This window comes from Oreochromis aureus, linkage group 3 (genome assembly GCF_013358895.1).
Source record: "Oreochromis aureus strain Israel breed Guangdong linkage group 3, ZZ_aureus, whole genome shotgun sequence".
Classification (NCBI taxonomy): Eukaryota; Metazoa; Chordata; class Actinopteri; order Cichliformes; family Cichlidae; genus Oreochromis; species Oreochromis aureus.
Window position 1 is genome coordinate 36,605,992 of NC_052944.1, and position 72,089 is coordinate 36,678,080.

At 39.5% G+C, this 72,089-nt stretch overlaps 1 protein-coding gene and 3 long non-coding RNA genes across 4 annotated transcripts; 2 read left to right on the forward strand and 2 right to left on the reverse strand.

The window, feature by feature from the left end:
- Positions 1-26,679: 26,679 nt before the first annotated feature.
- LOC120439282 lies at positions 26,680-29,099 on the forward strand. The gene is made up of 3 exons (XR_005612518.1): positions 26,680-26,841; positions 28,780-28,956; positions 29,040-29,099. It is a non-coding gene; the product is annotated as an uncharacterized LOC120439282 (long non-coding RNA).
- A 1,044-nt stretch (positions 29,100-30,143) lies between these two features.
- On the forward strand, positions 30,144-31,432 carry LOC116320086. Its single transcript, XR_004199433.2, has 3 exons — positions 30,144-30,181; positions 31,108-31,158; positions 31,278-31,432. It is a non-coding gene; the product is annotated as an uncharacterized LOC116320086 (long non-coding RNA).
- Positions 31,433-38,656: 7,224 nt separating this feature from the next.
- LOC120439285 lies at positions 38,657-40,435 on the reverse strand. The gene is made up of 3 exons (XR_005612521.1): positions 40,256-40,435; positions 39,982-40,133; positions 38,657-39,456 (listed from the first exon to the last, which is right to left on the reverse strand). It is a non-coding gene; the product is annotated as an uncharacterized LOC120439285 (long non-coding RNA).
- Positions 40,436-40,439: 4 nt separating this feature from the next.
- Positions 40,440-59,678, reverse strand: LOC116320087 (deleted in malignant brain tumors 1 protein-like; the record flags this gene model as incomplete). The annotated part of the gene is given in 12 exon segments (XM_039600426.1): positions 40,440-40,515; positions 54,275-54,407; positions 55,305-55,637; positions 55,735-56,046; positions 56,166-56,498; positions 57,023-57,334; positions 57,592-57,768; positions 57,887-58,198; positions 58,314-58,625; positions 58,741-59,055; positions 59,171-59,486; positions 59,583-59,678. Coding segments are annotated over 12 exon segments (3,027 nt in total), but the record flags the coding sequence as incomplete, so codon positions are not given.
- Positions 59,679-72,089: the final 12,411 nt, after the last annotated feature.

Sequence of the window (72,089 nt, forward strand, 5' to 3'; positions counted from 1 at the left end):
GCTATGATAGTTTATTTTGTTGTTCTTTATAATCTGTGCCAGTGGGAGCATGTAAATGTTAAACAGAAGGGGTCCCAAGATGGAACCTTGGGGAACTCCAGATGTGATACTTGTCTGCTCAGATGTGAAGTTGCCTATTGATACAAAGTATTTCCTGTTTTCTAAGTATGTTTTGTGAGTACAAGAAAATAATTATTACAATGTAATGTGTTAAATTTGTTTAGATCACAGTAATAAGGAAGGATTGGTCTGTGTTTCAGTTTGGCTTAGCTGTAGGCTTGAGAGTGTGTGTAATTGTTTAGAGGGAAAGGAATTTATTGACACTGGGGGTCTGCTGTCATAAAAGGAGACAGGAAGCTACAGTTGGGGGTTGCTGATACTGATGCTTGTACCTTTAATAAAAACTCATAATTGCCATAACTTAGAAGTAGGCTTGCAGGAGACTCTCCACCTTATCTGTAAATGTAAGACAACAAGAGGCCAATGGCCCAGTGGATGCAGAGTGGGGGTCTCAGTGTTTGTAATATGTTAACTCTGTTTTCTATGTTGTGTAGAGGAATTTGGTTTAACCTGGGTGAGGAGATTACTTTTATGACCCCCAGGAAGTCACGTATACAGAGACACACACAAACAGTGCTTTGACTGTTACGACGCACCCACACTTACATGCACATTCACTCACGTGCACTCACACATACGCACGGGTACGCGCACACACAGGCACTCACATGCTCGTGCACATAGACACAGACACAGAGTTTGCAGCACATTGTGGGGGATTTATGATGGGGTCGCTTCTATAAAGCTGGGTGTAACTAAGAAAGAGGTGGAAGATCTTTACAGAGGGACACCGGCCTCGTCTTCCCTTCTAGATGTGCATGCTTAAATGAAGATGAATAGAGATGAATAAAGATTTTGTAAAAATAACTACTGAGTTCCGGTGCCATCTCTGGATCCCTCGACGAATAAAAGAAACGGGGTAAAACTGATTTCCCAACAGTTTTGAACCAGTTTAGTACAGTTCCTGAAAGACCTGCCCAGTTCTCCAGTCGTTTGAGTAATATGTTGTGGTCAACTGTATCAAATGCTGCACTGAGATCCAGAAAAACTAAGACTGACATTGTTCCACTGTCTGTATTCAGACATATGTCATTAAACACTTTGGTCAGAGCGGTTTCAGTGCTGTGGTTCTATCTAAAACCTGACTGGAAGGCATCATAGCAGTTATTCTGTTTGAAGAAGTAATTGAGCTGTTGAGAAACTGCTTTTTCAATAATCTTACTTAAAAATGGGAGATTTGAGATCGGCCTGTAGTTATTCATTTGTGTCTTGTCAAGATTGTCCTTTTTCAGTATAGGTTTAATTACAGCACTTTTTAGTGATTCTGGAAACACACCTGATATTAAAGAAAAGTTGACGATCTGTAACAGGTCTGACTCCAAAGTCTTTGTGACCTTTTTGAAAAAACTTGTTGGCAGGACATCTAAACAGCAAGAGGAGGAGTTCAGTTGACCTAAGATGTCCTCCAGGTCTTTGCTGTTAATAGGGTGAAACTGTTTGATGGTGTTTAAACAGTTTTTCGGTGGACACAGTACATTTCCTGGATCTGCTGTTGATGTATCAATTGCTTGTCTAATCTTTCGGATTTTTTCTGTGAAGAATTTGGCAAAGTCATTGCAGGCCATGGTCGAATGAAGTTCAGCTGCCACTGACACAGGAGGGTTTGTTAGCCTGTCAACTGTAGAAAATAAGACCCGAGCGTTATGACTGTTTTTGGTGATGATGTCAGAGAAGTAGGACCTCCTTGCACTCCTCAGTTGTAAGTTATAATTGTGAAGTTTCTCTTTATAGATGTCATAATGAACCTGGAGGTTTGTTTTCTCCATCTGCGCTCAGCTTTCCTACACTCTCTTTTTTCATTTTTCACCAGTGTGGAGTTTCTCCATGGAGACTTTTTCCTTCCAGAGATAACCTTCACCTTAATGGGAGCAATAGTGTCCATTACATTTAACATTTTAGCATTGAAGCTATTGACGAGCTCATTGACTGAACCTCTGGACAGGTCAGGTGTTAATGGGAAGACCTGGTTAAAGATCTCACTACTGTGTTCAGTTATACACCGTTTTGTGATCACTGCTGTTGATATATTTGTGTGGGCTGAGATTTTACTTTCAAAGAAAACACAGTAATGATCAGACAGGCCCACATCAGACACAGTAACGTTTGAAATGCTCAGGCCCTTGGAGATCAGTAGGTCAAGAGTGTGTCCTCTATTATGTGTGGCCTCTGTTACATGCTGAGTCAGCCCAAAGTTGCCCAGAGTGTTACTCAGGTCTTTAGTCCCTTTGTCCTGAGGGTTGTCCACATGGATGTTAAAATCCCCAACAATAATTACACAGTCGAAATCAACACAGATCACAGACAGCAGTTCACTGAGGTCATTAAAAAAGTCTGTGCAGTATTTGGGAGGCCTGTAAACATTAGGAAACATAACTTTGGATGGGGCCTTCAGCTGTAAAGCCACATATTCAAAAGACTGAAAACTTCCAGGAGATAGCTGCTTACATTGAAATGATTCATTAAATAAGACAGCAACCCTCCTCCTCTCCTGCTCACCCTGGCCTCACTGATAAAACTGTAGTTAGGAGGGTCAACTCAATGAGAACAGCTCCACTGTTACTTTGGTCCAACCAAGTTTCAGTTAAAAACATAAAATCAAGGCTGTGCTCGGTGATTAAATCATTAATTAAAAATGTTTTCCCAGCTAAAGATCTGACGTTTAATAAAGCCAACTTAAGTGTTTTAGAGGTATTATTTGCCCCCTCGTGTTTGGGAGCAGTCTGTGGCACACACGGTATGTTTACTATATTTAAAGATCTTTTAGAGTGCAGCTCTCTGTGTTTTGACCAGGCCACATGTCTCCTTCTGTCACCTAAAAGTACAGAAATTTTAAAACCTTCTAATAAACAGGGTCCCAGCTTCTCCTGGGAAAAGTCACCACTGCCATAATCCTCGCAGCCCGGACCCTCCACACATCACACATCAGACTGCGGAGACAGGGCATGAAGGTGGTAAGGAGGAACTAAGGGGGGCGAGGCTGGGCAATGTAACTTTGATTGCTCTGTTGAGGGCGAGGCCCGATGGCGAACCTTTGGCTGCTCTGGTGGGGGGTTTATGGGGGACAAAAAGGGATTGGGCCGGGGGGTAGATCTGAGCCCAGCATTGACCCGCTCCATCATCTCCTCAGTGAATTTCAGGTGTGGGAGGAGGGAGAAAGGGAGGGGAGGAGGGTGATGGCCTGTCAGGGGTTTGGGGGACTGGGGAAGGTCGTGGTCCCTGGTCCTGGTCGTTGGTGTTGTTGAGAGAGTTGGAGGCGAGTAGGGACCCCTCTTCTTGCCTCAGATGTCTCTCCTTTCTGAGGCTCTTCCTGGGTGGGGGCAGATGGAGCTCCTCCTCAAGGTTTCTGCTGGGCTTTGTCTGTTCTCGGAGTACTGCTTGTTCCTCTTTATGAGATAACTCCTCGTTTATCTCAGCCTTGGCACCAAGCACAGATGGATGACGATGGAATAAAACAAGTTGGAGGTGAACAGTTTCACCCCAGACTTGTTAAAATTAAATCCATTTGCTTTAAACAGATGCCTGCGTTCCCAAAAAATATTAAAGTTGTTGATAAAATGCACTGAGTGGTCAGTACATGCTGATATGAGCCATTTATTCAGTGCAAACAACCTGCTGAATCTCTCGTCTCCCCCTCTGACGGGCGGTACAGGTCCACTGATGAATACAGCTGCATTCAGAGAGTTTACAGTGTTTAATAATCCAGTAAAGTCCCGTTTCAGAACCTCCGACTGTTGTTTGGACACATCGTTTGACCCTGTATGCAGAACAATGTTTGTCACGGTTGGATATTCATCTGCAATTTGAAGAATTCTCTCCTTCAGGTTGTTGATCATATCCTTAGGAAAGCAGAGGACTTTAGTGTTCTTACCGCACATCCTTTGTGCATCCTTTACGGCAGAGTCACCCACAATCAGAGTTTCAGGCCTAGCCTTTAGTTTTCCCTGTGGCCTTTTACTTTTCAACAGATTTTCAGACCTTACTTCGCTACTTTTAGATGGATGGTTGTCCGATATAGATCCAGGGTCCTTTGATAGTGGAGCAAATCTGTTCTGCAGTTTCACATTCAGTTGTTTTGGAGGTTTGTTGTTAACCTTCCTATTCACGGTTGTCCAGTCCTGTTTCCTCCCGTATACAGGGGTAGAAGAGCTTCTCTGTCTTGTAGGAAGTGAAGGCCAGTCGGTTTCAGAGATTTCAGCTCGCTGTGCTCTGCCTGTGATACGTCCTCCCCCTTCCAGGAGACATGATTTATGCCTTGGTTTTGCACCAAGACAGTCCAAGGGGGGATTATCGCTTGAGGATTTATAATAATGCACAGAGTCTACTTTCTTGGTCATGTTATCTGTGCTCCTTAGCTGTGTATTAGCTTGCTCATCGCCATTGTTTTGAATCAAAGGCAAGGTTGTTTCATTTCCGCACAGTCCATTTACCTCCACGTTTACTTCTAAGCGATGAATTTTTGTCTCCAGTACTGCAATCTTCTGCAGGAGGCTGTGGTAGTCATCTGTGGAGAGGGAAGGCATCTTGTTGCTAGTTAGCCTAGCGGTTAGCACCTTTCCAGGCTATTGAGGCTGTTCGGTGCCCAGACGCTGTAATCAGGCTTCAGCTGTGTCTAGGCCACAGACACACGGAGCGCTGAGGATAAGGTAACTATAAAAATGTTGCTGTTTCTGTTAAGAACACTTTAGTCCTAATGATCTATAAGTGTCCAGAAGCTCTCGCAGTAAGCTCATACAGAAAAAAGGGAAAAAATCAGCATAAAAATCAATAAAAATCCATAAAAGAAGCAAAGCATTTAAAGAGCAAAGAGAGGAAGCGTCCACACTCACAAAAGGGGGAGGAGAATAGGAATTGAATCTATTTAAATATTGTAGAAAAATAATATAGTAACTAATACATATACACCCTAGTAAGCTATAGTACTTTTTCCTTTGGGAAGGTACCATCTGTGCAGTCTGCAATTCTGTTGAAGAAAGATATTGAATCTATTTAAATATTGTGGAAAAATAATTGATTTCTGTGCATTTGTTTTACACTTGCATTAAATTAAAGTTGATTACATCGATTAAGGGCGGGGGGTGGTTCCCTAATATTTTTGCTGGGAGTTGGCAACCCTATTAGTTAGGTTGCTTCATATTTCCACTAAGTACTCTTCAAAATACCAGAATAGGGAGGATGGTGTAGGTTTAAATTTATTAGATTGATCAGTGTTGCTGAACTATAAAATGTTTTGGGTGGAGTGTATTTTTTGCATACAGGTATAACAGAATAGCTTCAGTCTCTTGTTTTTTAAAACTTGAGTATGAACTTATACAAAATGCAGCAAGATATTTATAAAAAAAAAACAGTTTTATTGATTACAAAATATGCTATATCGGATTCATTCAGGTTCCAATGAGAGTCTGGATTGTGGTTGAAGGTGTCAGGGTCCTGGGTCTGAGCGACCCAGGATCCCTGAGCAGTTATGGACTAATATCATTATATATAGTTTGTATGGCTGTCCCTGGTTCTCCCTGCTTGTATGTGTATGTTTGTGTATGAGCACCCGTCTATAGGTGCTTTCAGGCCTGGTGGGTGTGGCCCTGCTAGGGGACTCGTCACACCCGAAGCCACGCACCTGCTGCTGATGAGGCCTCATCGGGGGAGCTACTTAAGAGAGTCTTGAAGCTCCCACCAACGCGGGATCATTGCGTGAGACTCCACGTTAGTTACCAGTTTAGGTTTTGTCGTTAAGTGCATGCCTGCCATTGATAAGTGTGCTGACGGCTGCCGCTATTGTTCCTTGCAGGAGGTGCGTGGGAGGCATGAAGAGCGGTGGGCACCGGGAGTGCCGACACACGGGAGCAGAGAGCACAAGAAGGACACGACACGGGAGTCTGGGGAAAACACGGGGATTTATTGTTGTTTTGTACCACGCACTGTAAATAAACGCACTGTCTACACACAGAGCACCGCGCCTGGGTCCTCCTTCCTCACACCCCCCACGGTCTGCCAGCCAGACCGTGACAGAAGGTATTTTGGACCATTCCTCTTTACAAAACATCTCTAGTTCATTCTGGTTTGATGGCTTCCGAGCATGGACAGCTCTCTTTAACTCACACCACAGATTTTCAATAATATTCAGGTCTGGGGACTGAGATGGCCATTCCAGAATGTTGTACTTGTTCCTCTGCATGAACGCCTTAGTGGATTTTGAGCAGTGTTTCGCGTCGTTGTCTTGTTGAAAGATCCAGCCTCGGCGCAGCTTCAGCTTTCTCACTGATTCCTGGACATTGGTCTCAAGAATCTGCTGATACTGAGTAGAATCCATGTGTCCCTCAACTTTGACAAGATTCCCAGTCCCTGCACTGTCCACACAGCCCCACAGCATGATGGAACCACCACCATATTTTACTGTAGGTAGCAGGTGTTTTTCTTGGAATGCTGTGTTCATTTTTCCTCCATGCATAACGCCCCTTGTCATGCCCAAATAACTCAATTTTAGTTTCATCAGTCCACAGCACCTTATTCCAGAATGAAGCTGGCTTGTCCAAATGTGCTTTAGCATACCTCAAGCGGCTCTGTTTATGCTGTGGGCGGAGAAAAGGCTTCCTCTGCATCACTCTCGCATACAGCATCTCCTTGTGTAAAGTGCGCCGAATGGTTGAACGATGCACAGTGACTCCATCTGCTGCAAGATGATGTTGTAGGTCTTTGGTGCTGGTCTGTGGGTTGACTCTGACTGTTCTCACCATTCGTCGCTTCTGTCCATCTGAGATTTTTCTTGGTCTGCCACTTCGAGCCTTAACTTGAACTGAGCCTGTGGTCTTCCATTTTCTCAATATGTTCCTAACTGTGGAAACAGACAGCTTAAATCTCTGAGACAGCTTTCTGTATCCTTCCCCTAAACCATGATGGTAAACAATCTTTGTCTTCAGGTCATTTGAGAGTTGTTTTGAGACCCCCATGTTGCTACTCTTCAGAGAAAATTAAAAGAGAAGGGAAACTTACAGTTGACCCCCTTAAATACTCTTTCTCATTATTGGATTCACCTGTGTATGTAGGTCAGGGGTCACTGAGCTTACCAAGCCAATTTAAGTTCCAATAATTAGTTCTAAAGGTTTTGGAATCAATAAAATGACAACAGTGCCCAAATTTATGCACCTGCCTGATTTTTTATTGTAACAACCAACGATTTATACGGGAAAATAATGACTATTAACAAGGTTGCCCAAACTTTTGCATCCTACTGTAAGTTCAAATATAAATTTAAACTACCCTTTTTGACCAAAGCTTTTACGGTGATAATATATAACCACAGCACTTGAATTTTTTTGCTTCATTTCCTTAAAGCAGCTACTTGATATAAAAAACATTATATGTAATTTTGCAGGGTTGATTTGCATTAGATTCTGTGGCTGCATTTGAAACAAATAATTTAAAATATAAAAAGTATGTTGAAATCTAAACTGCTGCTTTTTTCCTATTTTTATGTAGTCATAACACCATCACCTACAACAACATACAGTAAGATGTTTGAAATGTATGGCGAAGAATAAAGGTCTTTTTGTGAACTCCAGAATATAACTTGCACTGTTGGATCTAAAAAAATTTTTTATCGCTTTTGTTTCCACAATACAGCTCTTTAAATGATCTAGAATCACATGTGTTTTGCTTGTGACTCAATTAGCTGAAATTATTTCAACTTAGAGCTGGGCGATATAAGATTTTTTCATATCACGATATGTTTTTTTCATTTCAGGCGATAACGATATATATCACGATATAAGCCAAATAACTATATTTGTAAGATTTAAATGTGCCGTTGCTCACAAGTAAAATGTGAAATAATTAGCAGCTTGTTTTAATTAAAATATTTATTTCCCATAATAAGTTCAACAGGGTAGATGTACTTAAGGAACACGAGACTCAAGTTTCAGATAAATAAAGGCAAATATTGCAAACTACACAAAAGGCAGCCGCTAAAGCGTTTAAGTTTCAAAATAGAACAAACAAAACAGACCACTAAATTGTCAATTCCACAAACAAAATATTAATTCTAAAAATAAATCTTAGGTCGTTTTACAGAAGAACAGACAAAATTGACTAGCTTTTGTCAATATCAAATAAACTGAGAACTAAAAGGAAATTCTCAATCTCTCCTTGTTGTATAGCTTAGCTTTTCAAACAGTTTTAACAGTTACTTTAGTCTGACAAAAGCCGAATGACGAATTAGCGCTTTCAGTCAGAGATTGAGCATGCACCGCTTTATTGAATTTCCAGAGTTGCTTTCGGCACAATTTACAGTGCGCGCTACTCTGTTTTTTGTCAGACTTGAAATAGCCGAAATACCTTCACACTACGGAACTTCTATGGCCCTTCCGTTCGACAAGCTCTCCGGCATTGGAACCATCATCTGTTTTTTCTTCGGTAACCTTCGCTCACGCTGTCGGTTGATTTTTCTCTAGTCGGTGCACTCCTTTCCTTCATTACCCGGGCTGCACGGCTGCAAAAACAAATACACATGTGCGCCTTGGGGCTTGTGCTGTACGTAACAAGTCACGTGACGTGACGCTGCGGCTGTGATTGGTTCGGCTCTGCGCTACTTAATTTGGATTGGCTGTTCTTTTTTTTTTTTTAAGAGGACAAGAGAGATGAGGCCTATCGCAATAGTTTAATTTTTCTATCGAGAAAAAGTTATTTCGCAATACATATCGTTATCGTTTTATCACCCAGCTCTATTTCAACTTTCAGTTTAAGTGGTAGTAAATAAGGTTTGACAGTACCAGATTAGAACAGTGTGGAAGTAGGGAGCAGATGCGTCATCAAAATGTTGACTATGTGGAAACAGGAGTGTCCGGAGTAGTAAAATATTATGATTTAGAAGGTTTTAAATGATAAATAAAGGTGTGAGATATATTTCTTTTGTGATGCAAAGTAGGATGTTTTAAAGTTTGAAAGTGCTTTTAATTCAAGAAATGCATGAGTGATGTTATGAGAGGTTGAGGTTTTTTTTTTCTTCTTTCAGTTCAAAAACACATTAGTATATACACTTGGTACACCCGCTTACTCTTTGAGTTTATTATAACAGACAGTGTATTTCAGTTTGAAATTCAGTAATTGTATGTTGATATGGTAATTTAGTTTTATGTTAGGTGAAGGAGACATTGATTTCTGCGTCTTGCAGGATTGAAATGGAGCACGTTGAAGACGGTGATGTGATTGCTGACAAATGCAAAGAATTTAGTAGATTTAAAAAGTGTATGTGTGAAATGAAGGTGTATTGTTTTTAGATCAAGGTTTAGTAAAATTAAAGAGGGTTTGTAGACTATAAATACAAAACGAAAGAGTTCGATTAGTCTGATGAAACACGAAATAGTGAACAGGAACTACATGCCCATAAAGGGGAACTCACTGTGACAAGTGTGCACCGAGGGAAGAGAGAGAGAGACGAGTTAAACTCTAGGCACATGAAGCAAATGGAGCTTTTAAGAAAAGAAATGAAAATGATATTAATTATATGCTTTAGTGTGTCAATACAGGTGGACTTCTCTCAACATGGAACTTTGAGTAAACCGGTAAAAAGGGTAGATTAACATTGGGAGAATAAGCCAGTCTTTGGCTGAAATTTTATAGCTTGACCTAGCACTTTGTCACGATTCTGAGAAGAACCTAAAAGGACAGTCAATCTCCTGATGAAGACCGACAGAACATCGTGGACTTGAAGAATTAACTGAAGCCAAAAGACAGTGCAAGCGAAAGCAGTAACACTGACGACGACTGATGAGTCCAGCAGTATGAAAGAAAGCACGTGATGCAACATGCACAGTTGCTGGTGAAGAACAGTGTGATATGTCTGCTTGAAGGCACTGACTCTTATATTTGCCATGCTTGGAGTAATCTTGGAAGAGAAGACTGAAAAGATGAATGGAGAAGAAAACAGAGCAAATGAAAATAAGACTGAAGGCACTGAACGGGATATTTTGCAGGGCTGGAATCTAATTTAAAAGAAGAATACTGAAAGATCAAAACAGAGAAGAAACAGACTGTGTTTGCTGGAGATTTGAAGGCCACACAGGACACTGTGAAGGAAAAAGGACCAGTGAGAGGTGAAGCCAGGACAAGTTTGACTGTGAGAATACAGGATATGATTGGATTGAAATTGAAGCCGGAACTCATGATTGTTTAGGGATGTCCACCATATCACGATTAAAGAGGGGAAACACGAATAGAAAACACACAGACACAAATTGTTACATGTGACATTATTTTTGAAATGAATCAGAAGTGAGATAGTTTGAATCTAAAGCTCAGTGAAAAGATGCATAAATTAAACATAAATACATAGAGGAACGAAGAAACACAATGAATTAATGCAATGAAGATGCAGCTTACACTTCATTAACATGATCACATGACATGCAACGAAAAAAGCAGCTTACATTCAATTAACATAGATTGCAAGAAAGAAGACGCTTATATTCATATTCATGACATAAACATGACATAATTGGTATTTTTGACAGGAAAGAGAGAGAAGTGGGTCGTTTAAACACTCGTGATAATAATGAAAATGTCTTAGTTTTGTTATTTTCAGGCACAAAGCAGACCTGGATCAATTTTCCACATCCAGCGGTCGGAAGGAAATTATAGGTTAACATCACTGGATATGGTAAGGCAAGTTTCTGGTTGAATTGTTCACAGCATGATGTGTCCATGAACCTGAAAAGCAAGCCCTAACTCCTGGCTGAAGACCAGGAGTGCTGTTATTTAAGGTGGGAAATCAAAGTTTGGGTTAGTAATTCAGGGGAAGGAGAAAAACTGACTGTTTAAGTGGAAAATTGTGAAGGAGTCTGAAACACTGGAAAAGCAACAAATAGAAAATCACACACACAAACAGAAAATGCATTAACCTTAAGAAGACAAAGACAAGCTCATGAGGATTAATGCATAGACATTGATCAAACTTGGCTAAGAACACAAACACATGCAATTTAATCAGCTTGCTAATTGTATGAGTGATAGAAGGGTGTGAATGTTTAATAAAATAGACATAAAGCTTGAAGTTGACTCAAAGAAGTTATATGACAGGGGAGTGAGTTATGGAAAAAACACAAGAAAAGTGATTAAAGTGGTTTTAAAAGAGTGACTTAGGAGTGCTCTTGTACTGAGTGATCAAAACCAGTGATTATTATAGAAAGAAAATGAGAATAATTCAATAATGTGTTAAGGTTTAAACAGGCACTTCTCTTGTCACGGCAACTTGTTGAGATATGACTCAGTATGCAGTGTTGGGGAGTAACGGAATACATGTACCGCCGTTACGTATTTAGAATACAAAATATGAGTAACTGTATTCCGTTACAGTTACCGTTTAAAAAGGTGGTATTCAGAATACAGTTACTTTGTTGAAATAAATGGATTACACGGCGGTACTTTCCTGCTTCACATTGTCGCGGGTCAGGACTGTTTGGGTTTGTTTGACAGCTATGTTCTGTTGTTCCAGGCGGCAGCGTTACGGTTGCCATGGTTACAGGGTGACGCGCTCTCTCTCTGCGTGTTTCCTGGGTGAGAGAGCGCTTTTTTGTTGTTGTTGCGCTAAGCTAAAAGGCAGAATGCTACAGGCATGGCCCTAAAGAATGTAGCCTGATGGGCAGTGTAGTCCGTGCTGCAGCGAGAATGGACTGCCATACACGTTATGTGTCTGTGAGCGAGGGAGGGAGCGAAAGGAAAAGTCCGAGCTGTCACGGAGCAGAAACGGGAGCTGGAAGCATGTAAATATAATAATAACCACCGCAGCCAAGAAGAGTGCCTGACGAGCCCATTTGTAAGTAAGCTATTAAGACTCAACTGTACACTGTGTTCGTGTTTTCCTCCGGAAAAAATAAGTTCCGTTGGAGCAGCCTTTCAACGCCTCTCTCTGTCTCTGGCAAGCAAAGTTGACCCAGACAACAAAGTAAAGCTATTTTTCGGCTACCAGCCCGACATGGAACCCACTGTATTAGCCCGAGGTCCCTTTACTACTGTTCGGAGCCGCGGACCTTCAGTAACAGTAATAAATCACAGCAATAGTACATTCACGTAGTTGTAAACAGCATGATAATATATTGAGTAATCCAAAGTATTCAGAATACGTTACTCTCATTGAGTAACGTAACGGAATACGTTACAGAATACATTTTGGGGCATGTATTCAGTATTCTGTATTGGAATACATTTTAAAAGTAACCTTCCCAACACTGTCAGTATGCAAATTAGCTGGAGTGAGTGGTGACGAAGACACTTCCTGTGTGTCTGTGGGTCTGAGGCTTTCAGTTGAGGAAACAGAGCAGTGACTGGGGAGGTTTATTTGGCGAAATATGTAAGGGTAAAGTAACAGGATAATTGATTACGGTGGTCAGGTCTGTTCAGAGGTGCAGATTTGGACAGGAAATTTATAATTTAGTGATGATACGTTGTTGTAATGGGGGACCATTGTTGTGTGGAAAACGGTGCAGCTTTTGACGAGGTTTTCGGTGTATTGAACGGGTGACATTTAAGATTGTGTAAGATTTTGAGGTTGTTGTGTTTTATTTTTAATAGAGGGAGTTTTAATAAACATGGAGATGTGTAAGGGGGCCCATTACTTTGGTAACAGTGCACTTAGAAAACCTGTCAGGTGATTTTGTTTTGTGTTTTGATGAGCTAATGATGAGCTCTCTTTTTCTCATTTTTGTTCTGAAGCAGGCCTGAAAGAGAGTGAACTAACAGCGCTGACAAAATTCTTGGGAGAACGAAAATAAGGTGGGCTTTACAGATTATAATTGGCTGAGGAGGAGACCTGATTGGCTGTGAGTCTCTGTTTAAAAGGATTGTAGTGATTCAATCCAGTCAAAAGCATAAAGAACTATTTTCTTAGAAGGAAAAAACAAAAAACAAATGAATGAGCTCAATTTGCTATTGTGGAGCATCTGATTTTGCACAACTCCACTATCAGCAAAATATCATGTGTGAATGCATGGGAGTGAATGTGTGTGACTGGACCAAGGTGGGAATGAATAAAATGTTGACAAACAGGAGGAGTGGAAGACTTAATTCTGGGGATGCTGAGTTTTGAGTTGCTTTGAGAAAATTTCTATTCTACTGACTGGGGTTAGATTATGGTATTACATTATATTGTTGGGTGTAGGCCAAATGCTAAAGGGGAAGCATTTTTTGATATAACTTATGTTACCATTAACTGAAGAAACACATGATTGATAAGTACAGGTTTTGTTTCCAGGAAATTCAAAGGATCCAGACTTTGAATGGAGCAAGGAGTTCGAGGAGATGTGGAATAATGATTAAATTGATTTTATTCCTTAAACACAGGTTTACAGGGCTGGAGCAGATCTACCGGAGAGGAGGATTGCTGAGGTGTTTGGAGAGATGATATGACTAACCTTTTTCCTTTAATTTCTTAATTAAAGGAAAATTCTTAATCTTCTTAATCCAAGTTCATGTTATTCTCAAATGGCAAAGAGTTGTTAGCTACGTCTCCTAAGATTAAAACAATTCAAGGAACTGAAATTGAAATGGTCACATCTTACAAGTATCTAGGGATCATTATAGATCAGAATTTGTCATTTAAAACTCACATTCAAAAGCTTGTGTCAAAGTTAAAACTAAAACTAGGTTACTTTTTAGAAATCAATCCTGTTTCTCCTCCAAGTGAGAAAACACTTGATTCATGCAACTTTTTTACCTTTATTGGATTATGGTGACCTGCTTTTTATGAATTCACCTGCCCACTACCTAAAGAGGTTGGATACTGTGTACCATTGTGCTTTACGTTTTATTACTGGCTATGGAAATCGTGTACATCATTGTTCTTTGTATGCTGCTGCTAAATGTCCATCTTTGCATATTCGCAGACTCTCCCATTGGTTGATCTTTATCTATAAATCTCTCCTTGGGCTGGTTCCATCTTATTTATGTGTTTATATGTGTAAAACCACAACCAATACAGCCTTCGTTCGCACAATATGATACAATTGATTGTCCCAAAAATCAGAACAGAATTGGGGAAAAAGGCTTTTAAATACGCTGCCCCTGCTTCCTGGAATAATCTGCAGAAGGAACTGAAATTATCAGAATTGGTTACCTTGGGAGAGTTTAAGTCTGTCTTAAAGGAACGAGAGAACAGCTCTTTTACTCAGTGTGATTGTTTTTAATGTACTCTTAATTTGATCTGTTATTGTATATTTTACACATGTTGGTATGGGATATTGTATTTGTTTTAAATGTTATATACCTATGTGGTATGTGACTTTTGTTGCCATGATGCCAGGTCTCTCTTGGAAATGAGATTTTAAATCTCAATGAGATTTTTACCTGAATAAATAAAGGACTAATAATAATAAAAAATAATTAAGCCCGGGTGATGCATTTTGAGTTTTCTGAGTTTTTATTTATTTGGACACATCTGATGTGTCCAAATATAAAGGGGGAATTTAAGGGGTAATTTGAAATGGGTTCTAGGATCATTTTATGACTTTTGGAGTTTTTGATAATTTAGATATGGTAAAACTGGGGCAGAAATTGTTATGTTTAAGTTAAAGGATTAAAATGAACTGAATCCTATTTAGAAGATAAAATGCCGGTGTTCATGAGAAGTTGTACACCAAATTTAAAGGGAAATTGCGGGACATTTATGAATAAAAAGATATGCTTTGGAGAAAACTAGCGAAGATTTTAGGAGTAGAAAAGGTTTTATTTCTTTTTGATTTCTAGAATAAGTGGTTATAATGCAGGCTTACACATACAGATATTACATAGATTTATTTCTAGGATAGAGGAGAGAGCTTCTTAAGAGAGTGTTAAAAGTGTCGCTGACTCAAATGAATAATATTGGAGATTATATATGTAGAAATGATTTTTTCTTACACATTGCGATCGTGCTCATTAACAGAGTTGATGTTCGGTCCATTTAAGGTCATAAGCTTCGATGAGTAGCGATGTCTCAGTCGATATATTGCGGGGACTTGGAGCAATAGAAGGATAAACAGCATTCACGCTTACAAACACACATGATTTAAACATAGGCGAGGCCAAAGGCCTGGACTTGATGTAGCTTTTAACTGTATAGCTCCTAACTTGCAGGGATGGCGTGGAGTGTAATGAGTGAATGCAAAACATGCTTACAGACACAAACATGACAGAGATTTATTTTATAGGGTAAAGGTGGAACACATGTTGCTTTGTTTCTGCTTAGCAACTACTGAGGCAGGTAAAACAAAATGTTGTAGATAATGGAAACTTGTCTAACTGGCATTAACAGTAACTTTTGCATGTTATGTATATGCTTGAAGCAAAAAGAGGCGTAAATCCTGATAGAAAATTTTGAAGCATGCTTTCTAGCGGAGATTTAGGCTGACATGGGGATGGTGTATATTTTACCCGGGGTGTGTTTAATAGAACTAAAAGCGTTGCTCACACACATAAAGAGTATTGAGATTAAGTAAAGTTAATATAAAGGATAGAGCCCAGAACATGATATTGTGAACCAACTTTGAATAATTAAAGGAACATTAGATGAACACAGTAGATTAGTGAGGTGTAGCAGAGAGAGGCTGTTTGTTTACAGGAGAAGATTTCCACTAGAGAGGGACCCAGAAAAGGAGCAGAGACCACTTAAGCATGAAGTGTTTTCAAGTGGGAGCTGGCGTTTTATTACTGGACCAACTAGATGACATGAGGTCGTTGTCTGATTTGCTAAGTCAGAGGACGGTGAGAGAGGGTCAGAGCGGGAACAGTGACCGGGATGTCCATGATGTCTTGGATGGACATGGGAGCAGCTGAATGGGCCGAGGAGTGACCCCACATAGTGTATGGCGACCTCTGGTGGTCCAGAGGTCGAGGGAGGGAGTGTCCGGAGTAGTAAAATATTATGCTGCTATTATTTGCTGCTATTTTTATAATCATCAGCACCATGCTATTAATAACACTATGAATATTGTATTCAAATGTTCAAACATATTGGTATCATATTAGTCTTTATTACAGGTCCAAGAAGAACCACTTTAAACTGTTGAGTTGAATCTATAATCTTAAAATGTTTATAGGCAGAGTACATTGCATTATTTGAAAAAGGCTCACCTCTGAATATAATCTGGGCCTAAAAGTCTTCACAGGAAACTGCAGGTTTGCAGAGTGTGCAGGGTAGGAAGTGAAACCGAAAGGAGAGTCTGAGTGCAAGTATTTTGAGTAGGTTATGAATCTTTAGTATCTTTTATGTATCTATATCTTTGGATTAAGCTTTTAGTAGAGGCTCTTGATTAAAACATTTACTCAACATATTACATATATAGTTCCAATTAGGGTATTACATGTAAGGATGAGCCTCTGTTCTGGTGAAAGGTCAGATGTGCAACGGGTGAGATGAGAGAGCATTTAAGGACGAGACACACATACACACACAAAGGCTACGTTCACACTGCAGGCGAAAGCGCATCAAATCCGATTTTTTCGCCCCTATGCGACCCGTATCCGATCTTGGTATGACAGTGTGAACGGCACAAACCGATATTTTCAAACCGATCTGGGTCACTTTCGTATGTGGTACTGAATCCGATACGTATCCGATGTTTTAGAAAGCGACTGCTGTGTGAACGGTCAAGTCTCATTAAATCCGTCTTTTACGTCACTGACACAAGACAGACGCCAATTATCAGCGCCGGAGAAGCGCCCGATAGGACATCGCGAACGATTTCCTACCATTCGGTGAAACTGTTGGGAAGACAACGTTGGAGAAATGTGAACATTTTATTTTTACTGTATTTTCTGCAGATTCTGACAGAAATCTGCAACTATCCTTTGAAGCACCGCTCCTCTAAAACAGCAAAAAGGATCATTATTAGGTCATCTACATTATTATGTAAATAACAAAATAACTTAAAGCAAAAATCTGGAAACATAAAGTCCGAAGTCTTTATATTAAGGGCAATCAGTCAAACAATATTGTTTGCTCTGGGTCTAAACAGAGCGAGTTGTGTGTGACATCTTCTTTTGCGCATGCGGGCCGCTTTGAGCGTTCACACTGGAGAGCGTTTGATGTCGCATTTTATGTGTAGTGTGAACAAGCAGACAAAAAAATCGGATTTGATCAAAAAATCGGAATTGAGCATTAAGACCTGCAGTGTGAACGTAGCCATAGTTTCAGTTGTGTACATGCTGGCCTTCTGTCTGGTGGAAAGGTTACAAGGTTTAGCTGATGAAGTGAAGGGTGAAATAAAGGGCAGCAGAAGCTGACACACACATACACAGACATACACGCACATATTAGATAGACTCATTTATATAGGTAAGAGTTTAATCATGTTTTGCTTGCAACTGCAAAATTGTGCCTGCATATGTGACAGTTTGTGCAGAACGTGGGCCTGATGTTCCAGAAGATAACCCCGGGCAGGATGGTGACAGAAAGCACCTGGCTTCGACGCGAAGACAATGTTCTTTTTAAACTATGTTAAAAGTTGTCAACAGAACATTTGTGGTTTTGAAACTGATGTATGTACTGACGTAGAGAGGGCGTCATTAAACATACCTCGTTGATATAAAAGCATTGCTGTGTCATTGCTGGGCGGAGATCTGAGGCTGTCACATCTCCCCACGCTGCGTGTATTCATTAAAATCAATTGTTTGACCAAGCTCTTCTGGACCACCATTGTTTTACTCTCGTCCTCAATTTCGGACCCTTAACAGGAGGCATAAAAGTGACAGCTTTTGGCAGCATTTTCTTGTAAATATCATCTCCCATCATTGTTTTATGTATATGTGATGGATTTTCCCCCTTTTTCTCCTTCATAGCACCAATGGACTTTGATATAGTCCTTGAATTAAACATCCCAGCATCCATTGCTGCCCCAGATTCCAGTGATGTACTCAGACACATTGTGAGAAATGTCTCCCTAACCCAAATCATCATTGAGTCTTTAACACTGAAAAACCTGACCTTCACCACATGTAAGGACTTGATTTTAATTTACATGTTGTAATCCGTCATATTTAATAGTGTTCATGTGATCCTGCATGACTTATGAACTGTGTTGTCTTAAAAAGGGTGCTATCCAAACTCCACTGGAGGACTGCAGTGTCAGTGTGAGGACCAGTTTGCTTGGTCATGTGACAAGTGTGGAGTATACGGTGCCTGTGGTGATGTCATCTCCCAAACATGTGGCTGCATAAAAGGACTTCTACTGGAGAGTTCTGTGAACCAATCACAGGTAAGCACTGAAATCTTCTAGCTGTTGTTACAGAAAAGTACTTTCACCAAGAACATTAATGAATGAATGTGACCAGCAGCATGTGTTCAATAACATATAGCTATGGTTACTTAGAATCATCTATTAAACATATGCTTCAGTGTAAACTTTCTGTTGTTAGAAATAAGGGTGAGTTCTTGTTTGTTTACTTTTTATATCTTTTTCATTTGTGTTTTGTTTTTTTTTTCTTTGCTGTTAATCATTTTTGTCATTCACTAGAAAATGATCATTTTAAAACCATAATTTTCCTCCACAGACGTTTCTTCATGTCCAACAACAACTCCTGGTATGTGAACATTCTTCTTCTTTCCTTGTTTATTCTTTAAAGTATATTTTTGCAGTAAATGTCAATAAAAAATGTGTAGTCATTGTACTTTCAAACCAAGTTTTTTTTCAACAATTCAATTTGTGTTAATAATTTATATAGGTTCAAATATACATTAAAACTGTCTTTTATGAACAAAGCTTATACGGTGATAATATGTAAACACAGCACTTGAAGTGTTTTGCTGCATCTCCTTAAAGCAAACACTTGATATTAAAGACATAATATGTAATTTTGCAAGTTTGATTTGCATTAGATTCTGTGGCTGCATTTGAAACAAATAATTTAAAACATAAATAAGTATGTTGAAATCTAAACTGCTGCTCCCCCCCCCCCCCCTTTTTCCGTAGTCATAACACCATCACCTACACCAACATACAGTAAGATGTTTGAACTGTATAGTGAAGAATAAAGGTCTTTGTGTGAGCTCCAGATTATAACTTGCACTGTCAAATCTAAAAAAAGAAAATCACTTTTGTTTCAACAATACAGCTCTTTAAATGATCTAGAATCACATGTGTTTGGCTTGTGACTCAAGTAGCTGAGATTATTTCAACTTTCAGGGGTGCAAAGTCACACAGATGATGTGCAGCAGTGAGTCCCTCAGTCTGTCCTCACTCTGGACACTTGCAGTTGTCACGCATGGAAATCAAATGTGTGATAAGCTGCAGGATTCAAACACAAGTGTATCTTATAAATACATGTTCATACTTTTATTCCACAATCAGAGAGAAAGAAAAAGAGGGAGAGTGCAGGACAGAAAGAAAAGTGACAGCCTCAGGCGGTATTACAAAACAGCACAAGAGAAGAAGTATTTTCTGTTTGTACTAAATAAGTACCAAATACTTCCAAAATAAGAAAAGTTTCCAGTTGGTGCAGTGGTCACATGTTTGACTCCTATGAATAAACCACCTTTCTTTTAGCTTACTGTCAGCTAAAACAAACGTTAAAGTCAATTTGGCTCGACACCACCAATTGGAGGCAGCAAAAATAACCAAGCTAGCATTAACAGTGCAGTGAATCCTGCTTGTTCCATAATTTTCGAGACTGAAAACCAGGCAGCATTCACATTTCACTTTATTCTGTTTGTGGATATATTTGTCATTTGGTCATTTTGACCCAACTTTCTGTTTCTCATGTTTTGGTGTTTTTCTAGATTATGATTTATGTTCTGATTAATCAGTGATACTGTTTTGATTATGATTATTATTTAGTAGGTTTTGGTCAGTGTCAAGTCTGTCTCTCTCTGTCTTGTCCGTGTCTTAGTAAAGTGTGTTTTGTTTCCTGTTTTACTTTGAAGGATCATGGTCTTGTGTGATGTCAGTGTGTTCAGTTTCACTGCTCCCCTGTCTCGTTAGTCCAATTTCTCCCAGCTGTGTCTCCCTCCTGTTGCCCATTCCCTGATTACCACTCTGTGTATATAAGCCCTGTGTTTCTCTGTGTCAGTGTCGCTTCGTACCCTCAACTCGCTGTGTGTTTGTAATGTCCGGTCCTACAGCACCTTTGTTCAGAGTCTTGTCTTGTCTTGTCTTGTTTTGTTTTTGCCTTGCTTTTGTGAGTTTTATTTTATGAAGGGTTTGTCCAGCATTAAAGCTGCGTTTTCAGTTTAAATCCAGTCTCCAAGACTCCTGCATTTTGGGTCCACCACTTCTGCCTGCCTGCCACACAGCCAACCATGACAATATTACTGACTTTAATTATCCATAAAATTGTCACATTCTCTGTAAGATTAAAGTCAACTATTGAATGATGTATATTTGCAAGTAAAGGCTTTAAAACCAAGTAGAACCTGGATCACATTAAGTACTAACATCACTAATGTGGGATAACATTACCTTTGGCCCACATGTGGCCAACAGTAATACCCCTCACAACAACATCAACAACATCACCTACAACAACATATGGTATGATAATTGAAATGATCTTGCTGTCTACACAATCATGTAAATATTCTTTCCCATTATTGTGACAGGTTTATGTGATGCATTCACTCCTCTTCTCCTTCACAGCACCAGTGGTCTTCTATATAGCAGTTGAAATGCACATCTCAGCAGCCAGTGTGCCCCCAAATATCACTGTTGTACTCAGAGACATTATGAAAAATGTCGTCTCCCCTAAAATTGAGTCTTTAACAGTAAAAGACTTGAACTTCACCACATGTGAGGACTTGATCTTATTTATGTGATTTTTGTACTATTCTTATATAGTGCCGTATGACTATGATTTGTCATTCTTTTAACTGTCTTGAAAAGGGTGCTTTCCAGTCTCTACGGGACTGCAGTGTCAGTGTGAGGACCAGTTTGCTTGGTCATGTGAGAAGTGTGAAGTATACAGAGCATGCAATAATGTCACCTCACAAACCTGTGGGTGCATAAACGAGCTTCCTCCTGGTGGAGAATTATGTCAACCAATCTCAAGTAAGAATTTAGCAAATAATTTTTATGTGACCTGAATGTGATTATATACTCACTCAATGTATTCAAATATGTCTTTAATACATTTATATCTGTTGGAATTCTCTGGTGTTAATTTCCTTCTGTTTTCTTGGATCTTAATTTATTCTCCACAGCTTTCACTCCATGTATAACATCAACTACAACAACATTACCATCAGTGACAACAACGCCAATGACAATAACACCAACAATGCCAAACACAACAACAACACTGCCCTTTACACCACCACCACTGACAACCACAACATCAACAACTGCACTAATGAAGAAGACACTTGAAATAACTATGGATGTTGAATTCAAGGAAGAATACAATCAGGAAACCAATGACTTTCACATAACTGTTAGCAACACCGTAAGTCTTTGCCTTTTTTCTTTGTCCTTTAGTTTTCTCTTGTTCTCATTCTACTAGCTATATGGAATATTTATTCCATTTTTTGCCACTGTCTCAAACAGATCAGGGATGAAGGACTGTAGCAAGGAATAGAAGCAAAATTAATTTCCGGTAACTCACATTGTCTTTTTAGTAACTACACTATTCCTGTCAAGGTTTTTTTTTCCCCCTTCATTTGCTACTCCTTTTATGGTATGGTTATTACATGTTTTTGCAAAGTCCTTTTATAAAGACTGCTATTTTACTGTTAACTAGCTTGGGGGACTAGTTAACAGAACAGTGTCTTGAGGGTAATACTTTATTTAAAAAACTAGGAGGGAAAAAAAGAAATGAAAACAGCAAACTTACGTTACTTTTAAGTAATGAAATTTCTTAATCTATCCTGCCTCATCACAATGAAGACTTTACTGTAAACATTTTCATCTGTTAAATTGTAAATTAAAGTGACTGAGGGAGAACTCAACTTGCAGTAAAACTGTCTGCTACTCATTCTAGAAACATATAATCTGGAAATAGTCTGACATTCAGCCTTTACCCAGTAGGGGAAAAAAGGAATTGTTAATTATTTGCTATTTACTGTAATCTTTTCTCTCTTTTTTTTGCCATAACTAAGGGCATTTTATGTTTGTGTTATTTGAGATGAGACTTGTTTGGCCTATGTGAGTAAACACATCACATGTGAGCACATGAGAGTTGGCAACTCTTTTGTGGTTACATTTTTAAGGGACTTCTATTTTCTGTTGCAGGAGTGGAAGTACCATTGCCCAATATCAAGTCAGTGCTAACTCTTCTGTTACACCAGACTTTCAAGCACTAAATTTAAAAATAGTTGGCAAGCTGGCAGAATCATACCCTGTGGTATTTGAGGGTAACGCAGTCTTTTACCTTTAAAATGTTGTGAATATCTATTGGTCCAGATAGTTGTTTAACAATTGTGTGACATTTGTGTCCTTAAAGCATCGGGTCCCCTGACGTTTGTGCCAAATGATGGATTTTATGAGCAAACAGTGACTGTCACATGTGGCCCTCCACCAGTGAATCTCAATTTTGGCACTGTCTCAGCAGCAGAGTGGAGACGTAATACGGTGCTCATATCTGAAGATGGAGAACACAGAATTTCAGTTAACGATGGAAAATCAACCTTAACTGTGTCAAGATTTATTAGCTCTGACAATGGTAAGAAATTGACTGACACGTTTAATAGGAATACTTAAAAAAAAAAAAAAGTAATTGTATTGTAATATTTTATTTAAAAAACGTAATAATATTTTAATTTTAATAACATTAAAATGCAAGTCCTGCATTACAGTTTTCTCTTAGTGCCCAGGCTAGCGCAACAGCAAAATTCTGATTGACTGGGTAAAATTCATCTTACAGTGTAACACAACAACACATTCTCACTCCCAAAGCATAATAATTTGTGCTAGGTGACAAATCGTCAACATAGTACGCTTCCGAGCATCCAAAACGTCCTTAAATGACGAGAAAAGTTTGGAATCAATCTACACATGTTTGTTCATTTTATTTAAATCGCTTTGGAAAACACTATTTAATGTCATTAAAGTGCTGGTTAAAGTTAGTGTAGTAAGTATAACACTGCAATAGTTTTATGTATTGAAGATGTATCCAATGGTTTGGCCTAAGTCTCCCACAGAAAACCTACAAAAAACTTTACCATTTGAATACAGTGCAGAGGAATTCTGCCCTGTTACTGAACCACCTCAATAAACTGTGATGAGAGCAAAATGTCTGGTGCATAAGACTCTACCTACAGTATATATGTTAAGTGCAGATAGATATATAGTTTATATAGGTATACATTTCATCCAAAAAATCCACAACACAGGTCATACAAAAGCCAAAAAAATGCTTTCCTTTGCTGAGCTGTTCACTTTATGTGAGCAGTATATCCATTTTAACCGGTGGTTTAAGGGTCACAATAGCATCTAAACAAAGGGATGTGACCTTTATAGGTACACTAATATTGTGATATACAGTTTTTCCCAGATTCTATGGCTAAGTTCTCAAATAATAGTCAAGTGATGCTAAAGAGTACAGCCACTTGTCGGGGGAACACAAACAGTTTCCCTTCTTGGGTTTGCAAGCACATTATAGCAGGTGTGCAGTTTATGACAATCCGTGGCCAAATAGAGTATTAGTATCTGTTTTCACTGTAATATTCTATTGTGAATGGCCTGATATTCTCCTTTATAGTTCTGTGCAGTCCAGGTTTTTTCCTCACAATACATGGAAATGAAAGGACTCTGTCTTTACAATGCAGAATGTAATATGTTATGCTTTTGATTTCAGCATGTAAGCAAAATTGTGATACACAATATCAGTTAGTTATTCCCAGAAAAAATTATGTGCATTCACTGTAGGTCAGGGGTGTCCAAACTTTTTTCGCTGAGGGCCACATACATAAAAATATAGGAGGGGCTGGGCCACTTACTAGAAATTAGGTATATAACCTTAACTTTACTGTATTAAAAATCACTTAAAAGTGGTCAAATGTGTTATATTGTTGAATATAATTAAAGACAAAACTGCCTTCATCACAGCTTTCCATAAATGGATCTTTATTGATTTATTCAGAAAAAGCTTTGGTAGCTCATTCTCAGAACAGCAGCAGATTTCTTCTTGGACAGAAGATTTACAGCACAGAGAAAAAACAAAGGGGAAAATGGGACGGGTACATTTCAAGTTTGTTATTTACGTTATTAGGCTTAGCAAAACATCTATTAACGTTCGTTTGAAACGATTATCAACATTAACAGACTGAACTGGACTTAATAACATGAGTCCATATAATTTTAGTAAATTATTCTGGTGAGTATCAGCTGCGCTGGGTATGTAAATCGGGCCATCCAGCCGCGGTGCTGATCGTACGCCACTCGTGCCAAAAATCCAGACAAATGTCACTTGATCAAGGAGCAGATCTGCATCAGAGGAGATCAGCTGACTTTGTGTGTGCGTGCGCTGTGCACAGCGGTGTGTACTCTGTGTGTTAACATGAAAAACGCATATAAGAAAGTGGTGCGCAAAAGCAGGGTAGTGACAGAATTGATGCGCATTATTGATATTTGAAGATGTGCACCTGCACATGCATGCATATTAACACATGGGTACTGTGGAATATATTTTTTACTCACCTAAAGTGCTCTCATCCACTCCCCGCAAAAAATTAGCAGCTGTGCGGTGTCTGTGGCATCAGTGCTCGGATCGCATGCGATGGAGTAAAAATCAAAAGCACAAGCTTTATCAGACAGTTGCAGTTTAATGTTGGCTGACAGTCTTCAGTGCGTCGCACAACTGTATTTCTGGACATGCTGACGTTGTTGAAGTCCTGCACTTTTTTCGGGCACATTATTTCGGTGACTTTAACGAGGCAGCGTTTTATGAGGTCTCCATCTGAAAAAGGCTTGCCATGTCCTGCGATGAGTTGGGCGACCTCATAGCTGCTATTGGAGCCTTTTCCTGGACAATTTCAGCACGAAAAAAAATACTGTTGCTGACCCCGCAGGATAGCTACCCTTTGCTTTAATTTCTGCTCTGCTCAGCACCAGTGTAGGATGCATAGGCCTGATGTTTGGTTTCATAATGACGTCGTACATTATACTCTTTCATAACTGCCACAGTTTCAGTGCAGATCAAACAGACACTTCCCCTTGAATTCTTTGAAGAAATATTCACTTTCCCACCGTGTCTGAAATTTTCTGCACTCACTTTCTACCTTTCGCTTCTTTGGTTCTGCCATGTTTGGTAACTTGGGGGTAAATTTCTTCTGTGATTGTCCTTTTTGGTGGAGCAACTGCCTTGATCAACAGCAGCTCCCCCTGGTGTTAAAACTAAGAAGTGCAATAAACTCAAGCAAAAGTTGAAGTGCGGGCCATTTTCTATTCTATTTATAAAATTACTTGCGGGCCAATTAAAACTGGACCGCGGACTTTGGACATGCCTGCTGTAGGTGAAAACATGGAAATCATAAGATAAGGAACTCATTTTTAGAGTCAGCTGTCTAAAACAGTATAGTATCAGTGAAGTATCTAAAACTTTTGACCACCCCAGTTTACACATTGTCAAAGGAACTAGTGGCTTTGGTAAAAAAAAAAATGGCTTAGTTGACAAAACGTCTCTTTAAGCTAAACTTAAAGGTTTTGGGTTAGTTATTGCATTCACAGGTTAACCAGTGTCTTTCTGAATGTATGAGCTATTTTGGAAATTGCATGTTCAGAGAAATTGAGAAATATTGTAACTGGAGGTGAGTAACTAATTTGACAGCAAACTTGCAAACTGTCCTTTAGTAAACGGATGAATATTTGGGAGACATTATTGTTTTAGTCTAGTTTTGCTAAAAAGCTAAGATGTATAGGGAGGAAAACCAGGAGTATTCAAAAATGTTGTTGTTATTACAAATATAGCACCGCTTTTGTTTTTTTAATTTAAGCAGTTCACTTTTAATTACAGGAGTTTATGAATGTCGGCTAATTTGTACAAACAACAAAGCATTTTTTCACCAGAAATCTGCAACATCCTTCAGTCTGAAAACAAAACCCACAATCACAGTCTCGCCAATCAGACAGTATGTGCAATGTTCAGGAGGAAGTGTGGCTCTGAAGTGCAGTGTGAATGATGGGTATGAGGTTGAGTTTCAGGGCTTTTCTGAAGCAGGTAAGCCTGACACAAAAACACAAAAATCAACAAAAGGCAAATCTGTTACTGAGAAACATTTTATATCACAGCATTTTTCACAAAAGCTTGTTTAATATAATTAATATTATTTTGTAACTTTTCGGTCTTGCTATTGTTCTTCTCTCTGGGATATTTTTTAACTTACCTTTATTGTTGTTGTTTAGGCACTGGTACTTTGATTACCTATAATTATCCTACACCTCAAGGTTGTGAACAAGGGGAAAAGACATTCATCTGTCAGTTAAAAAACCAACCTTTACTTACAAATGCAATAACACTACAATTATCACCACAGAGTGAGTATTAATTAATACATTCAGATATTCACAAGTATTAACTTGAGCATGCATTAATACATACAAAATGAAAAATACATATTAAAACTGCTGATGTATTTTTTTCTCTTTTTTTATAGATGCTGTCTGTAAAGATGACACATTTGGCCAAGGAGATGTAGGTTACAAAGCTGCAGTGCCCTCTTCAGAACCAAACAAGGTGGGAGAAATAACTGCAGTCTGTAAGGAGAGCGGAAAATTTTAAGACATTCAATACAACTGCATCCTGTTGCCAGTTAAGGAGCTGCTTGACCAGTCTCAGGTAATCTAGCTCTCTGGTTGTTTCTAACAACATTTCATGAACCATTGGTTAGATCAAAGCAGCAAATGTATTAATGATCTGAGCCAGCAAAAACTATTTGCTTTTAAAAGCAACTTTTAATAAAATCATATTTTCAACTCTAAGATTTATATTATGATGACTTGCCTTATTGTATATTTGCACTTTGCCAAAGGTATTCACTCACCCATCCAAATCACTGAATACAGGTGTTGTAATCACTTCCATGGACACAGGTGTATGAAATCTAGGACCTAGGCTTGCTGACTGCTTCTACAAACATTTGTGAAAGAATCAGAATACTTTATTAATCCCTGAGGAAATGATGAGGTCACAGTTGCAGTAAAAACAGTAACTAACTAAACTAAATTAATTATACACTGTATTACAAAGTTACAAAATATAACAAAATAGCTTCAATAGATATAAATGGCTCTAATTCAAAATACCAGAGTATAAGACAGCCACACACATACAAACACACACGTGTATGTAGATAGATAGATAGATGGATAGATGGATAGATAGATAGACACACACACATATGGAGGAGTTGTACAGGGTTGTACAGGGCACCATGTGACAAAGGAGACAACCTTGGTGCTCCGTCTCATCATCCCCACTAATGGATCCAACCACCACAGAGTCATTTGTGAAACAATAGATCACTCTCAGGAGCTAAGTGAATTCCAATGTGCACTGTGAAAGGATGCCACCTGTACACCATCCAGCTGTGAAAATTTGTTTATAATAAATATGCTATTAGTTGTGTTATAAAGTGTTATAAAGTTATAAAGTATAAGACACTGGGAATGGTAGAAACTCAGCCATGAAATGGTAGGCCAAGTAAAATCACAGGATCACCAGACACCGAGGCACATAGTGTGCAGAGGTCGCTAATGATCAGCTCTTCTGTCACGAGTCACGTCTCTATTGTTTGTTTTTGGCCCACTTTGCACCAGAAAGAGGAAACCAGTGGCTAGCTTGCCATCACCAATGTGTGTGTGAATGGGTGGATGACTGAATGTAGTGAAAAGCACTTTGGGGTCCATAGGGACTAAGTAAAGCGCTATACAAATACAGGCCATTTACCATTTGCTGGGATTTGGCAACCCTATTAGTTGGGTTGTTTAATATTTCTGCTAAGTACTCTTTAAAATGCCAGAATAGGGAGGATGGTGTAGGTTTAAGTTTATTAGATTGTTTAGTATTGCTGAACTATAAAATATTTTGGGTGCAGTGTATTTTTTGCATACAGGTATAACAGAATAGCTTCAGTGTTTTGTTTTTTAAAACTTGAGTATGAACTTATACAAAATGCAGCAAGATATTAAAAACAGTTTTATTAATTAAAAAATACACTATATCGGATTCCTATCGGTATCGGCAGATATCGAAATTTATGATATTGGTATCGGACATAAAAAAGTGGTATCGTGCCACCTCTAGTGTAAATACAACTTTATGTTTTTGTGTTAGCCTTTAGCCTTTAGTCCTTTAGCTGCTGCAACTGAAACCATCAATCTGTGAATGGATGTCTGTACTATCGATATGCAGTGTGGTCCAGTGTTACACTTATAGAGGGAATGAGAAAAATGCATCAGAAGCCACATATGTGATACAGTTTTTAAAGCAAATGCATAATTTGTGCTTAAAGAAGCAGGAAAACAATAAGAAAGAGTAAATAAAACAAGATTTCCTCTGTTTTAGTCTGGCAATACCCTGAAGCAAAAATAGATACTGTAAATAAATAACAACTAAGAAAGTACTTAGTTATAGTATACCTTTGACTCCAAACTACAAACTTTCAAATTCAGAAATCTTTGATCACCAACTGCTCTGATTATAACTGTGCATACATAGAAGTATTACATGGAGATAACATGTGAAATTGTTCTTTCCTCTGTCCAAATCTCACAGTTCTTGACTGCCACTACCTTGCCAGCATTTTTGGAACAGCTCAGCAATGTCACTGTCAGTTTTACTGAAGAAGTGATTAAATCTCCTCCCAACATTAAAGCTATTGTGAAAATACTCACCAATGTAGCCAACAAAACTTCATCCTTCGATGTCTCAATTAGCAGAGATTCAATGGAGGTATGTTGATAAGTTTGCAACATTTTTCACATTCTAAACTGTATTTTTTTTAATCTAATATCACTCTTATCTTTTTACTCTAGAATGTCTTGATAACAGCAGGGGTTCTCACCATCAATGGAACAAAGCAAGCATGGAACATATTGAACAACAATGACTCCAAAGCATCTTAAACAATAGTGATGCTGAAAGTGTTCTTTCTTTGAAGGTGTGGGAGGATGGGACGGCAAGGGCTGCGAGTTAGTGTTAAACATAAATGAAACAAAAACTGTCACCTGCAACTGCAACCACCTGACCTCATTCTCCATCCTCATGTCCCCGAACAGTCCGAAGAAACTCTATTTGGACGTTATAACCTACACTGGAGTTGGCATTTCAATTGGTTCCTTGGTCATATGTCTCATCATTGAAGGCCTCATTTGGAGAAAAATAAGAAAGAATGAAACCTCTTACTTGCGTCATGTTGCCATTGTTAACATTGCTGTTTCCCTCCTGATTGCAAACATTGGTTTATAATTGGAGCGGCCATTTCAGATGCAGAAGTTAAAAACCCTCCAGCATGCACTGCAGCTACCTTTTTTATCCATTTTTTCTACCTGGCCCTGTTCTTCTGGATGCTGGCCTCAGCTATGCTGCTGCTCTACCGTACAACTAATGTTTTTGCTGGTGGTTTGTCTAAAGCATCTATGCTGGCCATTGGATTTTTTCTAGGCTACGGAGCTCCTCTCATCATTGCAACAGTAACTATAGCTGCAACTGCACCTGACAACGGCTACATCCGAGAAAATACCATATGCTGGCTCAACTGGGATAAGTCCAAAGCTCTGCTGGCATTTGTGATTCCTGCACTTTCAATAGTGGTGATAAACCTCATTATCCTGGTTGTGGTTTTGTACAAAATCATAAGGAGAAGGGTTGGAACAACTGCTGCACAAGCAGAGGAAAGGCACATTTTAGTGGTTATTGCCAAGAGCTTGGCTGTGCTCACATAATTTTCTGGCATAACTTGGGGTTTGGGAGCTGGAATTCTGGCTGATCCAACAAATGAAGGAATCCATATTGCATTCGCGTTCTTCAATTCGCTACAGGTACAAATTCATTTTTTTTCCTATCTGTATACCATGATAGTAGCATATCTAATCACTGAATCCTTGATAACTCATGTTACTCTGTTTTTAAAAAGGGTTTCTTTATTTTGGTATTTGGAACACTGCTGGATGGTAAGGTACGTAGAGCTCAATTTTAGTGCAGGTTATTTCAAGAAAAAATAATAATTTATAGATGAATGATGTGTACGAATGAATATATGATTATTCTTGAATTACTTAAAAGTTAAAGGTAAATGATATCAATTTGGTTTAACAACCAAGTGTGTACTGGAAAGAAATGTAGTAATTGTCTCCTGATCTTTACTGACAAAACACTATAAATTTACATAAATTTACATTTCTTGAGATTTCTTGGTTTCTCTGTAAGCCCATTCAAATGACTACTCAGACTTCAGGATGAAAGTAGCAAACAGCAGACCACATAGGTGTATGTGGTCATATTCCACACAAGCACACAAAAAACAGCACAATGAACATCTTCACAGAAGTACAAAAATACAAGATGGTTTGCTTGTAGTGTGTAATGGAATTTCTTTCACTTATGTACTAATCACATTATTTTATTGTATAATGCCTTGGTGCCACTGATTTTAACATGTCTGACACCCATACAGTAAGACAAATGGTGGGGGTCTATTTAGGAAGTTGGGGGAAGCAGACAACTCCACAGGAGGGAGAGTCTTTTGTCTCTTCAAGGACTCTGGGAGGTAGAAAGGGGGTGTAAACCTTAAGGTGTGAAACAACTGTGTACTGCCTTTTGTTCCTGGAGAAGGTATTTAACTGAGAGCCACACTAGGCTCAGTGAGACTCTGCTGACCCTGCCCCGTGGTCATGCAGGCTCTCCACCAAGCTTGGTTTTCTGTTCTTTGTGTGTTTGGATTAAAGAATGTTAGCTACCGCTCACCGCTCATCTGCAGGCTTTATTTAATGGAAAACTTCCACAACAAGTGTTTGGCTTGGCAACATGAATAAATTTAATTTTAACAACAAATTTATGTGACTTCCATTTTAGTGTTCTAACATTTGACATTTCATTTATCAGGTGCGGTCAGCAATAGCATCATGGTCACAACCCTCCAGAAGTAGGACAGGGGTAAGAACAGGTTTCCTAGTCATGCGTTTCATGTTCCTTGTTTCTTACCTTTCTTGTTAATCACAGCCAATTTGCTTCGTATTAATATTGCATGATTTATTTTTGTTTTGCTTTTTTAGAGCACAAGTGCTGGAAACTCAACATCAAGTGGACTTCGATTTTTAAGGAACTGGAGACGTGGAAGAGGTAAAGAGCCATCAAGGAAATTAATCAATTAAGGTTCCATATAAAAATGAAGTGAAAGCTGTGTGTTTTTAGGTGTGCTTGTACTTTGATCAGGCAGTCCAACAGGGAAAATAATAATTGGATGCGTTTCGCATCAACACATACAAAATGTCATTTAAAAAATTTTTTTATACAATTATTTTATCTGCCAACAAAACTACAGATTCCTGGTGTAGTACTGTGTCTACTGTTGTATTTTTTTTTTAATACACAACCCAGAATAACTTCACTTTTTTTTGGGGGGGGGATGGCTACCACATGACATCCAGTGATTTCCATTCCGCTAGCAACACATAATGCGTGCAGAAAACTGTGGTTATTCAGATGACCAACAAGAAGTCCGGCTTTTTCCCCCTTTTTTCGCCGTATTTGCAATATTATTTATCTTAAATAATATTGAATCCTACAAGAACCTGCTTGATTTTTAAGAAAATTTAAAAAAGAAAAACATATGTGATTGCTACAATATTTTTGAATGGCATAATAAATGTTGGAATTGTAATTATAACTTTTAAAAAATGTTATTCATCTTTGATTTTGATTTGAATGCATGATTATCACATCTCAGAGAGTACATATTTCTAATTAGTAATATATCCAAGTACAACAAAAAGCTGAAGTTTCCAGACTTCCTAATATATCCCACTCACTAACAGGTGCCATGATAAAGGGAAAATAATGTTATTTGTTTCACTTGTCTGTCATCATGATGTTATGTCTGATTGGTGTTTATCTGTGGATGTGTGTTTGCACGTGTGCATTTACACTGGCTGAAATCAAATATACCAAGGTTCCTGAATACAAGCAGTCGGTCATTAGCAAGACTATAGAAATTGACTGCTTGCTTATAAGGGTTTGTATTATTGCAGATTTTTTCTGTTTTTGTGTTATTGCAGGATCTTTACCTTACAAAATAAAGTGCCTTGAGTCATCTGTTGTTGTGAGTAAATTGATGCTCCTGAGAAACTTCTTGACTTGAATGGCATGGGAGGTTGTGAAATATGGATAAAACAAGGTTCCGGTTAAAATGAAAGGATATAGTTTTTCTGCTAAAATCCAAATTACACTTAAAAAATAACCTTAACTGCAGCATTGTGTTGGGAATGCTGCAGCTGGGTTGAAGACACGAATGTTCAGGCGACTGTTGTTGTGGTTGGGCGCTGTAGAAATAAAATAAAATTGAATTGAAAAACAAAACCTTCAAATTTCCATATCCAACTACAACAAAATGCTGAATTTTCAAAAAGGTTCTCAAATTTTATACATATATATATCTACAGTGGAACCCCGACTTACGAAATTAATTTGTTCCCATGGGTCTTACGAAAATTTTCGTAAGTCGAAGCACCCATTGAACGATAGGCTACAGGCTAATTGCTAACTACAACAACAATACGTCGTTCACGTGGAACAGCGAAGTGCAAGTACGAAAGCCAAGTGGGTTGTCACATGATTCGGAAGGCATTCTGGGCATTCTGGGCTCAGCCAATCAGAGCCAGCGGATTTCGTTACACGGGCATTTTGCCGTAACATGGGCAGAAATATTGCCGTTAAGTGCCTTCGTAACTTGAATTTTTCGTTAACAGCAAGCTCCAACTTTCTGTAGAGCTTCTTTGCTAAGATTCCTCTACATGCCACAATATATATATATATATATATATATATATATGTGTGTATGTATGTGTGTATATATATATATATATGTATATTAGGGGTGCAACAATACATGTATCGATATTGAACCGTTCGACACAGTGCTTTCGGTTTGGTACGCATATGTATCGAACAATACAAAACTTTTTATTTATTTTATCAACTTTTCTTCTGACGATGCTGTCTGTATTGAGCGCTCAGTGGATCTGCGTTCGACTACTCTGCCTAGGCTGCACTGTCGAGTGCAGATCCACTGAGCGCAGAGCAAGCTAGCAAGACAGAAGCTAAGCTCGTTGCAACATGGCAACTGCCTCAACGCTACCCGAAATTGAACCTCCCCCACCCTAATTCAGATCTGGCGTTTGGAACTATTTTGGTTTTCATGTGAAGCATGACCCTGATGGTAAGCGTGTCATGGACAAAAGTAAAACAGTATGTCGGATGTGCCACGGAACTAGTGCGTTAGCGCAGTTAGCTCGTTAACGCGATCCGCGGTAACTTGTTAACGGAGTTTTGCCGCGTTATGGCGTTAATGTCATTTTAACGAGATTAATGCTGACAGCACTAGTGGGAACACAACGAATATGACTGCACATTTACGCCGACATCATCCTAGTGCAAAAGACAAGTGGAAGCAGACAAAAACAACAAGCACACATGCTACAAACTTTACCCGAGTCATTTAGACTAGGGGTGGGTTTTGATAATCCATTTATCGATTAAAATCGATTCTTGGACAACGTGATAACGATTCATTAAAATCCTGAATCGATTTTTTAATATAAATTTATTTTGCCTGAAATGCCAGAATCTCAGGTTAAACCTCACAAAATTTCAACAACCACCAAACAGCTAAAACAGTAAATGAGAGCAGGTACACGGATTCTACACAAAGACGTAAACACAAAGCGCGGACCTGCCGACGGATCAGAATCAGTGAGATGTCGCCTTTCTCACCCGACGGCACGGATACGGTCGGGGCTGAAAGCCGACAGCTCGCTGATTCTGATGTTTCGGTAGGTCCGCGCTTTGTGTTCACGCCCTTTTTGCACTGATTCTGAAGCTGCAGGTTTTATGTCTCTCCAAACAATATTGACTGAACCAGCAGCAAAGGAAGATCCAAACTATGCTTCACATAAACATCGTCATGAATTCCCTCTGACTTTTCCTGTTTTTCTTCCACCACGATAAAATCACACTTCATGCACAGCTCGCTCTCTCTCTCAGTATACTTCAAGAACGGTTTCCCGTCTAAAAATCTGTTTTCTGCATTATTCGCTTGCTTATTACGCACAAGTCTACCGTTGTTTACAGCGCTGTCGGCCGCTGTTTTTTTCCTTTTATTTACTTCTGAAAAGAAAGCCTCATTTCTGCTGTTCAATACTGAACAAATTTAAACTTTTTAAAATTATTGCAAAACGCTTAGCTGTGTCTCTAATCAAACCTCTGTAACTTTGCTCTGCTTCACTTCAGCAGCATCAGGTAATGTTCATATGTTAATGGTTTTCTTCAGTTTTTGATCTACTGCAGAATATTTTTTATAAAATCCCAGACCAGGAAAGTCTTCTTCACGTTTTTCTGTGTTTTATCCAGTTACTTTGACACAAAGGCATCTGCTGTGATGCTTACACCTTTCATAAAGTCTCGCAAGTGTCAGCTTTCTTTTTATAGACAAAAAAATATGGAAATATACTGATGCGTTATCAGAAGTATAATATTTCTGACTGTCTGAGGCAAAATTTCCCCGATTCAAATCGAATCCAATCAAACTGAATCGAATCGTGGATCGAATCGATTCGGGACATTGAGAATCGTAATCGAATCGATTCTAGAAATCAGTGACGATACCCAGCCCTAATTTAGACAGCCGTTAGCACATGATTCTCCTTATGGGGACCTGATATGTTTAATATGCTGCTGAGAATATACCCCAGAAGAAGCGTATAGTATAGCTTTTATTTTGGAAAGAGCCATTTCTCTGTAATAAACTCTCTTTTCCAAAGATGAGTGATTTCTCGATCAGATAGATTTATTTTTTTTTATTATTTTCTTGTTTCAGCAATATTAAATTTAAAAACTGTACTTTTGAGTTAAAATATATATTAATAAATGACAAATTAAAAAGGCATGAACATTTTTTTGTATCGAAAAAATATCGAACCGTGACACCAAAGTATTGAACCGAACCGAACCGAGAATTTTGTGTATCGTTGCACCCCTAATACATATATAAAACATTTTTTTTTTAAAAGTTAAATATATGAATGTTTTTCATTTTCCAGACGTGTTTGATTCAGTCTATATACTAGATCAAAAATTATATTGGAACAATTTGGCTCCAAGAAGAGCTGTTTGTCTTTTAGGGGTCCTTATGCAAGCGTCATGGTCCCTCTGTGCTTTCTCTGCTTTTTATACTCTCCCTCCACTATCTGTGTGTGTGTTTGTGTGTGTATATATATGTCTACACGTCTTTGTCCATCCATCCTTTTCAGGGTCCTGTGGTTTTAGTGTCAGGGTTACAGGTTATTGTAGGGTTTAGGCCAGGGGTTGGCAACCCTGGGCATGCGTGCCAGTTGTGGCACGCGTAGGGTTAACTGATGGCATGGCCATAGCTGGACTGGCCATCAGGATACCGGGCATTTGCTTGGTGGGTCCATGGTGATTTTTCGTTTTTATGGGCCGATGATTTTTTTTTTTTCCGTAACGGTATAAACAATGAAAGGTGGTGGATTGGCCAGATGCTGGCCGATGTGTAAAAATAACTCAGTTGTTTGGTGGTGGCTATGGCGGAGCTTCCACAGATTCAGTAACATTAGCAAGTGGTGGAGGCTAGCAGGTGGATGAGGGAAAGGGGAGGCAGGAGGAGGAGAGACCCGAGGAGGCCGCCGGTCCGAGTGTCAGGTGAACTGAACTTCAGGTAAGAAGTTATGACCTGCAGTCTATCTGGGTCAGATATAAACCAAGTTTAGGTGTAGTTTATTTTCGTTGTGCTGACTTTTTATAGTCAGTTACAATAATAATGATGTACACTTTATTGATCCCCGTGGGGAAATTTTTCTCTGCATTTAACCCATTCACTCAGTGAAGCAGTGAGCAGCCACCAGTGCAGCGCCCAGGGAGCAGTGTGTGGGGGATGGTACCTTGCTCAGGGATACCTCAGGGTAGCCGTTCAGGGGATTCGAACCCCTGACCTTCCGATCATGGGGCAACCGCTTTATCTACTGAGCTATCCCTGCCCCATAAAGAAGCTGAAATTTGTACTGAAAACAGGTGAAGAGAAATGTTGCCATGAGCAGGATTCGAATCCTTTTCTCAAGGCGGCTAGCATCTCACTGAGCCAAACTCATTCTCAATAACTCGTACTGCATACTAGTTAGCATGACAGAGTTTCTATACAGCTGGGTGAGTGCTATGATGTTACTGATAGTGAACTTGATTTTATCCTTAAGGTTAGTTAGTAGAGTTGCCGACCGTCCCCATAAAAAATGGAATCGTCCTGTATTCAGAGAAAATATTACGCATTTCGCATTGAGGTGAAAAGGAACAAAGATTGTCCCGGACTTCAGCTAGAATGGAAAAAGACACAAAGCTGGAGTTTTTCTGCATCTTTACGCTGTCAGCTGCCTCTTCTTCTCTCATTCTCACCCCCTCCCTCTCCTGTTGCTACTTCAATCATGAAACTGATCAATGATCAGCTTTTCTCTCTTGTTTGTTTATCACCCACTTTGCGCCAGAAAGAGGAAACCGCCGGATGTCGTGCTATAAAACAGCAGCATGTTTAGGCTTGATCAGCTGTTGTTAGAATTTGTTTAATATCACTTTCTAGTATCAGCTGATGTTTGCTGGAGCCACAGATGTAAAAGCTGCTGGTCATGATATCGGTTTGGATATCTGGTGAGAGGGAAACATGAAGATGAAACCAGGAGATGTCCTTACTGAATCATCAGAGCAGAACAGGTGATGGAGAAACAGGTTTACCTTTTAGGTGACATGAATGAGTTGAAGGGAAGTTATGAACTGTTTCTGAGAGACAAATAACACCAGCATCATTTTCTAAGTAGCTGACAGCTGGTAACTGTGCAGGGGCGAATCTAGCAAAGTTATGCCAGGGGGCCAGGTAGGGCATTAACAGCGAAAGGGGGCACAAGGAAATACTTTTCTTTCTTATTCTCATTTAAAATGTCTCACTTTTAACAAATAATTATCTTAATCTTACAACAAACTTTTTCATCTGATGTAAAATGTATAGAAATTTATTATTGTACATACTAATTTTTTTACAGGGTCCCATCATAATTTCTTCAGAAGTAAGTACTGTATATGATGCCAGTATTTTCCCACATTTTCTAGATTCTGTACCAGTACTGTGTAGAATGCCATCACAAGGTCAATTAAGTTTTATTCTTTCTCACCTGTCTTTCTGTCTCCTTTCACTTTTTAAAGGTTGCCATCTTAGAAAAAATATTTTGCCCTGCCATGCTGTTTATTGATGTGATAAATGAATAGTTTATGAAAATATCTCTAAATCTGTCATTTATTATTTTTAATATTCAGTAATGATCATGTCTCACCTCTAGTCTTCTCTGTCTTAATTTCAGGTTTCCACCATGTGTTGTAGATAGTTCAGGAGGTTAACTCGACCAAGCAGTCTTTGGGTTTCGGCTAAGTACTGTTTAGAATACCAGAATAGGAAGGATGGTGTAGGTTTAAGTTTATTAGATTGATACATATATACATACAAGACAGTGTATATCACTGTCACAATGACGTTTGTTTTCATTCAAAGGCTTTATGGTTTTTCCTATAATACCGGGTGGGCCGGTCTCTAGTCAAAATGCCCGGGCTGTTTTTTTGTCCAAGTCCAGCCCTGGGCCTGAGCCAGAGCGGACTCTCCCCGCTACTTCATGGAGTTGATGATCGTCTGTCCATGGAGCTCAGAAACACGTAAGCTAAACTCCAATAAGTTCAATATGTTTAGGCTGGGGGGGTTCCCATGTAGCACTGAATATTTCTTTTTCAGTCACCTTTTCCATTATGTGTTTATACACCTCTCGGCATTTAATTATTGTTATTATTATTATTATTACTGATTATTAATCTCTCTTCCACAGCATATCTTTGTCCTGTCTTCCTTCCATCCCCCTTGCCACCCCTTCCTGAGCCTGGTTCTGCTGAGGTTTTCTTCCTGTTTGAGTTTTTTCTTCCCACTGTCTCCGAAGCCCTTGATTATGATGTTGGGTTTTTCTCTGTTTTGTTTGTATTATAATAGGGTCTTAACCATACAATATAAAGTGACTTAAGGCAACTGTTAATGTATTTTGGTAGTATATAAATAAAAATAAATTGAATATATTTTTGCTCATAATTTGGTCATTTGAAAGTGCCTTAATTAGTGTCTATTTAAGGCACTACTCCATTGGATCATTTTTCAGAGCTATGTTCATATCATAGCTCTGAGAAATCATATAGTCTACTGTCTCCTGGATGTAGAAAAGCTATTTTTTAAAACATTTCTCAAGGTTTTGGGTTTGTTTTTTGTTTTTTAATTTCTCTACTGCCTGGAATGAAATACTTAAACGCTGTTTTATTTATGTATTTATTTAATCATTGAGCACAACTGTATACCAAAAGCCTGTCAAAACAAGAAATGTAAGGATGTCAAACAAGCACCAGATTCAACAAAAACAGAAAAAAAAACATTTCACCATTTTATTTATTAATGAAAATCTAACTTTAAAAGAAAAATATTAATAAAGAATGTATTTAGTAATTAAGAATATAATATAAAGAATATAATAATAGTTTATATAGTTTCAACTCTTAGTCACATGTTTAAAAAGTACAATGTTTAGAATAAATGTGTGTGTGTGTGTGTGTGTGTGTGTGTGTGTGTGTGTGTGAGTGTGTGTGTCTGCCTGTTATGTTATGTTTTGGAAGCAAAGATATTATTTAATTAGTAAAGTAACCACAAACCCAAGCTGTCCCATAAATAGAAGAGAAACTACTACTTCACCTCAGAGTTGTAAAATGTCATAAGGGCAAAAGTAAAAATTTAAGTACTCTATTAAAGTATAAGTATTTGACGTTATTGCTTTAGTACAAGATCTTGAGTTATATGCCACTTCCAAAATATGCATGGAGCAACACAGCAAGAAAACAGAGTGAGGTGAAAGGGGTGAAGTGGATCAGATTTTCACCGCTGCAGGTGAATTTTAAGTCACTGTCCGTGGCTGGAGAGGTGAAGGTAAAGAAACCTGGTGGTGTCCCAGTGACTGTGTTTCTGATCCATTCCTGGTACTTGGACACACGAGTGCCGATTTCTAGTTTCATTGGGTAACCATAGTAATCATGGAGGGTCATAACTCCACTCTGGACCCAGATTGATCCTTTTTTAATCATAAGTGGAGCTCCTCTTTTCCACTGAGAAAAGAAATTGGTAAAAGTCAACATGTTAGCAGATACAGTAAATGCAAAAATGGAAGTTTCGGAGAACGGAGAATGGAGAATGCCACCATTTATTTACAGTCTGTGTATATTTGTACAGAAATAATACATAAATAGCACTGGAGTTACTTTCAAGAAGTTAATAGTTTTCATGTTTTTTTTAACTGAAAAGATAGACTGAAAACCCATTGGAGTTTTTTTTCTCTTATAGTAGATCCATAAAATCAAATCTGACAAATATTTCTCATGATAAATGTGACTTTAGCTGGTAGACCTGTTCCACAAAGGAGCTCAGTCCTGTCATCTGAGATTTTAGAAAGAACTGTCTTATGGAAAATTCAAAATGTATCAAATAAAAGGAATTAGCTATTAAACAACCATAAGAACTGGTATGCTACTATATAAATATATGAATAATTGCAGAAACAAAAACTTAAATATTTTTTCACACTAGCATTTAACAACTGATTACATAAGAAACAAATAAAAAGTTGTGATTACCCAACATGAATCTTGCCGTCCAGCTCTGAGCCCAGCACAGATCATGTTCTCTGTGATCACTTTGACATGTTCATAGTGGCACTGACACTCATTTCTTCCTACTATTGGAATAGTCACATCTTCCAGGATGTTGGAGAAATACCCGTCACTATCTTTGAAACAGATTGCAGGATAGCAACATTTGAAAGAATCTATCATAAGACTGTAACACAGTTTATAAATATATATATATATATATATATATATATATATTTTTTTTTTTTTTTTTACTTACTATCAAAACCACAACCAGTGACCCAGCTGCTGATCCCACTGTGGAAAGTGCTGTTTTTTGAGGCTAAGCAGATGGGCTGAATGTAGTCTGTGAAATTCACAGGAGCTGACAGCTTCAGCAGACAAATGTCATTGTTGTATGTCGTGCTGTTGTATTCAGGATGACAAATTACTTCTTCAACTGTCCGAATCACCACATTTTGACTGAAAGCTGACTGAATGTGCTGGCCCAGATGGACTACTTTATTGCTGAGTTTATCACTTGATTTAAAAAAAGATTTAACAAAACACAAAAGAGGCATCTTGTTATCAAAGTTCAGAATAGGTACTAATAAATGTTTTCAGTACACGTTTTCAGTAATGGACACATTAATTGCATAAATTATCACAAATACTTAAAAAAAGACTCTTTTATCACGAGCAATGTAAATAATGTCATGGATATCGTATGGATGGGTTTTAACATCTTTGTGGGGACCAAAAATTTGAAGTTTACTATACTTGTGGGGACCGGCAGCCCTTGTACGACCAAAATCCCAGCCCCCACGAGTCTGAAGGCATTTTGGCTACGTTCACACCGCAGGCGAAAGCGCATCAAATCCGACTTTTCTGACCCTATGCGACCCGTATCCGATCATGGTATGACAGTGTGAACGGCACAAATCCGATATTTTCAAATCCGATCTGGGTCACTTTCGTATGCGGTACTGAATCCGATACATATCCAATGTTTTAGAAAGCGACTGCTGTGTGAACGGTCATGTCGCATTGAATCCATCTTTTACGTCACTGACACAAGACAGACGCCAATTATCAGCGCCGGAGAAGCGCCCGAGAAGACATCGCGAACGCTTCCTGGCCATCCAGTGTAGATGTCAGTGAAACTGTTTGGAAGACAACGTTGGAGAAACGTGAACATTTTATTTGTACTGTATAATCTGCAGATTCTGACAGAAATCTGCAACTATCCTTTGAAGCACCGCTCCTCTGTGAAACAGCAATAAGGATCATTATTAGGCCATATGTAAGTAACAAAATAACTTTACAACTTAAAGCAAAATTGGGACACGTAAAGTCCGAAGTCTTTATATTAAGGGCCATCAGTCAAACAATACTGTTTGCTCTGGGTCTAAACAGAGCGCGTTGTGTGTGACGTCTTCTTTTGCGCATGCGGGCCGCTTTGAGCCTTCACACTAGAGCGCGTTTGATGTCGCATTTTATTTGTAGTGTGAACAAGCAGACAAAAAAATTGGATTTGATCAAAAAATCGGAATTAAGCATTAAGACCTGCAGTGTGAACGTAGCCTTTGAGACTCAAAATGTGGTTTTAGTGTCAGGGTTACAATTAGGTTATGTTTAGGTTTAGGGTAAGTGTCAGGTTTAGGCATTCATTTTTGATGGTTATGGTTAGGGTAAGCAGCTAGGGAAAGCATTGTGTCAATGAGATGTCCCCACAAGGATATAAAGTGTGTGTGTTTCTGTGTGTGTGTTTGCATAGTTGAATTTTGTTATCTTCAGGCAGAGCAGAAGATTTCTTATTTAAAGTTTTTATGCTAACCTTCAAAAATAAAAAGTTAATGGATGTGCTGGTGCGTCCAAATCACATAACCAATATTAGATGACATAGCAACAAAAGGCTGTCTCACTGAGCCTCCATTTCAAATTTTGTCGAAAGTGTGGACTACATACCAGTTTTTAATCCTAACACTGATGCATTTCATTGGCACTTCTATGCATTTAAATCCTACATCCATTCATACATCAAAACAAACCAAAAAAAAAACTTATGTTGTCTGTTGTGGATACATCTTACTGTAAATAACATGGAAGCTTTTAGATATTTTGTTATGTGATAATGATATTGTTGAACTGCTTTAAAAATACATACAAAAGAAAAACACTGCTCTGAATCACATTTAGTGTCATACTTTAGATCATCTGAGTTTATATCAGGAAGCACCTGCTAGCCAGGGTTGGTTCTATTTTCCTAAATTGCAGAGTAGGATTAGGTCATCATCAACATATGATGACACATCTCTTAGGGCTAAGACAACAAGCTGCTGACTGTAACTTTGCATTTAATGGATCTGTCATTTAACATAGTAACAATGAGAGGTATCACAGTTCTCTGAGAAAACAAAATCTCATGATATTTTAGACTATGGTCCGTCTATGTCAGGGGTCGGCAACCTGCGGCTCCGGAGCCGCATGCGGCTCTTTAGTCCTTCTACTGCGGCTCCGCCTGGTTTGGGAAAATAAATTAGAAGTATTTAGCTGAAGTGTATTTTATTTATGTTAGTTCTTTTTAACTTGTAGTTTTAAATTGGAAGATTATTGTGATATTGAAATATAAAAATAAAATTATATTCTATTATTTTTTCATCGCTCAAAATAAGAGTCACACTCATGAAGCCGGTATACCCTTGAAAACCGCGTGCATTTATCGAGACTTTCAACCCCAGGTAGGCCAATTATGGATCTTCGGATCCACATTATGTCAGCAGCTATTCTCCACCATGAACTATGTTAAAAACAAACACCCCTCCCACCTCACAGATGACAGCTTACAGTCCTGCGTAAACTGACTTCGTATAGCCCCGATTTGCGGACTCTGTGCGCAGAGGTTCAGGAGTATGGAACGCCAGGACTGCCATAATGAATTACTTAAATACACCATTAAATAATTAATTAAATGTGGCAATAATTAATTAAAATGGGAATTAATTAATTAAATACATAGTTATGACACATGTAATTAATTAATTATTGACACATTTAATTAATTATTTATGTATTTCACATTTTAATTAATTATTGACACATTTAATTAATTAATTATTGACACATTTAATTAATTATTTGTGTATTTCACATTTTAATTAATTATTGACACATTTAATTAATTATTTAATGATATATTTATTTATTTCATTTTGGCAGTCCTGGCGCCTGGCTCTCACCATGAAATAATTTTATCTGTCAGCCTCACCCATCAAACTCAGGGGGCGGGGTTAACGCTGATCGACTCAAAACCATTGCTTTGGCCTGGTGGCCATTGTTTTTAGCCCACAACAACCGGCAGAACTGAACTTTGAAAAACCCTGTTTGTGTGTCACCAAAAACAGTTTTAATATTTTTTTAGCCGAGAATGTAGTGGTTTAATCTTCATATGTCTGGTCGGTTTGTCAAGATACAGCCTCTTTGCAAAAGTGCTTCGATGATTTCGGAGATGTCTGGCCAGTCTCACGGCAAAGCGTGGGATAGACCCGCTCGCCTCGCAAGCAATCGAGCTGTTATTACCGCCGACAAAGCGCAGGCCCCGGTACACAGCTGTAATAACCCCCGCTGACACTGACTTATTTTACTGAGGTTATATTTATCGGGGTGTTATTTCCTGATGTTCGTATGTGTCCTACGTGTTTCAGTCGCCAATTCTGAATTATAACTAACATTAAAAACATGTTTAAGGAGGAGGGAGAGCAAATAAATTCGATTAACAGCTGATCTTTGGGTTTCTGTTCAGTAATCAGCGTGACCTGCGTATAAACGCAGAAGAGAGATAACGTTGGTGTTTCCGTCATGTAGTAGCTGCTGGCTTTAACTGTACAAAGGTGGTTCGACACTATGAAACACATACAGACTTCATGATGTTCGGCTAATATTTTTATTGTGAATATTAATCATGAGGGTAAACGGACCTGTACACCACGGAGCAAGATCAGCATCTCCATGACATCTTCAGATCTCTGAGTTAACACAGAGTTTCCCAGCTGACTATCTAACTGTCATCTACGAATATGTCACGGGTCATATCAATATGATTTTACAGAAAAGCATCCTTAATACTGCCAACTATTCCAGAGACGTGAAAATCTACAGCATAAAGAACACAAAAATATAGCAGTCTAACGAAACACTGTAACAGAGATGAACCGTCAGTTTGTCGCAGATCAAAGTGGAATGAAAGTGATTGGTTGAACAGTTCGTGATCTGTGTTATCTGCATTTTCATCAGCGTAAGAGACTCAGCAGCAGATTAGACTAACAGTTATACATTTAATAAATTACCAAATGAATCCACGATCGAACCTGTTCCGACAGTTTGAGTTTGTATTCCCTCAGCTGCAGACTCGCTGCTGTTTAAATGTTTGACAGGAAGATTAGATATAAAGCAAACGTCAAACATAGACTCAGTCTGCGGTCACATTTGATATGAGGCCAGCACGGATATTGGCTGTGTCCTGTTTTAAGATCATACATGTAAAATTGTTGTCTGACCTCCGTCGATCCAGCCGCTCAGAGTCCGTGGTTACCATGGTTACTGCATAAGCAGCTATAATGTAAACATTACGCAGCATGGGTGTTTATGTTTTTCATTGCAAAAGAACTGTCTGAATGGTTAACTGACATTAACTTGGATAAATTATAGTTAAGGAGTATCACAGATAACGCCCATGTGAGCTGCTGAAATAAGTAGGCTATTACTGAAATATACGTGCTATATCATAAACTACAATATAAATAGGGAGGTCCTATTAACATGTTTAGTTTTAAAGGACACCTTCCTGCCTTTAGTCTCATTCATGAGCAGTATTAGTTTTCTTCTAACATCCAGAAGTCTCCACGATGTGTTTCATAGTTTGTAACAAACCTTTTACAGTTAAACATAACATGACCGAAAAAGAAAAGAGAGAGAGAGAGAGAGAGAGAGAGAGAGAAATCACACAAATTATATGTTAAGCTCATTTATTTTTAGTTAAGTAAACTCTAAAAATTCTAACATAGCTGGTGCTTAGAATACAGTTAAATAACTATTAAAAACAGATGATATAATATTTCTGTCCAGGTTGCAGTCTTCATGATGAACACGCTGTTGCAAACTCTGCTCCTCTCGGTGGAAATGCGCCTTCTCTTTCCTCTTTGTATAAAAACATTTTAAAAGTCAGTTTAATCTCAAAATTCACTGTTAAATCCGAAACACACCAGATAAAGAAAAGCGAATAGTTCAGTCTAACACATGTGCCAGTGAACCATTAAACGTCTGTAAAACTATGCAGTTATGAAACGTAACTTTAACCTCAGCCAAACCGATTTGCTCAGTTGTAAATAAAACAGCGAAGTAAACGTGACCCGACAGACAAAACCTGAGTGAATTAAGTCCAGCGTTTAACCACTGAGAGCTAAAACTCAGGTGAGGTTTCAAAGCTGTGTGCAGGTAATTGGACATCAGCTGCCGATAAAGTGGCTTCGCCTACAAAGTGCTCTGTAAGAAAACAAGCTCCAGCAGCTCTGCGCTCGGGAAAAATACTATATTTACTTATGTTGTGCAGAAAAATGCGCTGACATTGCGTTATATCGAGCACCGGCTGCCCAGTTAAACTGTGACTATCACCAGGTAACGTGGGCGTGTTTCTTGAATTAGCAGCAGGTGTTAAACAGCTGACAGGTGAGGAGGAGGATGCATGCAGGTAAACTGAGGGCCTGCTGAGCTGATCGCTGGTGTCGTGAGAAACATGTCAGCTCGTTCTTTATGTTACAGAAGCACAGAGACACAAGACCAGGCGGAAAGAGACGATCGTTCAGTGAAAATGAGAATCTGCGAATGCAACATGTGGAACGCGGAGAGTGGAATATGTAAACAAACCGGTTGACGTAACCCCCCTCGGTGCACTCTGCATGCTGACTGTTAGCAGAGCTACTGAAATCTCTGAAAACATCTGAGCACTTTTGCAAACATGTTCTATGTTGACAACCTGACCAGACGTGAAGATTACGGCGCGACATTCGCGGCTAAAACACTGTTAAAAGTGTAGTTGGTGACAGAAAAACGGGGTATTTTAAAACTACACCACCACCATTGCTGCCTGTGATTTGAAACGCATTCTGGGATACCTGGCTGCCTCAAGTCTACAGAAGCGATCGATTATCTAGGATCGACCTGTTTTGACTTACATTGCACGGCAACCAATCAAATGTTAGAGAAGCTGCATGGGCAGCGTTAACCCCGCCCCGTGAGTTTGATGGGTGAGTCTGACAGATAAAATTAATTCATGATGAGAGCCAGGCGCCAGGACTGCCAAAATGAAATAAATAAATATATCATGAAATAATTAATTAAATGTGTCAATAATTAATTAAAATGTGAAATACATAAATAATTAATTAAATGTGTCAATAATTAATTAATTACATGTGTCATAACTATTTATTTAATTAATTAATTCCCATTTTAATTAATTATTGCCACATTTAATTAATTATTTAATGGTGTATTTAAGTAATTCATTATGGCAGTCCTGGCGTTCCATACCAGGAGCAGAAGTCCCATTGTAAACAAATCACGGCAGACCCGACGATGTTTCCATGAGCATGCTTTTGAGCATCTCTTTATTGAGCACTTTTCACACACGGTTGCTGTACGCATACAGCTGGCTGTAGCTTTTCAGCTCACAGTCCGACACACACCACCAACAACACAACAGCACAGATAGCGCAGACGTAAAGGCAGCGAAGCGTGTCGCTCAGGTGCGTCCGCCTCCCCTACAGCGGCGCTGGAGACCACGCCCCGCCGCACGCATTAACCAGGTAAAACACATATTTAGGCAGAATTTTGGCTGTTCCAACAGCCCAAAGGCGATATAAGGGTGGCGGCTCACAACAGTTTTTGTTTGCTGCATGGATCATTTTAGTTCAGCTGGGTGTCTTTGCTTTTGTTATATTTCTTTAAGAGTTCAAAATGTGTTAATTACATAAATAAAATATAATTTTCTCTGTAGCACCTCATGGATTTCATAAGCAGCACACCTTAGTTGTTCACACAAAGCATAAAGGTAAAAAACAATATATATACAGTGTTATCTTCATTTTAGATGTCAAAAAGTATTTGCAGCTCCCAGTGTTTTCTTTTGCGTGGAAACCGGGTCCAAATGGCTCTTTGGGTGTAAAAGGTTGGAGACCCCTGCTCTATGTGTTGTGGACAGCAGTTAAACCAGAGATGTGGACCACTTACAGAATTGGTCTGCTTGATCAGTTACATGCTGTACTTAGGGCCGGGACGATGCGTCGACGTAATCGATTACATCGACGCGTGAAATACGTCGACATAAAAAAATGTGCGTCGATACGTCGTCACTTTCAAAACATACAGGGCGGCAGCGAGTAGCGGCAACATGAGTGAGGCAGCCGCAGTCGACTTAAATCACTCCACCCAAACACGCAGTTCTACACTATGGGGATATTTTAACAAAAAAGGAAGTGATTCAGTCGTTTGCCGGCTTAGTAAGGTGGAAGTGGCCACCACATTTAAGCTGCTTAAGTAGTAATAAGATGGCATTAGTTCAAAATGGCGGCCAACCAAACCGGTTTGACCGGTTTCGTGCGTGTGCGCATGCACGTTCAGGTGTGCTGGGGGTATGCGAGTTCATGTGTGGAAACACACAGGGTGTCAGAGAGGTTATATAAGTTCATGTGTTTTTAACTTAATTTAAACAAACCATAGGGTTTTTAATTAAACTATTTTTATCGCTTTGGCATGTCTCAACATTCATTTATGCAGACATATGTGTCCTTAAGAGCAGTTCGTTTTTGCGTGTAGGGGTGGAAGCTGTTTTGCTTCACAGTGCTCCTTAACAAAGCCCGAATGCTTTTTATTTACATCTAGTCAAAAGTGTTGGTAATAGTGTTTTAATCACACTAATTTTGTGATTCCGACAATGTCTCAGCAGGCCGTGATGCAAGCATTTTATTTTAAAAACGGCTCAAATGGGAATTTCTTCTGAATGGGTAATGTCACCATGTTCACAAGCGTTTCATTTGATCAAACCACTAGTTTTAATTTAACTAGTTTTTCGCATCTACTGGGGTTTCTTTCACTGGGTGATGCGATCATTTTATTTAAAAATCAGGATTTCGGAATGTTGAACTAAGAGGGAGACAGAGCCAGCTAGTTTTTTCAAGACAGTAAATGGTCACAAATAACATTTAGCCCCTTTAGAAAATAAATGCTATAAGCAGGCAGTATCACTCTTTCAAACTAACTGCGTCTTAATCACACTAATTTTATGATTCTGATGTCTCCTCATGCAGCGATGCAAGCATTTTATTTTAAAAACGGCACAAATGGGAATTTCTTCTGTACGGGTAATTTCAGCCTTCATGACTGTTCACAAGTGTTTCATTTAATCAAACCACTAGTTTTTAATCTAACTAGTTTTTACGCATCTACTGGGGTTTCTTTCACGGGTTGATGCGATCATTTTATTTAAAAATCGGGATTTCGGAATGTTGATCCAAGAGGGAGACAGAGCCAGCTAGTTTTTTCAATACAGTAAATGGTCACAAATAACATTCAGTCCTTTAGAAAATAAATGCTATACGCCTACTTCTAAAACACGTTGCACACGATGTCACCTTTTCCCCCAAAGTAACCAGTATCGCTCTTTTCAAACTAATCACCTTTTAATAACACTCATTTTGTGATTCTGATGTCACAGCATGCTGCGATGCAAGCATTTTATTTAAAAAAACGGATCAAACGGACATTTCTTCTGTAAGGGGTTTCATGGTTTCAGAGTAGTTTTTAACACAACAGATGGTCGCAAATAACATTCACCACCTCTTTAGAAATAAATGCTGCAGTGATACTTCTAAAACCAGTCGCCCAGACCCGCTCCGTCTTTTCAACAGCTGGCTAATTGTTTGAATTTGTTCAGGATTGCAAAAGCCCACCGCGGGTATCATTTAATTGTTGGGATTCCTTAGGAAAAGGTAAAAGCCGACAGGTGTACCAGTCGAGCGGGGACCCGACCTATTGTTTAAAGTGGCCGGTATCGGCTCTTTTTGTAATTCCTCGACAAGGTAAAAGCCCAGCAGATGTACCAGTTGAGCAGGGTCTCGCCTATTTTCTGAAGTAGTCAGCAACAGCGGTCCCTTAGGCCTATCTTGGCCAGTTACACCGGAGCTCAGCAACTGCGTGCCCCACCCTCATTGTTTTAAACTTGCACAGCAAGGTGATGCCCTGCAGGTGTATCGCCCCCCAGACTTATCGGCACCCCATCTACTGTTTTTGGAAGCACCCAGTCCTATATGAAGCGTTCCTCAGAGCGTGAGACCCTCGCCATTTCACGTCAGGACCAGCGCCGGTGCAGACCATTTTCTACCCACACAGAGCGTTTCTGACCAGCCGGCGTTGCTTATGCATAAGAAAAAAGCGACAATACAACGCGGTTCTCTGCTCCAAGACATCAGCGGTCCTTTTACACGGTAAGCATGTGTGTTATAGCCAGCGTGTCATAAATGTCTGTCTGGCAGCGCAGATTATTCAAACTGTTTTTAAACGTGACTCATTTGTTGTCCAAAAAACATTTCATTTAAATTTGCTAAGTTACTGATTTAAAAATATATATTGTCAAAGTTTTGGCTGGATGTCAAACATATGATAGACTCTTGAGCATATTTATATAGCAAAATTCACAGTGGTATAACCATGTTAAATAAAAGATGCCCAGCTGTGCACCAATGCACACTAATGCAAGCCTTTAAACTGTATACTGATAAGTGCATGAAATATACCTTTACCTCTATAGCTGAAAAGAGGTATGGGTGGATGACTGAATGTAGTGTAAAGCGCTTTGGGGTCCTTAGGGACTAAGTAAAGTGCTATACAAGTACAGGCCATTTACCATTTAAGTAAAAAATGCCTGCACTATCGGTATAAAGCTGTCTGTAATTCTTTAACAGTTCATGCAAAAATGATAAATTAAACCTGCACCACAGCTAACTCTTTTTAATAACCAATAACAGGTGTATTTCTTAGATCTACTGATACAGCCAAAACACACTGCTTGTATAATGCCATATTCTCTCCCAGCATACCCTTGTCTCACAACAGGGTGATTCCCAAAGTACGTCTCAATAAACAGAGACACTAAAACCAGAACACAAAGATAAAGTTGGAAGAAAGCATTTGAAATGCAATACGTCTCCTTATCAGCTGGAAATATTAATGCCAGAACTTACAACACGATACTTTTTACTTCATGTACAGGGTTTCCAAAATAAGTTTTATTTCAAGTAAACAAACTAATACATTTGATTCAGGTAAAACAGATCATCACATTTATTCTTGTAAAAGGTTTTCTAAAAAGTTTTATTTCATGTAAAGCGTTTCCAAGGCTGTTAGCCACGTTGCCCTGTATTGAACGTATTTACAGTGTGTCAGTAAAGGGTGACATGCACTTCTGGCCCCTGTGTTGAATGAGCCCATGTTGGCTTTGTGAATTTGACACCGTAAGGTTTTGAAGTTGGGTATACTTGCTCCAGGTGAGCATAAGATGTCTGATATCAGCTTGACAGCTTAGTTATAAATGGAATTCAAAATGCTTTTGGAAGTATGACTAATGTATAATCTGACTTCTAAGGTACGCACGCCAAGGCCTAGAAGACAAGGGGACAGTTTACTTCATGCTATAAAAACACAAACCTTAATCTTTGATCTTCCAGCTTTATCTTTGTGTTCTGGTTTTAGCGTCTCTGTTTATTGAGACGTACTTTGGGAATCACCCTGTTGTGAGACAAGGGTATGCTGGGAGAGAATATGGCATTATACAAGCAGAGTGTTTTGGCTGTATCACAGCTGGGCATCTTATATTTAACATGGTTATACCACTGTGAATTTTGCTATATAAATATGCTCAAGAGTCTATCATATGTTTGACATCCAGCCAAAAATTCGAAAATATATATTTTTAAATCAGTAACTTAGCAAATTTAAATGAAATGTTTTTTGGACAACAAATGGGTCACGTTTAAAAACAGTTTGAATAATCTGCGTTGCCAGACAGACATTTATGACGCGCTGGCTATAACACACATGCTTACCGTGTAAAAGGACCGCTGATGTCTTGGAGCAGAGAACCGCGTTGTATTGTCGCTTTTCTCTTATGCATAAGCAACGCCGGCTGGTCAGAAACGCTCTGTGTGGGTAGAAAATGGTCTGCACCGGCGCTGGTCCTGACGCGAAATGGCGAGGGTCTCACGCTCTGAGGAACGCTTCATATAGGACCGGGTGCTTCCAAAAACAGTAGATGGGGTGCCGATAAGTCTGGGGGGCGATACACCTGCAGGGCATCACCTCGAGGAATTACAAAAAGAGCCGATACCGGCCACTTTAAACAATAGGTCGGGTCCCCGCTCGACTGGTACACCTGTCGGCTTTTACCTTTTCCTAAGGAATCCCAACAATTAAATGATACCCGCGGTGGGCTTTTGCAATCCTGAACAAATTCAAACAATTAGCCAGCTGTTGAAAAGACGGAGCGGGTCTGGGCGACTGGTTTTAGAAGTATCACTGCAGCATTTATTTCTAAAGGGGTGGTGAATGTTATTTGCGACCATCTGTTGTGTTAAAAACTACTCTGAAACCATGAAACCCCTTACAGAAGAAATGTCCGTTTGATCCGTTTTTTTAAATAAAATGCTTGCATCGCAGCATGCTGTGACATCAGAATCACAAAATGAGTGTGATTAAAAGATGATTAGTTTGAAAAGAGCGATACTGGTTACTTTGGGGGAAAAGGTGACATCGTGTGCAACGTGTTTTAGAAGTAGGCGTATAGCATTTATTTTCTAAAGGACTGAATGTTATTTGTGACCATTTACTGTGTTGAAAAAACTAGCTGGCTCTGTCTCCCTCTTGGATCAACATTCCGAAATCCCGATTTTTAAATAAAATGATCGCATCAACCCGTGAAAGAAACCCCAGTAGATGCGTAAAAACTAGTTAGATTAAAAACTAGTGGTTTGATTAAATGAAACACTTGTGAACAGTCATGAAGGCTGAAATTACCCGTACAGAAGAAATTCCCATTTGTGCCGTTTTTAAAATAAAATGCTTGCATCGCTGCATGAGGAGACATCAGAATCATAAAATTAGTGTGATTAAGACGCAGTTAGTTTGAAAGAGTGATACTGCCTGCTTATAGCATTTATTTTCTAAAGGGGCTGAATGTTATTTGTGACCATTTACTGTGTTGAAAAAACTAGCTGGCTCTGTCTCCCTCTTAGTTCAACATTCCGAAATCCCGATTTTTAAATAAAATGATCGCATCACCCAGTGAAAGAAACCCCAGTAGATGCGTAAAAACTAGCTAAATTAAAACTAGTGGTTTGATCAAATGAAACGCTTGTGAAGATGGTGACATTACCCATTCAGAAGAAATTGCCATTTGTGCCGTTTTTAAAATAAAATGCTTGCATCACGGCCTGCTGAGACATTGTCGGAATCACAAAATTAGTGTGATTAAAACACTATTACCAACACTTTTGACTAGATGTAAATAAAAAGCATTCGGGCTTTGTTAAGGAGCACTGTGAAGCAAAACAGCTTCCACCCCTACACGCAAAAACAAAGAATTGCTCTTAAGGACACATATGTCTGCATAAATGAATGTTGAGACATGCCAAAGCGATAAAAATAGTTTAATTAAAAACCCTATGGTTTGTTTAAATTAAGTTAAAAACACATGAACTCATATAACCTCTCTGACACCCTGTGTATTTCCACACATGAACTCGCATACCCCCAGCACACCTGAACGTGCATGCGCACACGCACGAAACCGACCGGTTTGGTTGGCCGCCATTTTGAACTAATGCAGTGGTTCCCAAAGTGTGGGGCCCGCCCCTATTGCAGGGGGGGCGCGGCATGAAAAGGGAAAAAAAACAAAAACAAAAACAATGCTTGGACACTGCTAGCACGGGGCGCCCACACAAACGCAAAGCAGGAGATGAAGCATAGCTGAATATGTTTCCAAACCAACTTCATTCTAAGCCAAAGACTAGAAAATATGGTGAAGCATATCTTCCCTTTGGCTTCACCTGCACAAGTGCTGAGGTAGGTCTCCCTGCAGAATTAGTTTTCCCTGCATCGGGAGCAGCGCTGGGCTGTTCAAATCACGGACAAACAGTATCCCACAGTTGTTTATGTTTTTGAACCCATTTTGTAGAGGGTTTTTTTGAAAAATGTATTGATAGCAATGTTGAATATTATTACACAGGAAAAAAACAACTACACGTAAAATAATCACACCTTGACGCCTCTGCCTTTCTAAATAGAGGGACAGTAACTGCGCCATTCTGCAATTCATCTCATGTAAACAATAACGTGGCGCACAGTGTGACGTGAAAAAGGCACATACCTTTGACATTGCGTGACAAACTCTGTATTCCTTGTCCACACGTAAACGCAAAAAAAAGGAGTTTTAAAAAATCTCCGTTCTCGGTGATTCGATACGCCGTTTACATGTGCCCGAAACAGCTGCGCATTCAAAAATACCCGTGTAGGTGCGGACTGAGCGTAAAAGAGTTGGTAGTTTATTTTCTTACTACCTGTAAGTTATTGCAGATTATTTGTATTTGCTTAATTGTTTAATAAATGTTTGAGGTGTGAAATAAACCGCAATGGAGCAAAATATGGGTGGTGTGGTTGAAGGATGTGTTTGTGCGTGTGCGTGTGCGTGCGCGCGTGCACGCGCGGGGGTGGGGGGGCGCGAACATTTTTCTTGTTAAACAAGGGGGGCCCAGCAAAAAAAGTTTGGGAACCACTGAACTAATGCCATCTTATTACTACTTGCTTAGCAGTAACATATAGCAGCTGCTGTTTAGTTGGTTTTTATTTGTGGCCCATGCTGACAAAATGAGTCGAAATGCGCGCAGGCTGATTATGAGAATCGGCGAAAGATGAAAATGTGAGACAGCGAATTGGCAGCAGGAAAAAAAATAATCTTTAGATTCATTGATGAGGAAAATAATCGTTTTGCCCAGCCCTAGCTGTACTACTTAACAGAGATGGTGGAGAGCTCCACTATCTTAGAAATATAAATTGCAGATAATTAAACATTCCTGCTTTCATGAATAACTTTGACATAATGTAGTGGAAGAAAAATTATTACAGTAAACGTAAAATGAGCACCAGCAGTCGCGTGTAACATGATTACCAATGTGAAAGTGACCCGGTGACTCACTGTGATATACAGGAAGCAGCTGTCAGCACCCACTGGTTGGTAATCAGAGACCCTTCACACCAAAACTCTCCACGTGGGTCTATAATGACCTGCCAGGGCAAACTTCCTGTGTTTTTCACAATCCTACCACATGCTGACAAAAGAAAAGAAATCACCTTTCATCAGTGAGTAAATTAATCAGCCACAATATTTAGATATCTCTCAGGTATTTTCAATTTCAGATCATTTTGAATGTACTGCTGGGAGAGTTCTGTCCTGGCATTCATGTGGATGCTATTTTTAAGACAGCTGACCACCTCAACATTGTTCCAACAAAGCACACTGAGCTATAGCATGTCATTGTGTTTTATTATAGTTTTGATATTGTTGATAATTGATCTATATACAAGTTTCACTACTTCAATTACACAATACGTTTAGGATTTTTAATATTTGTCTAATGAACAATAGAAAATTAATAGATGGACTGAAATAAATAAAATTTTAATACAATATTTTAACACAAGAAGCAGAAGCACGTGTGAGCATTTCAAAATGTGTGCACAGGATTGCACAGCTTCTTATGTTGCAAGTGAACTTAGAGATTTTCAATTTAAAAAAAGATTAAAAATTGAAACTGATTATGTTGCAAATTTCAACAAGATCACTGTCATGAGTGATTCAGCCTTGTCTGACAAGCTGCATTTGTATCCAAACCAGAGTGAGTTAGGACCCGTCAGCATCCAATGAGGATTTAATTAACAATAAGATCACACCTGCAGGCAAGTTTTACATGCAATACTAGAAAAGTGATTCGTATGACAGGCAGTTACTGAAAAATGTCAATGTCTTTAAGAGGACATTTGTCTTCACAGATGTAGAAATTCTTGGAGCATGATATTTATTGTATTTACAAAAAATAAGGCAATGATTTACCAACATACTGTTTACTGTACAGCTTAACTGAATACCAATGGGTGGATGAAAGGCTGGATGAAAAACCAAAAAGTTCTATTTACACAGATTTTTAATGATTAAAAATGTATCTCACCTGAACAGATAACACCAGCATCCTCACTATGTCCACAGTTGTGTGATCCAAATTCACTGTGTTGACACTCAGTTAGAGAACTTTCATTTCCTAAACAGGCCACATCATCAAGCCAAATCTGTCCAGTTCCTGCACCAAAGTGAGCTGATTGAGGAGCTTCCAGTGCTGACCCACAGTTTATCTGTCTGCAAACCACCTGAGCATCATTTAAGTCCCAGCCATCATCACAGACTGTTCCCCAGCTGTTATTGTGATAAACTTCAACCCTGCCAGAGCATTGAGTTGATCGAGGCCCAGCTAATCTGATCAGACCTATCAGTTAAATGACAAGAACTATGATTTGATATTTTCTTTACATTAAAAAAAGGATTGTACAAGATAAAGGAACAGACTGCATTGCAAATCTTTCAGTATCTAAAACCATTGTCACCTGAACAGATGACACCAGCATCCTCAAAATGTCCACAGTTGTGTGTTCCAAATCCACTGTGTTGACACTCAGCTAGAGAACTTTCACTTCCTGAACAGGTCACATCATCAAGCCAGATCTGTCCAGTTCCTGCACCAAAGTGAGCTGATTGAGGAACTTCCAGTGCGGACCCACAGTTTAACTGTCTGCAAACCACCTCAGCATCATTTAAGTCCCAGCCATCATCACAGACTGTTCCCCAGATGTTATTGTGATAAACTTCAATTCTGCCAGAACATCGAGTTGATCCAGGCCCAGCTAATCTGACTGGACCTATTACATAAGAGATGAAAGATATTTTAAAACTTCCATTGCATTAATTAAAGGACTCCATGTAAAACGCAGAAGAAAAGACTGATCTGCAATGTCTTCAGTATTTCAATGCATCTCACCTGAACAGATGACAGCAGCATCCTGACGATGTCCACAGCGGTTTGTTCCAAATCCATTGTGTTGACACTCAGCTAGAGAACGTTCATTTCCCGAACAAGCCACATTATCAAGCCAAATCTGTCCAGTTCCTGCACCAAAGTGAGCTGATGGAGGAACTTCCAGTGCCGACCCACAGTTTAACTGTCTGCAAACCACCTGAGCATCATTTAAGTCCCAGCCATCATCACAGACTGTTCCCCAGCTGTTATTGTGATAAACTTCAACTCTGCCAGAACATCGAGTTGATCCAGGCCCAGCTAATCTGATCGGACCTATCAGTTAAATGACAAGAACTATGGTTTGATATTTTCTTTACATAAAAAAAGGAATGTACGAGATACAAGAACAGACTGCATTGCAATTTTTTCAGTATCTAAAACCACTCTCACCTGAACAGATGACACCAGCATCCTCCCTGTGATCACAGTCGTGTGATCCAAATTCATTGTGTACACATGTAGTTAGGAAACTTTCATTTCCTGAACAGGTCACATGATCAAGCCAAATCTGTCCAGTTCCTGCACCAAAGTGAGCTGATGGAGGAACTTCCAGTGCTGACCCACAGTTTATCTGTCTGCAAACCACCTCAGCATCATTTAAGTCCCAGCCATCATCACAGACTGTTCCCCAGCTGTTATTGTGGTAAATTTCAACTCTGCCAGAACATCGAGTTGATCCAGGCCCAGATAATCTGATCAGATCTATGGGGGAAAAAGAGATTAACATTTTTATAACATGTTAGTGGCATTATAAATAGTGCATAACACACAGGAACTGCCTGAAGTGCAATGTCTTCTAGTATTTCAGGTTATTTCACCTGAACAGATGACACCAGCATCCTCCCTGTGATCACAGTTGTGTGATCCAAATTCATTGTGTACACATGTAGTTAGCGAACTTTCATTTCCTGAACAGCCCACATCATCAAGCCAAATCTGTCCAGTTCCTTGACCGAAGTGAGCTAATTGAAGAGCCCCGAGTGCCGACCCACAGTTTAATTGTCTGCAGACCACGTGAGCATCATTTAAGTCCCAGCCATCATCACAGACTGTTCCCCAGCTGTTATTGTGATAAACTTCAATTCTGCCAGAACATCGAGTTGATCCAGGTCCAGTTAATCTGATGTCACCTTTTAATGTAAATGATATAACCAAAACTATATTTCAATATACATCCCTTAGAGAAAATGCAGATACATATCACTGAAAAACATCGATATGCAATTTGTTCCATATCAAAATCTTCTGTCACCTGAACAGATGACACCAACGTCATAATAATGTCCATAGTAGTAGTTTCCCCATCGAGTGTGTTGACATTCACTTAGAGAACTTTCATTTCCTGAACAGCTCACATCAGTGAGCCAGATCTGTCCAGTTCCTGCACCAAATTTAGATGATTGAGTAGCTTCTAGTGCCGCCCCACAGTTTAACTGTCTGCAAACCACCTCAGCATCATTTAAGTTCCAGTTGGAATCAGAGACTGTTCCCCAGATGTTATTGTGAAAGATTTCAACTCTGCCAGAGCATCGAGATGATCCAGACCCAGCTAATCTGATCAGATCTAAAAGGGAAAGAACATGAAAAATAATTTAATACGTCCTTACTTAAAAAGGACTTCATGAAAGACACAAAAGAACAGACTAACTTGCAATATCATGAATATCCAACAGTTTTCTCACCTGAACAGATGACAGCAGCATCATGACCATGTTCACATGTGTTTGATCCAAATCTACTGTGTTGACACTCAGTTAGAGAACTTTCATTTCCTGAACAGGTCACATTGTCAAGCCAGATCTGTCCAGTTCCTGCACCAAAGTGAGCTGATTGAGGAACTTCCAGTGCAGACCCACAGTTTATCTGTCTGCAAACCACCTCAGCATCATTTAAGTCCCAGCCATCATCACAGACTGTTCCCCAGCTGTTATTGTGATAAACTTCAACTCTGCCAGAGCATTGAGTTGATCCAGATCCAGATAATCTGATCGGATCTATGAGGGAAAAGAGATTAACATTTTTATAACATGTTAGTGGCATTATAACTAGTGCATAACACACAGGAACTGCCTGAAGTGCAATGTCTTCTAGTATTTCAGGTTATTTCACCTGAACAGATGACACCAGCATCCTCCCTGTGATCACAGTTGTGTGATCCAAATTCATTGTGTACACATGTAGTTAGTGAACTTTCATTTCCTGAACAGCCCACATCATCAAGCCAAATCTGTCCAGTTCCTTGACCGAAGTGAGCTAATTGAAGAGCCCCGAGTGCTGACCCACAGTTTAATTGTCTGCAGACCACGTGAGCATCATTTAAGTCCCAGCCATCATCACAGACTGTCCCCCAGCTGTTATTGTGATAAACTTCAACTCTGCCAGAGCATCGAGTTGATCCAGGTCCAGATAATCTGATCGGATCTATGAGGGAAAAGAGATTAACATTTTTATAACATGTTAGTGGCATTATAACTAGTGCATAACACACAGGAACTGCCTGAAGTGCAATGTCTTCTAGTATTTCAGGTTATTTCACCTGAACAGATGACACCAGCATCCTCCCTGTGATCACAGTTGTGTGATCCAAATTCATTGTGTACACATGTAGTTAGTGAACTTTCATTTCCTGAACAGCCCACATCATCAAGCCAAATCTGTCCAGTTCCTTGACCGAAGTGAGCTAATTGAAGAGCCCCGAGTGCTAAGGACCCACAGTTTAATTGTCTGCAGACCACGTGAGCATCATTTAAGTCCCAGCCATCATCACAGACTGTCCCCCAGCTGTTATTGTGATAAACTTCAACTCTGCCAGAGCATCGAGTTGATCCAGGTCCAGATAATCTGATCGGATCTATGAGGGAAAAGAGATTAACATTTTTATAACATGTTAGTGGCATTATAACTAGTGCATAACACACAGGAACTGCCTGAAGTGCAATGTCTTCTAGTATTTCAGGTTATTTCACCTGAACAGATGACACCAGCATCCTCCCTGTGATCACAGTTGTGTGATCCAAATTCATTGTGTACACATGTAGTTAGAGAACTTTCATTTCCTGAACAGCCCACATCATCAAGCCAAATCTGTCCAGTTCCTTGACCGAAGTGAGCTAATTGAAGAGCCCCGAGTGCCGACCCACAGTTTAATTGTCTGCAGACCATGTGAGCATCATTTAAGTCCCAGCCATCATCACAGACTGTTCCCCAGACGTTATTTTGGTAAATTTCAACTCTGCCAGAGCATCGAGTTGATCCAGGCCCAGAAAAAGAACTCCCCCCAGACTGAGTTCCAACAGGGAGATCAGTTTGAGAACAGAAAAAAAAATACCTCTGCGCATAGCACATGACTCTGAGGTTTAGATTCTGAGAACTCATGACCGCCGTGAGCTTCTCCAAGATGTTATCCAGTTTTCGCTCAGAGGTCTTATTCTGAGTGTTCACGGCAGCCTCAAGCTTCTCCAAGAAGTTATCCATGCTGCGTTCAATGAGCCCAACGACTCATTCCTGAGATGGAGTGATCCGATATTACGTATCGGAATTGGTCCAATACTGACCTAAATTACTGGATCGGATATCGGAGAGAAATAAAAAATTGAATCGAATCCATTAAATATCACAAAAGCACTTCACAAAATTTTCGACATAGCGTAACCCAGCTCATAACCTTAGCACATTGGAGCAGTATGCGTCACATGATAGAGCGGCTGTGTCGTGCGAGACCACTTGGCGGTCTGGTTGAGCATTTGGAGCCTCGCTACGAAACCGGCATTTCATCTCCGAGAAAGTTATCCCAGAGAAGTAAAGCAAGTGTGTAAGTTCATCTCTAAATGTTTGTAAAGCATTCCTATGTAAGCTTAAAAACCGTGTAAATGACCACGGCAGACCCGGTGACATCAACATGCTTTGCATCCTTTTATTGACACACACGGTTGCTGTTCACAATGCACACAGAGCTGCAGCGCTCCCGCTGCCCGCTCAACATTACCACAACAACCCCAACCACAGGACCCAGTACAATATGTAAGTCGGCGGGGCGTGATTGCAGATGCCGTGCAGGTGCGTCTGCCTTCCCTGCACTGCACCGCAGGCCATGCCCCGCCACAAACCGACATATGGAGTGACTGCCTCTTCTGTCTCCCTCTCCTGTTGCTAGTTTAATCATGAAACTGATCAATGATCAGCTGATCGGTTTTTCTGTTGTGAGTCACGTCTCTCTTGTTTGTTTATCACCCACTTTGCACCAGAAAGAGGAAACCAGCGAATAAACAACAGCAGAACATTTAAGCTTGATAAGCTGTTGTTAGAATTCATTTAATATTACTTTCTACACCAGGATCCTTTTCTACGTAGCTGACGGCTGGTAACTGCGCAGGGGTGGGTCTAGCAAAGTTTTGCCAGGGGGCCAAGTAGGGTATTAACAGGGAAAGGGGGGCACAAAGAAATACTCTTCTTTCTTATTCTCATGTCTAGCTTTTAAAAAAATAATTATCTGAATTTTACAACTAAAGTTTTCATCTGATGTAAAATGTATAGAAATCCATTATTGTACATAGTAACTACTAAGTCTAATATATACCCTGGTAAGGTATAGTACTTTTTCCTTTGGGAAGGTACCATCTGTGCAGTCTGCAATTCTGTTAAAGAAAGATGTTGAATCTATTTAAATATTGTAGAAAATTTATTGATTTCTGTGCTTTTGTTTTACACTTGCATTAAACTAAAGTAGATTAAGTTGATTAAGCATTATAAGGTGGAGGATATGGGGTGGTTTCCTTTTATCATACTTGAGTATGAACTTTTACAAAATGCAGCAAGATGTTTAAAAAAACAGTGTGGTTGATTATAAAATGAACTATATCATATCGGTATCGGCAGATATCCAAATTTATGATGTCGGTATCGGATATAAAAAAGTTGTATCGTGCCATCGCTACTAGAAACCAGAACTAGAAATAAAATACAAGCAGAAATCCATAACCCCAGAAAGTACAACTTAACTCAAAAATCTGAACACTGACCTAAAATCAGACCGAGGACCATGACACATCCACAATTAGAAAACTGAACAGATCAGGTTTTTTATTTTATTATTATTTTTTTTAATTTACAGGGACTAAAACCAACATCAGAAAACATTTTAGAGACGTTACCATCAATTGTAAGAATACTGTTTCTCTTTCTCTGTCTCATGCACACACATATACACATACGTCTGTAACACGTGTGGAACGTCACCCCTTATTGAAGATATCTTCCATGTCATTCTCATAAATGTGCATTTGAAAATATTAAAAGTTTCCTTTAAGGTGGCTAAAATAATTTCTGTAATCTTGTAGGTTCTTTAAAAAATTTCACGATTTCTTTCTGGATCTGAGCTGCATTTATGGAGAAAGAGGCAACGTTTGACGTTCAAAGTTCAACTTCAACTTCAAATGTATTTATATAGTACTTTTATAACAACAGGTGTTGACCAAAGTACTGTACATAAAATGGACAAGGCAATAAACATAAAAAACAGAATAGTGTTTTAGAAGAGAATAAAATTCTATGAAAGAGAATAAAATCATAAAAAAGAATAATAGTAACAAATTCATGATGAATCAAAAGCCAGAGAATAAAAATGGGTCTTTAGACGACTTTTAAAAGTATCCAGTGTTGGGGAGGATCTGATATGCAAAGGTAATGCATTCCAAAGTTTGGGGGCAGCCACAGCAAATGCCCGGTCTCCTCTGTGTTTTACTCTGGACCTAGGGATAACCAAAAGCATTTGGTCTGCAGACCTCAAGGATCTTGGGGGAGAATACCAGCTAGGAGATCAGCAAGGTATGTGGGGGCTAGTCCATGCAACAACTTAAAAGCAAGTGTTAAGATCTTAAAGTCAAATTGAAAGCTGACTGGCAGACAGTGTAGTGATGCAAGTATAGGAGATATATGATCTTGCTTGCGTGTGCCAGTTAAGAGCCGTGCTGCAGTCGGCTGATTGATGAAGAGGTGACACCAGAGTAGAGACTATTACAGAAGTCGAGGCGAGATGAGATGAAGGCACGGATCGCTTTCTCAAAATCTCTGAAACACAGAAAGGGCTTAACTTTTGTAATTAGGCGAAGATTAAAGAAACTGGTTTTGACTACATTATTTATCTGTTTATCAAATGTCAAATTGCTGTCAAAAATCACCCCTAACTTTCTTGCAAATGTTTTTTCTTTTGTAATTTTCTAAGAGGCCAAAGCCATAATGGTCAGAAGGACCAAAGGCAGTGACCTCAGTTTTCTGTCTCAAACGACACTTGGAGACGGTCGCTTTTCTACATGCCCGTCTGCGTTCCCTGGTGTCATTATTTAACCACGGTTGGGTTTTAGGTTTTAGATACCTAGTGGTACAAGGAGCAATGGAATCCAGTATTTCCAGACAAGCTGAGTTGAACAGGGAAAGCAGACTATCAGTGGTCGAATGAGTGGTACTGTTAGTAGGTAATGCCTGATTTAGATTTTTGTAGGAACAGGGGAAGCGATCTGCTGTATTTGAATGGATCATACGAGATTGGATGTTGGGTACAATATCAGGCTGACCTGAAAAGGGAGTCTCAAATAGGACAGGCATGTTGTCCGAAAAATTTAAGTGATAGGCCGTAAGAGAGTACGAGATCCAGGGTATAACTGCTTTTGAGAGTTGGGCTTTTGACTGACTGAACAAGATTAAATGAGTCTATAAGGTTTAAAAAATCATTGGTCAGCAGGGTATTTAAACAGCAAACATGAATATTAAAATCCCCTACGATTAAAACACTGTCGTACTTTGGTAGAATACCTGCCAAGAATTCAGAAAAGTCTTGTATAAAGTTCTTATTATATTTAGGAGGTCAATACACCAGCGCATAAGTAAGTAAGTAAAATTTATTTTATAGCGCTTTTTAAAGATAAAAATCACAAAGTGCTTTACAACACTAGCACCGGAGTGGACAAGTGGATTTCAAATAACTGGAGTTCAAAACTGCCATAAGTGTCCACTGTTACCTGCCAGCAAATAAAGCGGTTTTTATAAACAGTGGCTAATCCTCCGCCTTGACCAGACGTTCGGGGCGACTTGAGGTAGTTACAGTCAGGGGGAACAAGTTCAGAGAACGGGCTCAACTCACCCAAGTTCAGCCAAGTTTCGGTCACCAGGAGAAAGTCAAAATTCTGAGTGGTGAAAAAATCATTCAAAATTAAGGTTTTGTTGGCTAGCGATCTAGCGTTAACCAGGGCCAGTTTAGCTGATCGGCATAGGGGGCGAAGGTTTTGATAATGCACTCCCGCTCTGCGAAGACCTGGGGACGGATGCCAAGGGCGCTGGATATTAAGATGTGGACTCACCAGTATAATCCAATGGGGAGCCGATTCCAGGGAGCGCCTGGAGATAAACCATTCACAACTCAAATACTCTGCAGTATGGTTTTGTACAGATCAATTTGACTATTTACACTGAATTTCACTATAAAACACATCAATAAGTGGACGACAGAGGTTAGGTTGTTTGATCCCCTTAGTTCTGAGTGCTTTCCTTCTCTTTGTTATCATTCCACAACTCTTCTCCAGTCCCAACGACATTATGATGTTATTATTATCATTATTATTATTATTTTGGCCTGTCCCTTTTGGTTCTTTAGCTATCAGAATTGTTGTGTGAAGGCCAAGAAAGAATTTTCTTTTTTAAACAACACATTTATTTTCAATAAATAAACATCAAGACATCACAAGTTTTGTAATAAACGAAAAAAAAAAACTGCCACGTGAACATAGGGCTGAAACATAATTGCCCATCTACAACAGAATACACCACATTCTTAAAACACCATTGAAAAGAAAAATCAGTTAAATTATTCATTAATGAGTAAAACTGAAACGCGACTTTAACTCTATACTTAACCAACAAAATGAAAGTTTTATCAACCCTTCTCTCTGCAACATTATCAATCTTATCCTTTCAACTTTTATATAAAGAAAATTTTGCTTGACCCACCACAAAATTCAGCAGCTTCCATTTTGAAGCCTCTTTTTTGTTTAGCCAGCACCAAACAGAAATGCCACTGGTGACCAAACCACACCACATTTTTCAAAGACATGCTTTAACACAATTCAAGGCGTTTACATTCAAAAAATATATGAAAAACTATTCCTCTTTCCCGACAATTATAAAAGACCCTCCATATAGGTTTTCTACCATCCTCAACCTCTAACATGTCTCTCCACACATTATCTGTCTTTCCACTCAATTGCCTTTTATTTAGCCCTTGAAAAGACCTTGTATATAACAGTTTTTCACTCAGCATGTGAAAATCTGATTCTTTTTGATTCATAGGCAGTGGTCCTGTCAAGCCAGCAAAATCATTATTCAATCTTATTCCTGGAAAAGGATCTCTTTCATCAGGAATCTCCAATCCACTAGAATAATCCAACAGCATCTCCTTTTCAAATGAGGTTAAACTTCTAAGCTAAAAATCGAGAATACATGATGCAGGTTCTGTGTTCTGGTCTGGTCCAGCCACTTCCACAATTTGTCCCACTTTGAGAACCTTCGTCTCAAGCAGTCAATTCAAAAAAGCAAGTTCTGCTCCATCATGTACATCCAGCCGAGCCCCATATAACAATGGTTCCTCTAGAAGCCAAAACAATGAAGAAGTCGGTTCAAGTCTTTTCCACGTGAAACTGGTCCAAACTTTAAAAAAGGCCATTATATAAAACAATGGAAATTCATAATATATTAGGAGCTGGTGGGCATGTGTGTTTTTCTAGGTTTTGTTTCCCTTTTCGGCACAGGTAGGCGGGGCGGTGCTTGATGCCATTCAGGCACACCTGCAGCGCATCGGACATCATCAGTGAGAGCATTTATGGAGCTGTGCGACGGACGTCTGGTGTCGGAGTATTGTCGCTTCCACAAGTGGTAACGTGTTTTTGCAAAACGAGTCTTTAGATCCACGCTACTGAGCTGTATGTTTAAACATTCGTCTCCCTGCCTACTTTTCCTCTGCACCAGCCTGTCTCGCCGCCTGCTTGCCTGCCTGTTTCGTTTGGTATTGGCCTTCTCGGATCTGTGACAGAGATTTACCTCGCACCAGCCTGTGACCAGTGGCTATACCTTTATTTTCTGTGTTTCAAGTAAGCTCTCCAACTCTCCCAGTTCACCTAAGTTTAACTCTCGACTTTCGGTGCTATCCCCTAACTCTGTTTGTCCCTCATCCTCAGGTCGCTCCGGTGCGCCACCTATCCTCCCGCATACCTCGGTTCTGTTTCATCCCCTCGGCTCTGTGTCCTCGCACATTTACCCTGTCACTGTACATAGCCCTTGTAAATATTTCCCTATCACTGTAAATAAATCAGCATCCACCACAATCCTGAGCCCGTGTGTGTTTCTGCTACTAAATCCTGCCGTTAAAGTCACCTAACATAATAACATATCAAAATTACAGTTTAATAAAAACATTGAACCATCCGGAGATCACGTGACCCGTCGGCAGGAATGCCAGCATAGTTTTTAGCTCTGCACACATTGTCACAGTTTATCACGTATCCTGTCACATAAATTAGTTATCTCGACGCCGATCCCACAATGGACACCTCGTTAACCAGGAAAAGGGAGATTACTCAGTCTCCCTTAAAGAAGAAGTTTAAAGATTCCTCCGTCACTAAAGAAGACCTCGACAAGGCTATTGCTAACGGCGTAAAGCAAGCACTTCAGGAACAACAAAAGTCCCTCGATACAGTAGTTGCCTCGGCAGTCAGAGAAGCTATGGACTATATCTTGATTCCTGCTTTGCACGACCTACGCACAGACCTTCAAAAGACCAATGAAGTGGTAAATAATATGAGCGGGGAAATTGAGAGGGTAGTGTTAAGGTAAAATATATATTCTTAGTGCTTATTTTCTGATTATATTGTTTTATGTAGGCCAATATGGTGAAAAAGGCCATCTTTCTTTCATAAAGTGGGTGAAAGGTCTTAGGTGGCTGTGCAAGACAGGAAACTGTTCAGAATGAGACGTTTTGTGCAGAGCTGCAGGGTACAGGATGTAGACCGGAAGCGAAACTAGTGCACTTCAGAATTTTTTTGATCGAAACTATGTTTCATGTATAACAGAACTATATCATACACATCTGGCTTAATGCTTCAGATCTGCAGAGGGTTTAGCCTCATGCACATCCCTTTCCGGAAAGTAATGATTGAATAAAATGATTATAAAGCTTTGACCACACTCAGTCGTGTTGTCTCTGTCCAGTAGAAGAATAAAAGAATCGGGTCGAATATTTGGTGTTTCCGCCCGGTTTCCTTTACAGCGGAGAGGACAAATTCGGCCCAAGGTGGGATCGTGAAATGAAGCGAACAGAGGACCGGTCCAATAGAATTTAAAGGTAAGCACCACCTGTTAAATCAAAGTGTGCATATTGGATGAATTCTAAATTATCTGTTCGCTGAGTTAAAGATCTTCACTGTTAAATTGGCTCAGTAGTGGTGAAATATTAGAGTAAGAGACATAAAATGTAACCACAGTCTGTTGATTGCAAAAAAACCAAAACTAAATTATAAAGTCTGTTCAGTAGATTTGTGGTGAATGTCCGTGGTGATATTGTGTAATTTGTGAGAATAAAAGTAAATTCTGGGGAAACATCTGATGAAAGTTTATTGTTGTTAATATTGGGGTGCATTTTAAAGTTGATGTCTTGTGTGTAATGTTAAGTATATTGTGTCAGCCAAGAGAAAGAGAATAGAGTAGGTAATTGGTCACTTGTTTAAGGGATTTAAGTCCCTATTGATTATAAGGCCGGGCCTGGACACCAGGAAAACTGGCAGTTCGACTCCCCAGTGGTGTTTTTTAAATTTATTTAAATTAATTTAGGACGGGGGGGGTGGCACCTTCCACTCCGCTGTGGACGCATGGCAGAGACCTGCGGCGAGCCCGGTTGATGACCGCGACCACTAAGGATGGTCGTTAATAATCAGCGGTCAAGGACCACTTCTTCGTCCGGGATGAAGATTGCACTATTTGGGTGGAGAAGCTGGGCTTCGCGTGTGAAACTCCTGTAAAGTAAAGCTTTGGGTAAAGCTTCGGGCGTGAAACACGTTTAAAGTAAAATAGGGTTTAGAGATCTGGCCACTGTCCGGGACAGAGACTGGTTAACTGGTCAGCAGAGGTTGGACCTTCGGGCAAACAAGTTGTCGAAATTGTGTAGGGAAAACTGGTAACAGTGAAGGATGATGTAATAGAGTGTAATGGCATTTGAGGATTTTTGATATAAGCAATAAATGGTTGAATAATGTGTCTTGGCATTTGGTTTTTTGTTGTGTGTATAAACGTGTGAAAACTAGTGTAAAATTGTCCTTTGGATGCATGGTCAGAAGTGCATATTGTTTTGAAAGTGTGACAGAGAATGGTGGGATGTGTGTGAGAAGAGCTGCCAAAAGACCTGAGTGAATTGTGTCACGAAACACGGAGTGTACAGGTAACTGGACTCCAAAAGCAGACTCAAAACACCAAAGCTCAGAACTATGTACAAGTTTATTATTTAACTGAGGAATCTTTTAACAAAGCTAAGGGAACGAAAAACTAAGGCTCATGCCATGGGGGGGAAACAAGGAGCGTGGAGCCCAGGAGCGACGTAATCGGGACCGTGGGGAAAAGGTAGAGCAGGACCATGGAGTTTCGAGGGGAGAGGTGTCCGTGAAGGGAATCCTAGCCGAACGCTGGTCACACTGGGAGGAGAGTTACGGACTGGCGAGGAGTAGCTGTCAGTGCTGGTTGAAGTAGTCTTCCGGTGATTGCCTCCGGTGATTGGTTTGGAGGCGGCCCAGCCTGAGGGTGTGGCCACCGCAGCCTCCCATGGCTCCCTGGATGCCGAGCCATGGGCCGTGACAATTGTGCTAAAGTGGTGCTGAAAGTATTGTGTGAACTGTGCTGCAGAGCTGAGCTAAAAGAATTGTGACGTGTGTTGAAAAACTGTGTTAATTGTGATGCAGATGTGTGCCACTGGAAGTCTGCTAACCACGCTGAGGACTTTCATGTGAAGGATTTCCTTTTTTGGTAATGCTTGCAAGTGTTAAGACCTTAGTATATACTTATGTGAAGCTTTTCAGTTTGTGTGCGTGGCTGAGGGTGCATGCTTTTTACATTAAAATTAGTAGAATTACAGAGGGTATAGTATATTGTGTGAGAACACTGTAACAAGAGTTCGATTAGGCTGTAGAAACTGGTAAAATGCAGAGTAATGAGGAGTGTGTGTGTGTAAGAAGCACTGGGTGAGTGTGTGTGCCTGTGACAGGAAGTGAAATGTTTGCAGGCAGTTTGAAGGAGAGTGACTGTGTGAGCAACGACTGAAATAGAGACATTTCAAAATGAAAACAGAGGGATCAGAGAATGAATGTGTTAATAACTAGTGATGAAAATGATATTAAATAAATGTCTTAGTGTGTTAATACAGGTGCCCGTGGACTTGGCTCAACCTCCTACATGAGTACAGCGGCCAGAACAAAATCATACATTAACATAACTGGAACGACAAACAGGCCAGGTTTTGGCTGAAAATTTCACAGCTTCACCTCTCATCCTGTCCTTATCCTGAGAAGAAGCTTAAAGGACAGTCAATCTCTTCCTGAAGACAGAAGACAGACAGAGCAACACCGTGGACTTAAAGAATTAACAGCAGGCAAAAGACAGCAGGACTGACCTAAAACTCTGAAGGGTCCAGAAGCATGTACAAATACCATCGTTGATGGAAACATGCGCTCTAATCACCAGCTGGGAAGTGTACCAGTGACATCATCTCACCCTCAACGTCGCAAAGACAAAGGAGTTGATAGTGGACTTCCGGAGGTGCAGAGGAGTACACACCCCCATCACCATCAACGGCGCCGCTGTGGAGAGAGTGAGCAGCTTCCGGTTCCTTGGTGTACATCTGGCTGAGGATCTTACGTGGTCAGTACACATAAACAAAACAGTGAAGAAGGCGCAGCAGCGCCTCTTCTTTCTCAGGAGACTGAAAAGATTCGGCATGAGCCCCCGCATCCTCAGGACCTTCTATCGCTGTGCCATTGAGAGCATCCTCACTGGATGCATCACCACCTGGTACGGCAACAGCACGCTTACAACCGCAAAGCTCTCGGAGAGTAGTGCGGTGTGCTGAACGGATAATTGGAGGTGAGCTTCCTCCTCCAAGACATCTACAGGAAGCGGTGCCTGAGGAAAGCGGGAGGATCATCAGGACTCCAGTCACCCCAGTCATAAACTCTTCAGACTACTTCCATCAGGAAGGAGGTTCTGCAGCATCCGGTCCCGTACCAGCAGACTGAGAGACAGCTTTTTCCACCAGGCCATCAGACTGCTGAACACGTCATAGACACCTCACCCTCACTACTGGAACTTCAACATTATGCACTCCATACTGTACATTAATGCCACTGTTTTGCACATACCAACCTCTGTATATTTTATATATCTTATTTTATTGTTTACTTTATTTCATTTGTAAAACATGCATATACACACTATATACACACTCACACACACACATGTAGAAAAACATATTTAGTATACACATTCAGTAATGTATATACCTTTATATATTGTACATATATTTATTACTTTTAGATGAGCCATTTTTATATTTTGCTTGTTGCACGTTATTGTATTTTTGCACAACTCTGTTGCTTGTGAAGCTCGCACACAAGAATTTCACTCGCATGTACTGTACCAGTGTACCTGCACATGTGACGTGACAATAAAAGTGATTTGATTTGATTTGATCATTGTGTGAAAGCGCTTGATGGGCCTGTCTGAGGTTCATATTTGCCGTGCTGGGAGTCAAGCGGCAAAATAAGAGACTGAAAAGAAGGAGAGAATGAACAGAGAAGAAGAAACAGCTGATTTGGGCCTGTGTTTGCTGGAGATTTGGGAGCGCACACAGGCAACTGTGAGCAGAGGAGGGAGGACAGGGGTGAGAGATGAAAGCTGAGGCTGTTAAAGTGAGAGCATATGAAAATTGGGTTGAAAATTGAGGCTGGCGGACTTGTGGAGGTTTAGAAAATGTCCAGAGCATCACAACAGAAAGGTAAATAAAATAAAGAAAGAAATGAATAAATAAATAAACTAATAATTATATAAATGAATAGAAAACATGCATACACAAGTAGAAACATGTGAAATTGTTTTTGGAGAGAATCAGGGGCTGGGGGAGACAGTTTGAATCCACAGCTCAGCGCAAATATGCATGAATTAATCTGAATACAAACCCATACATGCAATGAAGACCAGCTTCATGAATGTTAATATATCACATAAATGCTAAATAGTGTAGATTTAACAGACACTTGCTATTAAATGCTGACGTTATACATTCCTGAGAAATAACTCTCAAAAGTTGCAGGACAACAGGGTGACTTTTGTGAAAAGGTAAGGAGACTGGTATGACCAACCAGTAGACTTGTAGTCAAGACCACCTAATCTGAGACCAAGACAAGACCAAGACCAAGTCGAGACGAGACCAAGACCGAGACAAAAAAGTCTTTAAACTGCAGCCAGATGCTGCTTCGTTTACGGGTGTCAGGCATATTTATGTGTTTTTGCTTTCGCACAGCCCTCCTCACCGCTGTCTACTGTGTCACTCACTTACTGAGAGGACAGACGGATGCTCCACTTGACTGTCGCGTCTCTCACCCTCTCTGTTTTTCACATAATGATATTATCCTATATCCTCACATGTAATTGGCCACAATATGGAGGGATTGGAGCATAGCTGAGCCACTGTGTGAGAGCTGAGCAGCAAAAGGAAATTAAGTGAGGGTAGAAATGACTGAAAGATTATTAGGCTCTGCTTTGAGTTTTGTTCAAAAAACAATGACTTCATATAGGAAAAAATAAAAATCACCTTAAACTAGTTTTTAATTAAGCAGCAAGGCAGAACAAAGTCGGGGCTGTATCAAGACACGGGGACTAAACCCCAATTCAACCGGACCCAGGACTGATCTGGAATTAAAACAGGACTACAACAGTTCAAAATCAGGACTACTTAGGACTTAACCAAGACAGAACCAGAATCAGAACTAGATGATAGTAGCACTAAAAATCATCACAGACCTGCACTACACTTATTTTTTAATTCTACCAAAGTACACTATTTAGATTGAGAAAAGTTTATATAATTATTTAGCCTTGTTGTGCAAACAAGCCTGCAAAACTTAATAAATATAGAATTTGAAAAGTAACAAATGGTATCTAAAAAGTTACACTAGGCACTAGATACAAGTTCTGATGAGTTCTGGTAAACAACCATTTGACTAACATGTGTCTCACCTGCTCTTGTTCCATCTCTCTTCTGTCCTCATTCTCCCCTCTCTCTCCCTCTCTGTTCCTCCATCTCCCTCTCTCTCCCTCTCTGTTCCTCTCTCTCCCTCTTTGTGCTGACAATCATCAAATATACAGTGGAAACCAGATATTTACATACTCTTCAGATAAAAACACAAACACGTTTTAATTGTAACATCAAATCAGACTAAATGTTTATTTTTTTAGATTGATAAATATAAAAACATATTTGTTAACTTTAAGAGTAAAGAGAGAAATTGTCTGTATTTCTTAATTGCAAATGGCACCAAATTGTATTCAAAATTGAACCACACTTATGGAGCTCCACGATTCTTTTCCTGGTGTTTTGGTTGATATCTCTTGATTTTCCCATGTCAAAGAAACAGGCTCTGTGTTTTGCCTTATATGCATCCACAGCTGTGCCACCAATTTACTCACATGGACTCTACTAACCTATCAGAAGCTTCTTAAGCTCAGAATGGAATCGTCTGGAGTTTTCTTATTAATTAACAATAAACTTAGTGTATATGTACTCCTAAATTTGATGAAAGTGATTAA